We start from the raw sequence: 72089 nt of genomic DNA, 5'->3' as shown, positions 1-72089 counted from the left end.
CTTTGCGCGTATCTGGTATAGTATAGATTTTATAGTATTTCTACGAAAAGGAAGTCTTAATCCCGAAGTTTTGTTTCCAAGGAAACTGCTGGGTATAGAATAGGGTCCCTATTCCGAAGGCCTCCATCAACTAATATCTAATTAGTAGAAGATTCTTTTTCGGATTAGAATCTCACCACATGACCAAGTTGTATCTTTACGACCATGATCCTTACCACATAAGGGATTTTCGTGACTAACCTTCGCTGGTCACGGGATAGATACTCGGCAAATCAATCTATTCTCATTAAATGCATTCCACTCAAGTATTTTTCTTCCCTAGGCACTCCTCCCCCGCGGACAAGTTGTGGCCGACGCAATGGTGCTATGCCTCGTCTCGTAGCATTAAACGTTACGGGATGGGCTCACAAACGTATCAGACTGCTTCGCAGGCGCGTGTGCAAGATCGATGATAGGACAGGGCATACCGGCTGACCAGGGTAGCGTAGGCGTGGAGGTGTCCAGTGGATGGGGTGGCTTTGGCTGTTTCATCAAAACAAAAAGGGGCACGTGCGCCGCCCATTTTAAGTAGCCTAGGGGTGAGAGGTTTAGCTAAGGTATAAATCAGTAGAAAATGGCTCATTTGTAAATTCTCCTTCTCTCTAGTATATAAAGAAATGAGGACACGGTTTGTAAAAGGTTGGAGGAGGAGTGGGGAAAACTTATCTATAACCAGTTCACAAACTCTGATAACAAAATACACAGGATGTAGGGATGTTATCCTGAGAGAGGTCTGGATCTGGATAATCCCTGTGTTCTTGAGTTCATCATAAATACACACACACCGCAAGCGTTGTTCATGCGCCCATCGATCGGTACACTTCGAAATCATTGTCAAGAACTAACCCTCGATAGTTAGCACGCCAGATAAGGGGCATGTGTTTCTGCGTTTTGGTAAGTATTGAAGATTAGATTATACTACCCATGGCCGGATCTATGGTAACCGCTGAGTCCCGTTTCAAGGATCATGTTCATCGCGAAGTATTCATCATGGGATACGACCCAAATGAGCCTGATGTGCTCTAGGAATGGGACACCGAATCGGAGTCCGAGGGCTCCGAGACTCAACGAAAAGTTTGCATGATAGTTCATGCAACGGGGAGCGCTCAGAGACTCCTACCACGTCGGGGCAACCAACCCTCTGACCTGCGTGACTCCCTACACCAACACTACCTCTACAACGTGATCCAAAGCCATCAGCGAGGCAAAATCTCCAAATAGGTAAGAGGGTACCCTGAAACTAAGCAGGTGTGTGACCTTTTTGGACAGGATCATCTCAAGGATAGAAAAAAAATGGTCTTTCGCTCTTCAAGTTTCTAATAGAAAGAATGACCACTTCCGGCGGATACCAGGAACAGGGGCAACCTTTTAGGATCTCAACAGGTGACCCTTTTTCTCTTCCTGTACTGATCACTCATCGACCAGACGAAGAGTCATTTCCCTATTTGTAGCTACACCCACATATCATGGGAGAGGTATTGGTCGTCGAGTGGTGAGGGTTTTCTGGGACCAGAGACGAACAGACATAGGACCACACATATCGATTGGTCGTGCATGCTGAGTCTGGGGCTAGAACGATCTCGACCCCACACGTCAGCGAGACCTTCAGCTACACATTTCAATTAAACTTTTAGGCCACCAAACAATATTGCAAAGTATGATAACCTCTCATCTGGAATACGAGCAACATCCGCACGAGGGGTAAAACACCCACTGGCGATGAGACTCTCTACTGGCCATAAACTGGGTGAGGAGGGTTCCCTGTGCTTGGACCATACGATGACGACATACCTCTCCGAAGTAAGAAAGTTAGAGCGATGCTCCTTCGGTTTTGAAGTCTAGCACGTCCCTCGTAAGGACAACTTCCTAGTCAATGAGCTGGTCCGTCTAGCCTCTTCTTGCGCACCGTCCCGGTCATAGTCTTCGAAAAAAATATTCACATGATCACCCACCTGGTCTCGGGCCAACATGAAAGGGATGCTCCGCTTAAAAACGGAGCACCAGAGGCAACACTTTTGGAGGCAAAGCCTCCTTCGATGCCGTCGACCTTGGGTAGCCATCATGTGGTCCCCCTGCTCGATTCGAGTATAACCAGGATGGATTAGATCTTAGACTACCTTTAGAATCAAGTAGCTCCTGACAATGATGGGTCAGCATAAAGGATCATGTGGCAGGACCACAAATACTCATGGGTATAGGGACGCCTCTACTGCAAAGGAGCAATAGCCTTTTACTGAAATACATCACTTAGGAAGGGGGAGCACAGCATTCCCCGATATCCTCATAGGCATATGTGGTAGCCGCGCTACATACTGCACTATGGTCAGGAAAGCATTCCGGTAAGGATTCTATTGGCCCATGACTCTCCAGGATGCTTGCGAGCCGGTGAAATGGTGCGGGCCATATCAGAACCATGGCCGATATGTCAAACTACCAGCCCAAGCATAACAAACTGTACCACTCTCTTGTCCTTTCACTATCTGAGGGCTCGTTATCATGGGACCGTTCCCTAAAATCCCTAGGAGGTTTTGAGTTCTTGTTCGTGGTAGTAGGCAAATTCACTAAAGGGATCGAGGCCAACCCTGTCAGGAATTCTCTACCACAACAGCGATTAAGTTCATATGAGTAGTGGTAGTGACCAAACTGCATAATTACAAACAAACGGTACTCAAGTAACCATTAAGAGAACACATGTCACCTCGTACGACCATGAGGCATGACGAGAGGACAACACAAACTCGAGCGAAGAGTCCTGTGAACGTGCTCAAAATTTGGGCAGGCCGGTACCAACGGAGCCTCAGGCACTACCGCGACCACAGGGTGCAGAAGAAGTCACTGGTCGTAGGCGACCACGACCTCAAACGAGTCCACGAATAGGGCTAGTCGTGATAGGCTCTTACCCAAGGGGAAGGGGTCCTACAAAGTGGTCTTCTTTTCCTAACCTGGCACGGTCGACATGGCCAGAGGCTAACCACAAATTACACAAACTCGCGGAATACGGTTTCTATGTGTTTTTCTATTTTGCGGATCTTCTAGATGAGCGTGTTACATTGCTTGTAAGTTTTTTTCAAATTCAAAGACAGACTCTATTTTGCAGGATAACCCTGATATGAACGGTCTCACAAAATGGTAAGTTTTTCTAATTCATAGTCTTGACCACCTGGTCGGCAGTTTTCCTACCGACCAGACGGTTGGGGCTAAAGCTTTTAGGATCTGTAGTTTGTTTTTGTGCATTGTACAGGTTTTGTTCTACCCAATCTATCATATTGTTGAGGCGGGGTCAAAATTACTACTCGCGCAGTGTCGAAGGTATAGGCGTCCAAGGGATGACGATCACGTGGCCACGAGTCCTAAATCGAGTCAAGCGCTGGTCACCCCTTACGAGCTCGTCATGATAAGGGTCATCCTAAGTGCTAAGAACCTTGCTGGTGAGCATCCCGAACCTACTCATCACTCGAACACAGGAAAAATTTACACAAAGAATAGTCCTTCTATTACAAAGTGACCACTCGGACAGCTCCTGGGGGATAGATCTAAACAGTCTATTCAATACACAAAGACCCGAATATGATAGTGGATCGAATCAGACAGACAAAAGAAGGGAGCGAACAACGAGCAGATATGAGTTTACGAGTTCATGGATCTCCTCGGTGGTCTTCGTGGCCTCAGCAAAGCCTTCGGCAACTGTCGGAATGAGGTTTGTATCCAGAAGGTGCTCGTGGATGCAGGCCAAAGCAAGACAGGCGCTGGTGGCTCTAACATCCAGCAAGTGGTCACCTATTGTCACACATAACATGTTCTCAAGGCCACTCGCCTCCTCGGAGGCCGCCAAAAACAGTCGACATGACCAGTCATGGTGCCTCCAGGCGCTAGGCGAACTTGAACACCAACGAACTGCAGTAGTGAGTCAAAGGGTGTAAAAGCTCTGCTGAGCCGATCATAGAAATATTTCAGCCGCTGGTCACTTCCTCTAGCCATCTACTCCAAGTCTCTCTGCTCCGTGAGTAGCTCCTCCTGACAAGCCAGTCAATGAAATAGGTCGCAAATCACACAGAAGCTAGCCGATCGGGTCTCACTCGACATGCCTAGGACCAACGTGTGGCTAAGTGGTGCTAGGACTGACGCACCTCGAAGATCACCCTACAGGTTCTCTCGCTCGACCCAAAATCCTAGCTCACTTTTGGCCATCGCTTCCTGGATACGCCAATGAACAAAATCTTCAATAAGCGTTTGGATGCCTCCACGGTAGACAGGGCATCCGTCGGTCTCTTCCCCTTTTGTGTCGGTGCTGGGCCAGCGGCGGCCTGGTCGGAGAGTGCCTGGTCGGAGCGAGAATGGTCAGAGCATGCCTGATCAGAGCGAGTCAGGTCGGGACAATGCTAGTCGACCCTCTGCAGAGCGGCACCGCCCACAGAACCGTCGCCCGTGGCCGCTACCCGACTCTAAGCAGTCTGGTCGCCTCCTCGACCAATTGGGCCAACATCACGGCCAGATGGGTGGTCGGCTGGAGCGGTGCTGGGCAGTGGAGAAGGCATGCTGGTAGCAAGATCATTTTCCCGGGTGGTCTCCGTGATCTCATCGATTATCAGACGCTAGACATCAATCTCGAGAAGACCCTACAACGACGCAAACCATGAAACCCTGACCTAGGAGAAGACTTGAAGATGGAAGTTCCTAGAAAAGATCAAACATACCAATCTGAGCCGAACCCTCTCCGATAGGGAGAGGTCGCAAAGGAGCGCCTCGTGACGGGCCATCCTTCCTCGGGGCTGCCGCCATGAGGAATTTGACCCATGACTCAACGGTCTCGTCGGAGAGATCTAGATAAGAGGGATACTTAAGACACCACACGAATAAATAAAGATCACCTTGGAAATGGTTACGATATTACCTAAAGAGCACTCCCTGGTGACGTCATCACTCTCGGTGTACTTGTATATCAGATGTGCTCTTTTCTGCACAGGGTACAACCGGCATTTGATGAAGTCATGGGCAACATCTGATCTCGTCAACCCGGTGTTCACAATGTTTTTGACCTAGGCTACGAGGCTCAACAGCTCCTAAGTGGCCACGGGGGAATTCCCCTAGCTCCCGAAGACCTGTGTCGGTCTGTTCGGCACGCCAATGTTGTCCAAGGAATCCTCCGTCTTGAGGTAGAACCATTCTTCTCTCCAGCCCGACCACGACGTCTTAATGCCCATCTCAAGGTAGGAGCCTGTGATGCCGTTGTGAAGGAGGAATCCGTAACTCCCGATAGTCGGCTCGGTCTGCAACCTGGTCGTATAAAAGTACCTGAAGAGATCGAGGCATGGCTCGACCCCAATAACGTTCTCGCACATGTGAGCAAAGATGCTAAGCATGATGATGGAAATGGGATTGAGGTGGAGGTGGTAGATACTGTAGAAGGAGATGACAGTGGTGAAGAATTCGAAAAAGGACGGCACAAGGTCAGCCAAAAAGAAAGAGGCAAACAACATGATCTCCCCCTTGCGGGGAGCAGGCACATCCTCTCCTGGGTATTACCCTGAAGAAAGGCGGCGAGGGAGTAGACGGTTGTCATACATCTGCTTCAACTTCACTGCGGTTGAAGCATCTAGGCCCCTAATTCATGTTTTGGTAATTAATAATAATATGTCTTTTGTAGACTAACATATTTGGATGAGTTATAAAAAGGTTAGTCACAAAGATGTTGCGAAACTAGAAGATGCATGAGTGGAAAACATGAAAATGGCTAGCTCAAGGCAAAGGTATAATTGTATGGGGTTTTTTTTGCCGTTCCAAGGAGATTAGAGGAGAGAAATTAACCGGATTGATAGGATAAGTGTCGTACTATTAAGAGGGGTTGATGTGCATTTACTTGAGATATATATAGTGCCACAATTGCTCAAATTTGCATTTCATATAGAGTGAGAAATTTAGTTTGAAAGAAACCAAGGAAAAGGTTGTCTTTGGGATGTTTCTGAGCTGTGGCGGTCTGACCGTTGTATAAACTTGGTCGATACTTAGTAGAACTCAGTCCCAGTCTGACCAAAGAGTGAGCCGGTCTGACCACCAAACGAACAGAGGGGTTTGGACCCTCTGGTCTGGCTGGCGGTCTGACCGTCGGCATGGACGGTCTAACCGCCCTGGAAACAGATATTTTTGGCACTCTGTTTCCTCCTCGTAGTCTGACTGTGAGGGGTCGCGATCTGACCACCAAACGTGTGTTAGAGTCATCATCACACCTTTTGTATCCATTGTATTTGCGTCGATCCGATTGCCGTTTGAGCTACGATATGATCGCCCAATACGTAGAGTTGTCAAATCAATAGCAACGCCTATATTCTTGAGTGTGGGCTATAAATAAGAGCTTGACTGGTTCAAGTAAGGGGACTAGCATGTAACTACAACTCATTAGAGCTCTTGCCTTCCTCCTCTCCCTCTCTTGGCTTAGTGATTGCATTTTTTGAGAGTGTGAGAGCATCTAGTACATAACTTTAAAGAGTTTGAGCATTAGGGTACTAGTGATCCTTCAAGCAAGTGTCATCAACTTATTACTCTTGGAGGTTGTCATCTCCTAGACGGCTTGGAGGTTGTTGTGTTGTTGAGCCCTTCAAAGAAGATTGTGAAGGAGCTACAAAGGTGATTGTGAGAGGTTTTGAGCACATCTTGCCAGAGAGGCTAAGTACTACTCTAGTGGAATCGAGGTATTGAGTAGTTCTTGTTCTATTCTGGCTTAAGATCAAGTTACTCGGTGTGAGCCCTTTCTTATGTGAGAATTGGATACTTGATAGAGAAGCGGTTAGAAGCTTGAGCTCATCTCAACGTGGATTAGGGGTGATCGGTAAATCGCCGATACCACCGGATAAATTTCCTATGTCATCCTTTGAGTAATTTACTTTCATGCAACTTACTTTATGCAATTTATCTTCCTAGAATATAAATTGTTGCATGTCATCCTAGGATTGCAAACCTTGACATAACTCTTAATTGTTTTCATATTGCTCTAGTGATTTTTAGTTTATTTCTGCAAGTTCCGTTGATTGCTTATCAATTAGTTTTAAAAACCACCTATTCACCCCCCTCTAGTTGGTATCCTAGATCCTACAAGTGGTATCAGAGCTTAAGACTCCTTTTTATAGCAGATTTAATTATTCTGGAGTAGGATTATGGCTAGTGACGCTCATGATAATGTGGAGAAGCTTCCGTTCTTTGAGGGATCAAACTATGCCTATTGGAAGGCTAGAATGACCATCTATCTTAAGGCTATGGATGGTAAATAATGGGATATAGTAGATAAGGATTATGTAATTCTTGATCCCATTAATTTTACCATTGAAGATAGGGATAATGCTCTTACAGATGCTCAAGCTATGAATGTTCTTTATGGTGCTTTGGATCTTAATGAGTTTAATCGCATTTGCAAACTTGAGACCGCTCATGAAATTTGGGAAAGGCTCAAAGAAATTCATGAAGTTACAACCATGGTTAAGAATGCAAAGCTTTCATTTACGAAGGTAAACTTGGAGAATTTACTATGTTACCAAATGAAAGCATTGAAGAAATGTTCAATCATTTAAACAACATAATAAATAAGCTCAAGGGGCTTGGTATGGATATTTCCGATGTTGATTTCTCTCATAAATTTCTTAGAGCTTTGCCTAACAAATATGACACTATTGTAACTTTGCTTGTGAGGTCAAATTTGAAGGATACAACTCTAATGCAAATCTTGAGTGAAATTCTCACTCATGATATTTTCAAGAAGTCACAAGAAGATCTTCATGATAAAAATATCGATTTCAAGAAGAAAAATGTTGCATTCAAGGCTCGATCATCAAGAGACAATGATGATCATAAAGAGAGTGATATTGAAGAGGAAGATGATTAAGAAATTACTCTTTTGTGAGAAGATTCAATAAATTCATGAAGAAGAAGACATATCAAGATGGATATAGCAAAAAGGGACAATCTTCCAAAGAGAATACCTTCGAAGAAAGAAGATGTTTTGAATGTGGTGAAAAGGGACATATTGCCACAAATTGCAGGAACAAAGAAGGAAAATATTCCAAGAAGAAGAAGGAGAGTGATGAAAAGAATGTATTCAAGAAATACTATAAGAAGAAGAAGATGGTCAAGTATGATATGTTGAGTGGGATTCGTATATAAGCTCGAGCTCCGACTCCAATGACGAGAAGTCATCTCAAAAAGGTCTTGCCAGTGTAGCCATCAAGGAAGCACCTTCACTCTTCTCCACACCTCATTGTCTTATGGCAAAAGGTGACTCTAAGGTATTAAATGATGAAGATAAAAATTCATATGATGATCTAGTTTAGCTAATAAATGGTTTTGATGATCTAAGGTACCTTTTTGAATAGTAAAATTAGTTAACTTATCTTGTTGAACAACCTCCCGATTTTGAAGATCCTAAAAAGGCCTAATCATGTGTATAAACTCTCTAAAACTCTCTATGTCCTAAAAAAGCCCCGCATCTATGGTATGAGAGACTTAGAGATTTTCTTTTTTCAAAGGGATTTAAAATTAGAAAAGTTGATACTGCTTTGTTCACTAAATCTATTGCAAATAATTTCTTTATATTCAAATTTATGTTGATGACATCATTTTTGGATCTACTAACAAAGTTTTTTGTGAGGAATTTGGAGAAATGATATCTAGGGAATTTGAAATGTCCATGATTGGAGAATTGAGTTTCTTTATCGAACTTCAAATCAAGCAACTCAAAGATGAGACTTTTATTAGTCAATCAAAATATTTGAAGGATTTATTTAAAAAATTTAGCATGGAAGATGCAAAGCCTATCAAGACTCTCATGGTGACAAATGGTTATGTTGATCTTGATGAGGGAGGTAAACCAGTAGATTTAAAGCTTTATAGATCAATGATAGGTAGTTTGCTTTATCTTACTTCATCTAGGCCCGATATCATGTTTAGTGTGTACATGTATGCAAGGTTTCAAGCATCACCTAAAGAATGTCATTTGATGGTCGTTAAGCGCATTTTGAGATATTTGAAATACTCTCCTAGCATAGGGCTTTAGTATCCAAAGAGTGCTAAGTTTGAGCTAATTGGATATTCGGATTCCGATTATGCAAGTTGTAAAGTAGATAGAAAAAACACCTCTGGAAGTTGCCAATTTTTAGAAAGATCGCTAGTTTCATGGTCATCCAAGAAACAAAACTCCGTAGCACTTTCTACCACCAAAGCGGAACATGTTTCAGCGGGTAGTTGTTGTGCTCAATTGCTATGGATGAGACAAACTTTGTTAGATTACGAAGTTGAGTTCAAAATAGTGCATCTTTTGTGTGACAATGAAAGTGCCATGAAAATAATCACAAATCCGGTCCAACACTCCAGAACCAAGCATATTGATATTCGTCACAATTTTCTTAGAGATCATGTAAGCAAAAACGATATCCTAGTAGATAGTTTACGGACCGAAGATCAATTAGCGAATATTTTCACAAAACCTTTAGATGAGAGTCATTTTTGCACGTTGAGAAATGAGCTTAATGTCATCGACTTCTCAAATGTCGCTTGAAATAATGGGCACATGATATTTGCGCATTTATATGTTTTAGCAATCATACTTTGATTCACATGCTCATATTGTTTATGTTTATTTCCTTTCTGAATATGTAAATTTGTTACACAATTTCAATTCAAGCTTATATTTCTATGATTATGTTTATGTCACATTACATATGGTTCTATCACAGTTGATACCTCTAAAGATCATATGGTTATCATATCTCGTCTCATATCTAAATCTAGAATTTCTGGAGCTATCTTGTTTCAGCGGTCCGACCGAAAGCCCTCCCGGTCTGACCGCCATATCCATACACAGAGTTTTTTTTCCTTCTGCACTCTCGCGGTCAGACCGCCAGATCTATACAAAAACTGTTTGAGCCTCTGGACTCCAGTGGTCCAACCGCTCCGAGTCTCGGTCTGATCGCCAGTGGCTGTTAAGTCCACATTGATCTTTTTTCCTTTCTCCTCCAGTCCCCATCTCTCCCAACCGAGCACTTCTTCTTTTCCTCTCTCACAAACTCGTGCCCTCGGTGGAAACTCAAGGGAGCCCAAATCCCTTGTCCCCGGTCGATTTGTGACCATCCCCAGTCCAACCACGGACTCCTTCAGCATGTTTTCTTGGTATTTCCTCGATTCTCTCTCCTTTTACTATGGAATTTAGGTTTATTTTTCATGATTAGGGTTTGAAAGAGATGATCCATCTTATGAAACATGGATTTGAGATAAAATTGAATATAATGGCATGGTCTAAATTAGTCTATGCTCAAAGTTTGATCGCTTGGAACTTCCAATTTCTTTGAAATCCAACAAATTGGATCTGTCTGCACGCTCATGGTCAGACCGCAGCTTGTGCCGGTCTGACCGCCAGTAGCAGTAGAAGCTGATTTCTTCGCTGTTTCATCTTGTATCAATTCTTTTCCTTTATCTAATTCCTTGTGACATCTTATATGATCAGTGGAAGTGGAAGCGGTTTTAGGAAGAGGTTGACAAATATTTTGGTCGGTTGGGGTAAGGCTAAGAAAAGATTAGTGGACTCAGATTCAGATGATGATCCTCAAGACTCTGATTGGATGCCATCTCAGGACATTGGTGAGGAAACCTCATCTTTTGTCGGTAATGTTGATCATAACATGGAGATGCCAGTGATGAGGATCTTGAAATTAATCATTAAGCTTATTTTGGGTATAGAAAATCTTAGACTTCAACTGAATATACTAGAGCTAGAAACACCTATCAATATGCTCTAGATAATGATGCTTCTCAACCGTATTTTTATACCATGGTGCAATAAGATGCCTTCTATGGTCATATTCTAAATAAGAAAATCTTTGAACAAAAATGGATAGATTGAGATTATGTGAGAAGTCAGTCTAGTATGGATGGTTTAGCTAATATCTTTCAAGATCTAGGTCTTTATGAGTTAGTGAGTTTCAAATGTAATTAGAATGCCACTGTCATCAGGTAATTCTATGCAATAGTTGAGATTTCTCATGAGTCTTAAAAAATTGAGTGGATGAAAGGATCCAGAAAATATGAAGCTCTATTTAGGGATTTTGTAAGTGATGTGAGAGCCCCTTATGATCTTGTTTATGGCTCTATTGATATGAATGATGAAGATTGTTTGACTGAAAATGTGTGGAGTGCCTTCTATGAGCCACATGAGGTTGTTCCTAGAGTCACACTTAGGACAGTGACTGGATTAAAGGTGCTGCCCACTACGATCCATAAGATTGTAAGAGCCATTTTTGCTCCAAAAAGTGAAAATAATGATATTATTAATGATCATTACTGGAATATCATTAATCATATCATGAACATGAGAAAAATTGATGTGATCAAGTACATTCTAAAGGCGATTGATGATATCACAGTGAGCATAACTCTAAATCTTTATTTTTTTCCATTTATAATATCTCTTGTTCTCGTGAAGACAAACTTTTGGCAAATATCTTGTGATATAAAATATATGGGATATAAGCCTTTCAAAGTGAATCCCCGTATTCTGAATAGAGGTCAGGGAGGTCATGATATTCTGCATCTCAAGGAGGTTAGCATGAGGAACCTTAAGATAAGATTTCTTCTTAGTGGGCACCTCCAGCTGGTTTATTTGATTCTTACATGACATCCATCCAGCAAGGTTTTCAGCAGAATTTGGACTCTTTTCAAGCTAGCTTTCAGCAGAACTTCTATCAGCCTATGATGATAGAATTGCAATCTACTCGTCCGTCCATCTCCTCGGCTCGAGAGGACATTGCCGCTTTCAATGCTCAGAATCAAGAATTGAATAAAATATTTCACAACCTCTATTTTGGATAGTAGCGGCTTGATGATCAGTTCACTACCTTCTTCAATCATTTCTACAGTATCTATCCTCATCCTCCTCTTCCTCCTCAGGATGACTAAACCTTTTGGTATTTGATGTCAAAGGGGGAGAAGTTGAAACAAGTGAAGAATACAACTATCTTGCATTGCATCTTTGTTTCTTTAAGCATTTTAATGAACGACATTGCATCTTTGTTTCTTTAAGTATTGTAATGTGATAAAATATGTTTATTTGCTTATCTCCATATTCATCTGTATCTATATGTTCTAATTTTTGTTGGTTGTCTTGAGAAAAATATTTTTTGGTGATCTTATTTATTATATTGATCATATCTCTTTCCTCGAATCCATATATACAAGGTAAACTCCATCAATTTTTTTATTCAAATTTTTAACTTGTGTCATTTGTTTTATTCTAAATCTTATGGGCACATGTGTAAGGAGAGCTTACCTTGACATGAGTTTTTATATCAAATTATCTCTATTTAATTTCATATTCTTGAATTTCTTGCTACAGAAACTCGCATTCGAGTCTTCTTTATACTAATCGCTAAAAGTGAGCTCAAAACTTAAATCACAACACTTCTTAGTGTTATTGTTATCAATTACCAAAACAGGAGGGATTGAAGCATCTAGGTCCCTAATTTGTGTTTTGATAATTAATAACAATATATTTTTTATGGACTAACTTGTTTGAGTAAGTTATGAAAAGGTTAGTCACAAAGATGTTGCAGAGCTAGAAGATGCATGAGTGAAAAATATGAAAATAGCTAGCTCAAGGAAAAGTTATAATTGTAGGGTATTTTCTTTTGTCGGACAAAGGAGATTAGAGAAGAGAAATTGATCGGATTCATAGGATAAGTGTTATAATATTAAGAGGGGTTGATATACATTTACTTAAGATATCTATAGTATCATAATTGCTCAAACTTGCATTTCATATAGAGTGAGAAATTTAGTTTGAGAGAAACCAAAGAAAATGACCTAGCTTGTAAAAGGACGGAGAAGGAGGAGTGGGGAAAACTCATCCGTAACCGATTCACAAACTCTTATAACAAAATACACAGGATGTAGGACTGTTATCCTGAGGAGAATTTAAATCTAGATAATCCATGTGTTCTTGAGTTTATCACAAACACACACACGCCAAAAACGTTGTTCACACGTCCATCGACCGGTACACTTTATAATTATTGTCAAGAATTAACCCTCGACAAAAACCTTGACATACGCTACTATCCCGAAATAAGGATAATTTCTTCTTCCAGATAAGACAAGGTTAGCTGTTATACCAATAAAACTTTCCAAAACTTAGTGGTGAATCTAGGACCACCAAGTAGGATAGACTTTTACTTCTCCTTTTTCTATACTCTCCTGAATTTGAATAATATTTTATAATCTTCTAATAAAATAATATTATTAAAAAAATCCTCTGGATCCACCCCAGCCAAAACTGTGAGGTTGTTTCGGTTTCTATAAAAGACGGATGTGCATACAACATAAAAAGAACCAGAGGTGCTCGCTGCAAATAGCTTAAGAAAGGCGAATTGCGAGGAGCAGGATTAAAGACCGGAGAGAAACGCGTAGCCTTCTTTTGATTTTTCTGTGATGGAAGGGGGTGTTGGCAAGGTCAGAATTCCACCTAGTTGACCCTTTTGACGCATCCCTTTTCGGTTTGGTTCTTTGCGATTTTTTTCTCCACTGCGTCTGTGGGGTTGTTTAGTTCTCGTCCTTAGAAAATTAAACTAAAATTTAGTCATACCAAAATTAAGGTCATGCTAAGTAATGTTTGGTTTGATGTCAAGCTAAAAATTTAGCCAGCCAAAAATCAGGATGGTTATTTTGGATATCAAAATCTTGCCTAGCTTTGCTATAGAAAAAATTTGACTGTTCAAATTTTTGGAGCACGGCCAAATTTTATCTTTGATATAAACTAAAGCCAAATTTCCAGAATGTGACTAAATTTTAGCTTCACTTCTTAGGGGGCAAGAACCAAACAACCCTGTATCAGTTTCTGCTATTCCTGCATGCACCGGCTTGAGACCATCATACTCTGCATCACTAAACAAAAGCACACTTCACTACGAGTGATCAAAGCCTTAATACTACGAGTAGGCCAATTAGTTTGACACCAAATAATTTAATTCAAGCGAAAAAAAATAAGTAGGTTGGTTTCAGAGAATAAAATTATATACTTACGGTTTCGTACCATTACTATGATTGAAACTCTGCAAAATGTAATAATTGGAGATTCGATAGTTTCATTGCACTTGACGCATTTTTCCTGTTCATGTATATCTCCTTGTTATTTTTTTTTCTATTATCTTGAAAACGTGCAAAAGAGCATAGCGCCACAGACGCTATGTCATGTGCGTAATTTGGATGCATATCCTATTCGAAATATAGGGCACCGTTAACCCCATTTAGACAGAAAAAGGGTGAAAACGTAGAAATAGGATTGAGTGAAAAGTGAAAAATTATATGAATCTAAAACACGGGAATGAAAAGTTTAGGTTGTTTGGATCGTAGAAATTTTTTTGAATCTTCACATGTCCGTATGAAACAATATATGAGTAAATTGATAAAATAGAAGATTTTAATAGGAATTTTATAGGAATGGTTGTTTCAAATGCGGGAATAGAAATAGCATTGAATTTACTTGATTAGATTAACTTGGCACCATTTTCTTTATCCTCCGTAACTGTACACATGGGCCAAGTTCAACTAAAGTGGATGAAAATGAAAAAAAAGTGTGTGCTTGTTTGCAGCACTGCGATGAGGAGAAAGAATGCCACATAAAGCGTGGTTAGCGTGCAACCGTGGGTGGGAGCGCCTTGGGAAAGTTTTCCCTTTGCTCAGATCTCATTTTTCTATTCCTGCAAAAGTACAAGCTTGCTCACCTTTCGAAAAGTTTCTCTCCGGTTCCTTGGTTCCAAACGCATGACAATTCCTTTCCTCTGGAACTGAACCTTCACTTTTCCTACTATTTTCCTCCGTTCCAAATGAGCCCTTATTATGGATATTGTTTATGCGTTAAGGAAAGCATTTGGTAGAGTATACTCTATTCAAAAAATGTTGCTCTATTTGCAGGAAAGTTCTTAAAAAGCGTGAGCTTATGTAGCAGAAGGATCAATTCCCCTTTCCACTTGGGGGCCAAGTGCTCAACCATCACTAATGATTTGGTACTAGTTAGTATATTTTGGAGAAAGATTTCCTACTTGATTAGCGTATCTGTTGAACTCACATGGCCCATCCTTTTTTCTTGTTCTGGAACGTTGGACAAAATAAAAATATAATCTTTATCTTCATGGAGCATTACTGCATTAGCCCCAAAGGAAGGAATCAAGGAACCGTTGAATAGGGGCTCACAGAGCATAAAGGGAAGAACAATGTAGCTGTGAAAATTCTCAAATGAACCTACCTGGCCAACTGTTTTTTTTTTTTTTTAAGAAAAACAGCAAGGGAACCCCTACACACATATATAAGTGTTATATTACATCTATGGTGTAGAATATTATTCTACACTTAGACCCAACCTGGCCGGCCCAACTACCAGGTCTCGCGCCTTGCGTGCCCCGTGGCCCATGCGCTCGACCCACATGCCTGTGCCGGCACGTGTCCCCGCAACCACGTCGCTCGCTTCTATGCCTACGTGCCACACATCTAGTAGTTTAGTAGGAGCCTTAAAGTTACTCAGTAGTGTTTAATATTTTAGGAGTCCGGTAGTGTTCAGTAGTTTAGTAGTTCAGCAGTGCTTGGTAGTTTTTTTAGTATTCAAGTAGTGCTCAATAGTAAAAATTTACTATAGTTTAGATGTTTCAGTAGTTATTAAATTGTCAGTAGTCATCAGTAGTTCAATATTCAGTAGTTTTAAGTTATAGTAAAATTGTTCAGTAGTTTATGTCAGTAGTATCAGTAGTTTATTGAGTGGTGTCAGTTTTTGGATCAATAGTGTTGGTAGTTGTCAGTAGTATCAGTAGTTTATTCAGTAATATTAGTATTTTTTTTCAATAGTTGTTTCAGTAGTTCTCAGTATCTGGTCACGCCCCAACAGTTAATAGTTGTGTGGGCGTGGGACACGTGGCTGGTTGGCACATGGGAGCGCACGGGCGGGGTGCAGCTGGCACGCCACATGGTGCACACTAGCCGGTTGGCGCGAGGGCACGCAGAGCGGGTTGGTGTGGCCAGCGCACCACGTGCTGCATGTGGGCAAGGTGAGTTGGCGGCCTCCTGTGGCGGGGTGGGCTAAGCTGGGTGGGGTGTAGAATACCACTACCGTGTGTGTATATAAGAAAACAAAAAGGAACACAAAAAGAAAACAGAACAGGAAGGGGAAGAGAAGAGGAAACTATATAAGAGAGGAGAGCCAAAGAGTCACCAGAAATCTTAAAGGCTTCTGTACCTTATTTAATTGTAAAAGATATTCGGAACTGAAGCAATCCTTCCACCCAAGGAGGGAAAGCGTAGCATTTCTGAATATAAGGTTATTTATCTGCTTCCAAATGCTCCGTGTAGCTATAATTAAGATCTCTATAAAGGAAGGCTTCTGAGAGTCTTTTGCATCCTTTTGCAACATCATGAAGAATTGAAGATTGAGGTCCCAATGCAACTGGATGGAGGACTAGCAGTTGGTCGCAAAGGGGCAGACAAAAAAGAGATGGAAGACAGTTTCTTCTATGTTACTAGAGAAAAGGACACAATTGTAGTTGTTGCCCTCAATCTTAAATCTCTTCCTTTTTAGAATGTTCCTTGTGTTCAACATGTCTATTAAGAGTAGCCATGTAAACACTTTGAGTTTCTGCTACAAGAAGCCTTCCAAAGCCATCTGAAAGGGGTGGAGGTTGGATGTTTCTGAAAGAATAGTTGTAGAATTTCTTCGTTGAGTACACTCTATTGCCCCAGATATAGTGCCATTCATCATTTTGATCTAAGCGATTCTAGAATTGGTTTAGCTTTATGTGTAGCATAGTGAGCTCCTGGAAGGCCTGTTCTGAAAGAGGAATATAAATGTGCTGATGAATGAACATGTCTTCTCTGAAAGCCGCAACTGAGACATGCTCATTTTAGTCAAAGGAGAATAGCCGAGGCAGCTAATCTTTAAAGCAATACATCATCCCAGAGATCGAACCAAAGAAGCACAATGTCCCTTGCCAAGGCTGCATTGTGAAATGCCCCGAAAGTGATCAGCAAATTTGAGGATGTCTCTCGACCAAAATGAGCCCCTATCATTGGCAACATGGGGCACTAAGTGGTTGGCGTAATAGGTATCCTAGATTAGCTGAACCCAAGGGAGGTCAAAGTGATTGTAGAATGTGGAGATGCTTCAAGAGAAAAGCCGCATTCTGCAATTGGAGATTGACCACTCCCAATCCTCTATTTCTTTTTGGCCTACACACATTTTATCATGCAACCAGAGGTTTCTTAGAAGTGTTAAGATCCGATCCATGTCAAAGATACTGCATTCTAGCTCTGTCTATGCTTTGAATGACTCTAAAGGTAATTTGAGTGTGCACATGGAGTAAGTCGGAAGGGTTGATAATACCGATTTCACCATTTCCAATCTGCCCACCATCATAAGAAAATTAGAGACAACCGATAACCTTCTTTCCAAATTGTTCATAAGGGGAGAGTGGTCATCAATTTTCAGATGGGTTGTCCCTAGAGGCAAGCCAAGGTAGGTAAAGGGAAGTGTGCCAATGGAACATCCAAAAACACCAGCTAATTGAGACACTTTCTTTAGATCAATGTTAATAGGAACTAAGCATGATTTATCAAAATTGACCTTGAGTCCGGTGGAGGTAGTGAAGGAATTCAGGATAGCCTTCAAGAAAAAAAGCTCCTTCTGAGAACCATTTAAAAATAACATAGTATCATCTGCATACTGTATAATTGTAAAGTCTTGATCCATTGCCATCTGAATAGGCATAGGGAACGTACCATTGGAGTGAGCTTTATTGACAATACATTGCAGGAGGTCTGCTGTGAGCACAAAAATCAAGGGTGAGCGGGGGTATCCTTGCCTTATCTCTCTTTTTCATCTGAAGATTTTCACTGGTGCCTCATTGAGAAGAACGACAGAGGATCCAGTGTTCATGATATTCTCCATCCAATTGATCCACTTTGAATTAAAACCAAGTTATGCAAGCATGAGGAGGATGACATTGTGCTCTATTGTGTCAAAGGCCTTTTTGAAGTCAAGCTTCAAAATGACAATCTCCTTTTTGGAGTGATGGCATTGATGTAAATATTCATAGGCCTAGGCCAAATAGTCTTGAATAGTTGTAGACTTGATTAAACCATATTGGTTCTTGTGGATTAAGGGGATGATTACTCTCTGAAGCCTATTAGCCAGAAGCTTGGTGATCAAATTGAGACTGATGTTAAGCAAAGAGATATGCCAATAGTCCTTCATTGACACAGGGCTGCTATTTTTTGGGATAAGAATGATGAAGGAGTTATTTATGTTATGGAGGTCGATAGAACCATGATATAAGTCCTCACATAGTATATAAAAGTCCTCCTTTATAATGGGCCAACACTTGTTGAAGAAAAGGCCATTGAAACCATATAGCCCTGGTGACTTATCAGGAGGCATTTCCTTGATGACCAAATCAATTTCTAGCTTGGAGAAGGGATTTGAGAGTCTGTCAAGGTAATCATAGGACTATACAAGTTCATTCAGATTGAACCATATATTGGTGTACTTGAGGAATCCATTCTTGACTTGAAAGCATTATATAAAACAACAGTCTTTTCTTCATGGTTACTGACTAGCCTACCCTATTGGGATTCAAGAAAAGTAATTGTATTCTTCCTGAACCTTTCAATGGTTGCGGTGTGGAAGAATTTAGTACTTTCAACACCAAACTTCACCCATATGATGGTGCATCTTTTCCTCTAATATTCATTTTTGCAATGTAGCAGATTTAGGATATGCCTTTTGAGGATCAATCTGAAGTTTTTCTCTTGGATGAAAAGGGATCTAGTCTCTTCAATTTTGTCTAACACCATAACAATACAGCTTCACTCTGAGATATGAAGTCTTAGCTGAGAAAGACTTTTACTCCATCTCTTGAGAACCCTCCTCAATAGTTTAAACTTGGATGAGATCTTCTTTGCACTATCAGTTTTCCTGATAGGTGCCATCGAGACATTGGTAACAATTTCTATGAAGCCCGGCTGATCTGTCCAAAAAATTTGCAAACCCGAAAATCTTGGCTCTTGGAATATTTGTTCCAATATGCACGTAGCAGGGAACGTGATTTGAAATGGGCTTTCAAAGAGAGAGAATATTTGTTCTAATCTACACGTAGCAAGGAATATGATCTTGAGTGGGCTTTGAGAGAGGGAGGAGATTGAAATCACCTTATAAGCAGCCAGTTTTCCTCATCCGTAATTTCAAGCCCATTCAAATATGTGAGAAATTGTGCTCTCTCGGGGCACTGCAGGGACCATAAATGTTCATGAGAAACCGGTTTTCCCTATTGAAGGTTGAGATGAAAGCCACAATCAGAGCAAAAGGAGCAGTGAAGATGACATTTCCAGTAAAATGAGCCCCAATCCATGCCACAAGGAGACCGCCTGAAGCACCACTAAAGGGAACAAATATAAATTTATTGAACCTTTTAGGGGTAAACTTCTTAAGAATTGAGATATCAATCCACTCCATTTTAGTTTCTTAAATACAAAAAATGGAGCAGGCACTTTCCTCAATTTTCTCTTTCAGTGCTAACCACTTGGATTCAATATTTAAGCCTCTGATGTTCTAATTTAACACATTCCAATTTCTTTTTTGGCTATTCATGAATAACACAATTTGTATAAGATCATTGATGTTCTAACCAATTATCCAGAACAAACCAAAAACATCCCCGAAATCCAAATTGAGGGCCCTATACCCCAGAAGCAGAATGGCTGAAGACAAGGAACTCTCGAGGATCTCAGAAACCAAAGAGCAAAGGCAAAGATCCAGCAACAAAACTAAAACAAGGAGCAACAGCCAAATTTTCATAGTACAATCATAGTTCAACCCTCCACAACCAAAGTTCCACCATGAGATTAACATATAGTAACCTAATCCCACAGTACTTAACTGTTCTATCACACAGCAAATCCAGGACTTATAAATATCCATTACAAAATAACTAAAGGTCCATAGCAGCTAGCTGACCCTCCACATACTCTTCTATCCCAGAGTCCAGTAGCCTCACGCGAGTCACCTCCTCAGGGGTAGGCCACATGTCTCCAATGCCATCTTCTAGATGGCAGGAATAGAAATTGCCAAAATGAGATTACCAAACAAGTCAATATCAGTACTAAAGGGAAATTTGAGGAGTCCAAGAAATTAATTGATCGGAGAAACCTTACCCACAATTGTAGCTAGATCATCAAGGTTATTGTCCATCCTTGAGAAGCTTTTGGGAGTCTTTCCTCCGGTGAACATAGCTGCCTTAAACCCCGATAAAGTCTTGTTGTTTCTTTGGCTTTTCCTTATGTTTTTGGCAACTAGGGGAGTGGTCATCTTTCTTTTCTTACCAATCTTCCGATTGGGACTCTCCTCACTAATCTCCTTCAGTTGATGGGTCAACTTCTTCCTAACATAAGTCTTTGTTATTTCCTTGTTCGCCCTCAGTCTTGTAGCAGCATTGATCTCCATCTTAGATGGCACTAAGGTCTGCTCATGTCCCTCAGAAGGCTAGGGCTCCTTGTGCCAAGTGAGCAGGAGAGGAGGCTGGGTCTATAGGAGTCTGTCGGCCTAGGAAGAGAGCAGAACATCTTCAATACCAGAAAAGGAGAGTCGTCCTGGTGCAGAGCTGTATCCATCATGGAAGCTACATGGCGTGAATGTGAACCTTCCAGTTTGCTTTGGAAGAAGGAGAGTAAATTCGACCATACCAGGGCTATGAGGTTTCTGCAGATCAAATGTGGGTCCACTTGGAGATCAAGTTGCACTTGCAATGACCATAATGGTCAATGAAGTGAGGAGATAGGATTAGCTTCGTAGAGGGTTTGATCTGACTCCCCTGACTGGCCGCTTCTAAGATTCTTCTAAAGGACTCATTCATAAAGGGGAGCATCAAATTTTGGAGCTATTTAACTGCATCAGAGGGGGGGGGGAGAACACCATAGTCCATCTGAGGTGCCACAACAATTTTGTCTGGTGCGCCACCCTACTAGGGAAGTTGATTGACCGTGGAGGAGGATTCCACTTCGTCAGCATCAGTAGGGTTGACCAAGAGGGAGTGGTGAACTGCTTGGGGCAAGCGCACATGCAGGGCCTGAATGATTATTGGATGAGGTGCCCAGGCTAGACCCCCAAGGTCGTGACCTTCTTGTTTAATCTGGGAATCCCAGAGAGGGTTGCCCTGGGCTGGCTGGCATGGATGGGCTTCATTGTTGCCAACAAGCGAAGCATCTTCCTGGGCCACTGGATGATGGAAAGGGTGGGGGCTCCCATTGTCCAGAGGAAGATCATCTTTATCTTAAGGTTGCATGTTAGCGAACTCGTAGTTGAGGACGTAGACCGGAACTATCCAAGATCTACCAGTCCCGCCCCACTTAAATCCGTGGCGAATCACTAAGCTCTGGGGAACACTGTCCACATTATCAAAGAGACACGTAACAAGAACATATGCCTTGTTCCTGGTATTGGAATGTCAGTGAATAAGTTTCCTAAACTAAGCATCGACTTGATCAAGAAAGGTAATGTCCAAAGGGTATCCAAGAAGAAGAAACCACCCAATTCTAGTTTAGGGAGAGTTCATAAAATCCTTGGCTGCATCATGCTTGACGAACCTAACTATGACACCCTCAATAACATGGAGGTTCTCACAAACCATGCAATCACGTTGAAAGATATCACACATTTGAAAAGGATCGACTCCATGGGGGTGAAGACAACAAAACTGAACATGAATGTGCCTTTGCTCAGCAAGATATTGACGGATTTGATGCGTGAAATCCGGGAAATCATCTATATCAACATCATTATCAATAGCAATTGTGATCGCCCACTCCTCATGTTTCTTGATAGGGTTACTAGCAAGGGAGATGGAAGCTCGAGCCAGTCTAACCTCTCTGCTTTCTTCCACCATCATCTCCAGCGGGATGAGCCTTAGGGGGTCGACGGTGAAGTTCGCCATGGCCACCTTGCAAGAACAATGCCAGCACTTGGATGAGATGCGATGGGGCTTGGGGAAGCAATGCCGGGAATTGGAGGATAGAGAACTAGGGTTTTTCCTTCTTGAGAAGGGTGAGGGGGTGGAAAAGAGGCAGACAAAGCGGTCGGAGAAGGAGAACCGCTTCGATTAGTGGTCGTACAAGTATAACTGCCTTTGGGAACCTATATGAACTGTCGATTGCGCCCAAGTTTGAAGCAGACCCTCTCAAAGTGACCATATCCAAAGAAAGCCCTGCATCGCACCAGCTCCCTACAGTCCCTGACGAGATGACCCATACCCAGCCATTTAATGCAATGACTCGTAGCAAAGGAAAATCGTGGCAAACTGCTCTCAGATCCACTCACTTGCACAAGAATGCACTCGAGTGCTTGTTCATTCCCAAGGGCTAGTGAGAGGAGCCTCGAGTCCAGCGGACATGGGCGAAAAGACACGACGGCAGACCTGGCCAACTGTTGAAGTGCATTGCTGCTATTCCTGAATATATCCATTTCTTTACTCAAGTTCATGAGGCAAGATCATCATGGAAATAGGATTTCTTAGGAGATAAACATCACTAGTTCACCACATTTCTATTCATAAAAGTTACTCATTTTATGAGCAGAAATGTGGTGAACTATTGAGGCTTATCTCTTGGAGGTAGAGCTTAGGTTCCATTTCTACTTACAAAAACACTCAAGTTCAAAAAAAAACCTTAAAATGTAACTTAGACATAGTACTACTTATAGATTCTGGAACTCATTACAAATAGAACCAGATAAAACCTGTTATCACCTTACTTGATGCTACTACCGATCATGCCAATCTCAACAGAATGGTCCATAAAGATTCGACATTATTTCATAACCTGAACTAGTGATGCTACTATTTTAATTTACATTCTTATGTTCTCTAATTTAATCAGAGCGGCTTTCGTAGCTCAGTTGGTTAGAGCACCCGTTTAGTAAGCGGGAGGTCTTGAGTTCGACTCTCAACGAAAGCAAAGCGTCATGCAACCTTTTTTTTTTGGCCTCAGGATATCAAAGCTTCATGAATCAAATGCTTCGTCATAATCAGCAGATTTAAACTTATTCTCTATTTTATTAATTCCAAGTAGTTTCCAGGAAGCAAATTCTTTTGTGCTTTAGTACAAGTCTTCACGAATGGAATATTAAAATGTTTTTCTACAGACTTATATTTTCAAGTAAGGTCATCAGTATTATTATCTTGTGAACAAAATGGAATCATAACAGAAGGCTCAACAGCAACGGTGGGAGTGCAAAACAAGATCAACCAGTTGCAAAGCAGAGAAGAAGGCAACCACTGGAGTTCTGCAATGATGGAACACCGGAAAGGGGCCGTCTAATTGGATGGTTCAGGGGTCATCGGACCAAGCTTTGCTGGCATTACCACAGGCATCATCACCCAGGCACAGAAAAGGAAGCATCACTAAGAGCTAAGAGACGAGCCGATCTCGATCTCTCACTCGACGCACTGCACAGATATTGGATCCTGCACTAAACCAAAAGAGGAGCGGCAGATGGAAGGACCAGGAAAGGCTGGGCAAACATGAGCCTCTGACCCGAAAATACAACGATGCCTCGACAAAATGATTGCAAGCGCGAAGGAATTACGCGCATCCACAATCGCTGAAAATTGGCGACAGCGTTGTGTGTCGATAAAAAGTGATGTATAATTGTAGAATGTTGTGGTGATGAGCAATTGAGAATGGGACGTGCATGTTGAAAACGAGAGTGCTGTGACCAAGATGTAACTGTAAATATCTGCAGAGAACAACGATAATGTTATCATGATTCTAATAGAGGATGTGAAAGCACAAACGCAAAGGATGATGCCCGCCACAAACAGGATTGGATCAGACGCCTGGAGTCGTGATCATGCCGAGAATACATCCTGTGTCCCTCTCCTCATGGCGATTGATTGATTGATTGGTGAGTGGAAACAGATGGATACCATAACTGAAAAATTGCATAAATATGATAAACAGTGGATGTTATGTACCCTTTTTACAGGTTGAAACGTGAAACACAAGGAATAATGCTATTCATTCACATAAGGCACAGTACAACATTGGCCCCATTTTGTTCATGAAACATGGTTCATGAGGCCATTCAGCACATTACCATGGCCAAGCATATGTCTAAATCAGTTGTATTTAAACTCATTGGCAAGACTTTGATACTGTCAAGAAAGATCGGCTACACCCAATCCAGGCCACAATTAATAATTTTAAAGAACTGGGACTAGATAATGCAACCAAATGCTTTATCTTCCAACCCAACAGCGTATCAGTCCAGATTCAACCTAACCTCTGAAGGAACAAGAAGCATTCTGAAGAATCTCCGCTTAGTCATGCCTCAGGTAATGTAAATATGGAGCTAATCTTCTTTGCCTATTTCTTGGATCAGAAGTTAACTGATAGGAACCAATGAATCTGGACCTCAAGTGCAGAATGCGTACACTAGAACCTTCAGTTCAAGGAAGCACCCCAAGATTCTCAACTCAGATATGGAGGAAGACCTTATTTAAACTTAAAAGGAGAGTAACAATTATTCGAACAAGTGTTCCCCACTAAGAGCCAGATTCCAAGTAGCAAACAAGGATGGAAAGAACTAGTTCAGGAAAAGGGATCAACTTGATCATTCGGAGAACCATAAGGTCAGATTCACTTTTCGCCAATCATACAGCAGCTAAATTAAGGGAATATGCTAAAACTACAACTTCTCAGAAGTGTTACAATTGGTCGAGAAAAGGTGCTATAATTATCGTTTGTGCAGGCAAATTTGAGCACCTAAACAGCTGACCAAACTAATCATTTCACTTGCCAAAAACAAAAATATTGAAACAGTTAGAGCTTTAGAGACATGAACCAAAGCACTTAGGCTACCAGGCTGATTTTTTTAGATAATGGAATAACCAAATTATCCCGGCCTCTACATCCGAGGATACATGCAGCCGTAGCTACCAGGCTGATATGTCTAACCAAACTAAGAACTGTAATTGCATATAAAAAAGGGAACATAGATAAACAAGTTTCTTAAGAATCCCAGACATGACTCACTAAACAAATCTTGAACCCATTCATGCTCTCCACTAACTCAATCAAAGTGGACTGAGACATCCAAAAACAAAAACAGCCATCCAAGAGAAGCCCAAGATTCCTCCTCTCTCGATTTGACTACTCCAATGGTAATTTGGCGAAACTACTCGCTAACCGTAACCAACCAGATTAATCCATGATGCCTCCACGAAAGGAAAGCATGGCATAAACCAAGGATAAACTTCACTCCTGACAGTATTCCTGACCACATTGCACAACCAGTTCTACTGCAGCAACAGTAGAGACATGAGCAAGACAAGGTTCCCATGCATCACACCAAACCAAATTTGAGAAGGGTTTGCGCCACATTATCCTATTTAAGCCTCAAGACATGGCAGGACACGAATGAATTATCCATATTGTAGTTCAGTTGAACACTTGGACTTAATTCAAGCAGGGAGTGCACAAGAACCGTTCCAGAATCAACCTAATTAGCCACATTTACCAATCAAGTTCGTCATGCAAACTGGGGATAACAAAATTGGTAATAAACTTCAGAATCAATGAGGACCCAACTCGAACAAGCCAACAAGGTTTAGAATCTAACCACATTGGAGCCATCCTAGAACCCACCGAATTAGCATACAACATCCCCACCTTTCTGTCCCCTGCCGCTCTCTAAACACCAAGACTAGAAAAGAAATCGCAAGAGGATTCCAACTACGGAGGACTGCGCAAAGATGCCCTCCGCTCACCAAATTACAATAGGACATGACCAAAAAAAAAAAGAGAAGAACCTTGCAAAAATCAGCAAGAACACGGCGAGCAATCTTACAATACGCCGCCGCCTCCGACCGTATGTATACGCCGTATATACGGAAGCACGTACGCAAGCCAGCCTCCCGAGCGGAACCTCCTCCCTTCCCTTCCCTCCCCTTCCCTCCTCTCGTCGTTAGTAGTAGAAATAATGCCTGGCTCCATCCTGTCTGCCGTTCGCGGTGGCGGTGGCGCCCTCCTGCGCCTACATTGGCCGGGACGCCCTTTGGGAGAGGGCGATAGGAGGGCGCGGGGGAGGGGCGGTTCGGTCACTTGAGGGGGTGGTCGCCGGGGTCGCCATGGGAGGAGGCGACGAGGGAATGAGGGGAGGGAGGAGACGGGGAAGGGGTGTTTTGCTTTATCGAGTGGAGAGCTTCGTCTGCGACTGTGTGACAGTGTGTGTAGGTGTGTAGCTGTTGTCTAGTGAGCGTCATGGACTGCGGACTTGGTCTATGGACCGACATGACTGAGAGCAGTCTACCATTTGCTATAGTGAGTGGGGTACACCGAGATTTTGTAGATTTTATAAATTTGTATAAATTAATTCAAATTTATTGATTTTATTTTGAATTTTATTTTATAGAGTTAGGTTAATATTGTTTTTGCTATGGATTGTCACAATCTAGATTATATGGAGAAACTTTTTCTACTATATTATGGATCGTGAGATTTCATAGTACAACTGTCACATCTTGATTTTTAGATTTCTTAAATTTCTAAAAAAATTCAATAATAGATCATAGGTTGAATAAAATGAATATGATAAAACCTATTTTCTAAAATAAATTCAATTTGATATAGGGTATATTTTGTTTGAATGTATTCATGCTGAAAATAGGCATGTAGAGTTTATTTGGTCTTTGTTGGATTTGATTTTGCTTTGTTTGTTTTTGATTTGCTTTAGAATAAAAAATAGTAAAAGATAGAATAGAAAAAAGAAAAAAAGAAAAGAAAAGCCAAACCTAAATCTAGCCTAACCCTTTTCCTCCTTACCTCGGCTTGGCACCAATCAACCTTTTCCCTCCCCTTCCCCTTCTCACCTAGCCTGGGCCCCATCAGCCGAGCAGCCCAGCTGTGCTAGCCTAGCTAAGCCTTGCTAGCAGCCGCGTCCTTCTATTTTCACGTCTCTTGCAGCCGAAGATGCCCAAGCCTTTTCATCTTCGCCCGTGCCTCTGCCGTGTGGGACCCGCTAGTCGGATCCATCCCCAACCCAGAGTCCACCGTGCCACCGAGGTCAAATCGCACCGCCGTCAAATCCACGCCCAAACGGGGGATCTTCCAGAAGCTCACAGGATATAGTCTCCATGATCCCCATGCCTGATTGCCAGCCATATCTCCTCGAATCCACGTTTAAATGAGGAAGTCTGAGGTCGGATTTGCGCCACTGCCGCCATGAATCCTAGTCGAACTCATCACGGTCTCCTAGAGTATCCCCTCCTATAAATATGTGCCTTTACGCCCTCTTCGAAACTCGTCGATCTTTTTCCCCAACTCATTGAGTCGTTTTTTTACGCCGGAAAGCTCTCTCATTGAAGCTCCACCGTGAGTGGCTGCCATAGCACGTCGTCGAGCTTCTTTGGTGTTCCTCCGCCCCCATAGACACCCTAGGTGAGTTCCCCTAGTTTCCTTCTTCGTAAACCACCGCTCACCAGAGTACCTAGCTCACCGAAGCTCGATTTCGACAGAAGTCCGACCATGCGCCACCTCCTCCTAGCGCTTCCACTGTCTCTGTAGTGCCGCCGACCGCCAGCCTCTCTGCCCTATATCTCAGCTGTCTGATCAGTAGTACACGGTCTATATTAGATCAAGATCATACCTCTCCAGTGTCCAACCTCGTACTGACACGTGTCCTCTTTAAATCCAGTCAACAACCTTTGCCACGTGGACATCCCCATCACCGACCATGTCACTCGATCTAGCCTACGTGTAGCCCATGTGTCAGCCAAGTCAGCAGCCACACAGTAAAGAAGATTTTTCAATACAAAAATATTTCCAAATAATCATGATAATTGGCAACTTTGCAAATAGGCCCCTAAATTTCTCTATTTTTACAAAAGAGCCCCTATATTTTTACACCTTAGCCCTAAACTTTTATATAATTACCAATAGGTCCCTCTATTATTACAAAAAGGTCCACAAACTATTTGTTTATTTCAAAGTTAGTCATTTTTTTAAATTAAACCCTAATCTTGTTTTTAGTGTATCTTTTTCGTCGTAGCTCTTTTTTCAGCGATTCTTGCACCGTTAGATTCATTTTCCCGAGCTCTATCTTTCTAGATAGGTTTTATCTTGTTGTTCTTCTATTTTGTACTCTGTTCTTAGTGTGTTCGTTTGTGTGTTTTGCTGGTAATTGTGCGATTAGTCGATAACGCCCCGGATCAATTTGAGGAACATCAAGATCAAGAGCTAAAGTACACTGAGTAGCATTAAGGAGAAGACAAGTGTCTTGATCATCTTTAACCTATGTTTTCAAATGTTTTATTTTACAAATTGTATGTAGTGTCTGTCAATATGATGCATAGTCACTTACGTTAGCGTTTTCCCTAGTTTTCTCTTATCATCCCTTAGAACCTAGATGGTTTACGATTAGGTGTCTTTTGTAGGTAGAAGTGCTTAGCCATGCTTTTAGGATGTAGGAAGTGTGTTATACTTGACTAATAAACTTATGCAACAATGAAAGTTAATTTGCTAATGGTATAGAAACATGGAACCTTAGGCCTTGAGCAAATAGGTGGTTTTGAAGGTGATCATAGAGATGTTATCGGTTTAGTGTTTGCTCAAGTGACATAAATAAGGACCGGTTCATGAAGTGATAACCTAAGAAGATCCGTACAAATACGATACTAATATGGGTAGGCTTAGCCGATTAATTAGAGTACTCCAAGTGTCGTGTGGACCAGATTAGAGGCGTGGATGAGAAAAGTTAATTCTCGGAATCCACACGACACAAGAGGGGGCTTCTGGGTCGGAGTCAAACTGGCGTAAATCCTGACGGTGAAATCTAGAGTGATAGTGACACATACTAGGAGGATTCTTTGTAAAGGCTTCGTGGTGATCTCCTCACAACATTTCTCAAAAGTGTGTAAAGTGCTTAGCCGGCACTGCAACATGAAGACTTTAGTCATCTATTTGTAGGTGATGAAATCATGACTCGTGGAAAAGTTATACAACTTATGTATAGTGTAAAATCTGATACACCAGCCATACTTACGGTCATGAGAGACTTGGATCCTCATATAATTAGATGGTTTAGGTTATGGTTTTGGATATGATGGTGGAAAGGTTATGGCTATGGTGCTGGTGGTACTAGATAGTTATAGTTTAGAGGATGGTTAGTTTTGGGTGAAGTCTAATGGTTGGATTAATTGGGTTACCTCCACTTAATAATTGTTTAATATTTTTGAGTCAAAATATCTTTTCATTACTCGTATTTATACAAATATATCATATGTTAATCTATTCTTGTTAAAAGTCTGCATGTTATTACTTTACCACACTTGCTGAGTACTTTACGTACTTACTCTTGCTATCTCCTACAATACATATGCTGCTTAGTGGAGCACTTTCAAGATTTTCAAGATGACGACCTGGTATTTTAGGAGTGTGTCTTCCGGTCGATACCTTTGGAGTGCTTCGTTACCGATGTTTTCGTCTCGCTGCCATCGTTTAGTCTGCTATCGTTTAGCTAATATAGCTGTTTAGATGAAATCTTTAATGTAAAAGTTTAACGGTCGTAAGTTAAAATATTGTTTTTGTTATTTCACCTATGATGTCCTTACGTGTGATGAATTTTCTAGGCATATATAAGTCGTACTTGGTTTTATCTATTAAAATCGGGTGTGATAATAACTTAGCTTTTAAATTATGATAATGTTTATTTTTACTTTTATTTTTTAATTAGAATTTATAATTATAATAAAAAAACAAATAGTCTTAATGGAAAGAAATTGCGGTTCATGGGCCATGTTTATGGATGACAAGGTTCTGCAGGTGTAGGGCCGAAGAGAGGTAGAGCGTGTGGGCCTCCAAGTTATACGGGAGTGGACCTGTGGGGCTGCACAAAGGACATTCCTCCCTTTTTCCATGCGGTTTTTTCCTCCATCGCTTCCCTTTGACCCTCAACCCACCGTATTATTTGGCGCACGCGTGACAAGTAACTTGTAATTTTTTATTTTAAAAAAGTTTTTTTATAACTTTTTTTGAAAGTTTTTTTAAAAATTATCGAGACAAGTTATAAGATAAGTTTTTCGGATAAGTTTTTAAAAAAATTAAGAAGAAAAGTTTTGAGAAAAAATTTACTTAGAAAAGTTATTAAAAAAATTAAAAAAAATTCAAAAATAAAAGTGAGCCCACCTGAAAGCAGTATGAATAGAGCAACACGTGCATAGAAAAAGATTTCTGCAACCCAATTCAATTACCCAACCCATCCAAACACGTAGCGACTGTCTCACCGCCTCTTACCTTCAACAACGGTAGATGATGAGGGAACAGAAAATAACAGTGCTGCTGCTGCATGGAGTGACGAAGAGATACCTCTTCAACATTTTGAAAACCTGTCATATCATTTGTACAATAAAATTTAATTGAAATTTGAGTTCAAGCCTCAGATTATTGTGGGTCCAATCCCGCTCCCGGCATTAATCACAATAACCAACACTTCCAGCTCGAGCTTGTTAGGTTGTGTGCTTAAGTTCATTCTCGAACACACACGTACTCAGGTTTGGTTCATTAGGTGCTCAAGCTGAGCCCAAATCAAACCTATTACGAGTGGAACTATAGTAAATTATGAGTATGACGTTTTTTGATTGCCCGATTAATTATGCCTCTCAGGGACTTCTCTAACACATGTACGTGCATGAGTATGACATATGAAAGGGAAGTCGATAGCCGGAGGTATTCGATCACCATGGATGAACAGATGTTCCTAAAAAATTGTACCATCAAGTTGCAAGAGCACAGAAAAGACGGTGAGAGAAAAAGAAGGGATATAACAAGACGGTTTGGTCGCCTAGCTAAGAGTTGAGCCGGGCCAAGAGTTAAGCCAGGCCAGATCAAGCTAGGTACACGGCAGGCTCTGAGGATGCAAGTGTAGTTTGTTTGGTTGTTCGTTTTGTGGTCCTCATGCATATGTGAGGTGTTGCCTGGTTGGTTTCATTCCAAGACGATGGATGCTTGTGCTTAACGTGAAAGAGAAATTCATCCAAGCGTTTCGCTTTTAACTGTCTTGAAATACTCTAGCGGTACTCGCAGAATCCTATTACTTCATAATAAGGACACAACCGGTCAAGTTGGTTCCGGTGGTCCGGTTCTGGATGGAATCTTGTATCTCACGAGCCCAGCTGCATTTTCTACCAACGTCAGTGAAAAGGACAATGCATCCTACGGCAGGCTTGTCCCGACCCTGTGTCTTGAGGTGTATCTGCCAGTAGCATTTTGTATGCTATCTCAAACATTATGGAGAGTATCCACAGAAAGTAAAATCAGCACTAGAGGCCAAGTCCAGCCTCTTTGGAAAGAAAATTCCATCGTGTATTTTTTATATGCCTGCGTCAAATTGACATATATTCCCATGCAAAAAAAAATTGACATATATTAAATCAAATGATCTCTTCTTCCTGGGCCAAACTGGACTAGAATGAATGAATGAATGAATGAATGTGGCCGGCCGGGACCAAACATTAATTCATCGCTCACTCGACTGATTTCCCGATGACATGGCAGTTGACTGCCTGCCAAGACTCTGATGACCAATTAATCAGGCAGCCAACCGATAACTCGGACTCCCAAAACACAGATCTTAATCATCACTGTCACCCGACTTCCGACGACCCCTGAGGCCCTGACCCGACCCGAAGCAGCATGCATGAGTCTATCGATCGATGGGGTGAAACGGTCCCGGTGGTCACACCAAGTAGCAGCAGCAGACGCCACGGTATCTGCGCCCCTCTCTCCCTCCCCAGGCACGGCACGATTCAATTCGCTGCAGAGGCTTGGATAAGCGTGCATGCGGTCTCCCCCCCCCCCCCCGCCCCCCCTGCGTGGTGCGTACTACCAATCCCCGTGTCACGCAATCAAAACCCAATGCGAGCGGAGCTGCAACCGGCAGCGGCAGCGGCAGCGGCGGCAGCAGCTTGGCAGTGGCAGAGCAGCCGGCCTGGTCGACGCTGCACGATCGCTTGCCCGGCCGCAACCGCGCCAAGGGCGGCCGGACGAAGGACGAGGCCCGGCGGCGGCATCGGCAGTAAAAAAGGCGCGGTGTCCGCATGGGGCCGGGCTCCCCGATGGAGCACCGGCTGCCGGCCCGGCGATGGCAGTGGCAGCGAACGGACGGTGCCCCCACGGCGCGGCGCGCCTGCCGCCTGCCCGCGTCGATGTGACCCGTCCATGACATGGTCGCATGTAATGCCTGGAGCTGGAGTTTTGTCCCGGCGCACGGGGCGAGGCCGCGTTATGCGTTTGTGCCGCGCATCCCGCGGCTGGGGCTCACGACCAGAACCTGGCTACGCCTGCCGGGGGGGGCACGATGGCTCGTGTCAAGTGGTGCCGCGCCATCACGCCCCCCCGGGCTTGGCAGGACCATTGATTGAGTGCTAGCTAGAGCCTGGAGATGTGTCAATTCGGGCAGTGGTGCTGCCGTGCCGGTGTGCTGTATCGCTTCGATTCCGTGTGCTGCAGTGCAGTGCGTGCATGCATGCGCTGCGCCTAGCTCGGTTGTGAGTGGAGATGCTGCTTGCTCCGTAAGTGTCCAGTCAAGTCTTCGCCTGTTCCGGATTCTGTAATGAAATACACATCGGATTAGGGATGAAATCGGAACGATAATATTCCGAACCCATCAATATTGTTTTCTAGTTTTTTCCTGATTTTTCTATTTTTTTAAAACTTATATAAATTCGAACGGATTCCGAACTGACGAATAGGAAAACAAAATGAAAAACAATACATCCTAATTTCCGACCGTATTTTGAAAATACTATATTTCATCAGAAATTTGCAAGTAAACTCCAAATAATTTTCAGTTTTTTAGACTCAGATCATTCTAATTTTTGTATGCTCAACTCTATACCAGACAAGAGGCCTTAAAATAGTAAGATGACCAACTGCACCCTAGTTATTTTATAATTTTTATTAATAGATGGATTTTGTGTAATTTTTATGTTACTTATGAAATAATTTTGAATTATTGTATCAATATATTGGATGGATTATAAATTATCTAGTGTGAATATATTGTATCTTATATAGTCAAGTTAAGATTTATTCGAGTAAGTTAAGAATAGTATCGTTGTATGAACGAATTATGAATGTATGTCGTTGTATGGTCAAAGTTAAGATTTAAACGTATCTCGATGATTGTATAGACACTTGATATGTAATTTCGATCAAAACTATCGGTTTCCGATCATAATCGACATGTTTCCGTTTCGATGACTTCATTTTTGAAGTTTCCGATATCGGTATCTTCGATATCGTAATCATTTTCGATTTTGATTCCGAGAACAAATATAAAAGTAAAAGTGATTTAAGACATTTTTTTAATCATTTTGACAGTTTTTATCCCTACACCAAAAACGTCCAAATGGGCCGTGCCTACTGGACCGGCCCGAGGCATGGCACTGTAGGCACGACCCAGGCACGGCACGGCCCGAGTCGAGACGGGTCGTGCCTGGGCCGAGCGTGCGGCACAATGGGCCGGCACGGCACGGCCCGGTCGAGTCGGGCCGGCACGGGCACTGCCTAGCTAAGGACGGCACGATCCGGCCCGGCACGCAAATGCCTGATTATTTTCTATTTTTTTTAATATATTTTTAATTTTGTAGCTATTTTTTATATTTTTATCTATTTTCTATCTATTTTTTCTATATATTTTTATATTTTTATATATTTTTATCTATTTCGGCCCGCCGGGTCGCGGACCGGCCCAACACAGCACGATCACCGACGGGCCGTACCGTGAGCTGAGGGAGAGGCACGCGAGCCGGCACGGCACATCCGCTACAGTAGATAAGCCGTTCGGACCGTGCCGTAGCCGAACTGTACCGAGCTGGACCCATGTCGAGCCAACTTGAATGGCCCATTTAGCCATATTTGCCTACACCGGATGAAGTAAATGTCCCCTGCTTCCTGCTGTAAACATTTTTCGTTTGGGAGCTAAAGAGAGATTTTATCATCGTTCAAAAAAGAGAGATTTTATTGACTATGTAGGGGTAGGATTACAATCTTGCTGTACCACCAGCTCGATACAACTCGGAATACCAGCTAGCCAGGCCGCGGAGCTAGTTTCGCGTCCGTCATGCTAGGCGAATTCATTGCAGCGAAGTATTTGCTCGATCGGCGGGGCGTGCCGTTCAAGGCTTGAGCCCGGATCCTACTCCTTTCTCAAGCGCAAGTCAAAGCTCCTGATGTACGAAATTTAAAAACTTGGTTAAATAACAATAGAGGACAGCAAAATACAAACTTTTAGATGATGATTTGCCACGTATTGCAAGGTAGCTGCTGCCAGCCCCCATACAGTTTTTTTAGATCAAAGGGGATTAGTTAAATAGTTTTTTTTTCTTAAAAAGGGTGATGCTAACTGTTTTTTTTAAAAAAAAATTTAGGTGACGAATCTGTGCCGTCCAGTGGGAATTGAATGGTTCAAAGGCCATGTTCAACCTCTCAATCGCTTCCCCGATGTTGGCTCGCTCACTCGCCTCTACCTATCTCTAGCGGCACTCCCACCTCCTATCCGTTGGCATCACCTGTTACCCGTCGCCGCACTAACCTAACTCTATTAGGTTGTTTCCACTCGTCCCCACCCTGGCACCACCCATTAGCTGTCCTTCACTCTCGCAGCTATCGCTTTGCCCTCATGCGCGCCTCCGCTTCTAGGCCAGCCTCCTTCCCTAAGAGCTCTTCTAAGCCCGAAAGCTGAGAACTGCCGCCAAATCAAACCCTGCTGGGAAGCCACCGCCGCTAAACGGTTGCATAATCATATATGCATCTTAAAGTTAGAAAGTGTGAAATAACTAGCAAAATTATTATAGACAGGAAGGAAGAGAAACAAAAGAGGCCCACAAGGGCACCGAACCAGGCCGCAGGTAGCCGGGGCTTTATCCTGGAGCCTAGCCTTATGAATCAGTGGATGCCCCCTATGAATCTGGCCCGGAACCAGGCAGGCAGATTTTTTTTCGAACCCCGTTGGGGCTGATCCAAGGAAGCTAAACTCAGCCCATCATTCGAGCCTTGCAGCCCAATCCACTAGCATCCCTAGCTCGCTTCTGCCTCACAAGCCACGCCCCCTGCGATGCGAGCCCGTGTTCTCGCCCAGAAGGTCAGGAGCCACGACCAACGCGGCGGCGCCGTCCGCCCATTCGGTATCCCCCCGACCCCCGGGTATGGGACCGTCCGCAAGTCATCCTACGGTCGGTATCGCTTGCAGTCCACACTGCGGATGATAAGCGCGAGACCGGTGCCCTTTCTCCGTTGTTCACATTCTTTCCTAGCATCTTCGATAGTGGAGACGGAGAGGAGAGGGGAAAGCTGAACAATGGTCGCCTCTTCGGCTCCTAGGGTACCCGCGCGCTCGCACAGCGCAAAAACACTACCTTTCTGTTCCATATCTTTATCTAACCTGCGTTCATACTGACGTTTAAGCGGTGCAGCTAATCCTGGGCTCGTCGTCGGCGTCGCGCCGCCAGATTCTGTCCGAGATGGGATACCACTTCACACTTCTTGTTGGTGATTTTTACCCTCGTTTGAGTTGTTATAACCTCAGCAGTTCTTTTTTTTTTCCGACTGTGGTTTAGTTCCTTTCTTTTCTTTTTTCTGGTTTTCCTTTTCTGGGGCTTTAGAGTGCGGACATCGATGAGAAGGCGATAAGGAAGGAGACGCCGGAGGAACTGGTGGTCGCCTTGGCTCATGCAAAAGTAATTTCTTTCTCTGTTGTTCTAGCATTGGATTCTGCTGTCCTTTTGGTTTTTTCTTGGTTGCTGTTCAAGATTAAGGAGGGGAAAATATTCATTTTTAGACATGGGAGGTTTCCTTCATTCTTTTGGGGTGGGGAAAAGGGGAGGAGCTAGCTCCGCAAATAGGTTTTGGTATAGTGTTATATAAAGAAATTAGGTGGCTAGCACAAGGTAGCTTTTTTGGGTCAAGCACATCTGCACAAGAGTCTTTCGTAACTATTAGGATCTGTAATTTGGTTGGGGCTGGTGTTGATTCACTTTCGTCTTTAGTTACTTGGAGTGTAAATAATGGTTGATTTAAGTCGGTCGCAGTTTGATTAGGCATTGGTTTACTTAGTGCGCTACTATGCTTTATCGATGCTGCAGGCGGATGCTATACTGGAGAAGATGCGGAGCAATGGGATGATGACAGAGATTGTTGATTCTCAAGAGACTACTCTGATGATCACTGCTGACCAAGTATGTAGCTTGCATCTCCTCTGACAAACGCTGCTTAATAATCTCTAAATGAATCGTACTGATGATTGTAGCTACATAATTTATGTTGATGTATCAATCACTTCACACGTTGTAGTTATCTACAATTAGATTGACTGAATGTGTCTGGAAACTGTCATCCTGGCTGCATCTGAGCTACATGAGTATGTTACCATTGTGTTTAAAGAGTTGGTGCCTTTGCAATTACAGTTCAAATTATTCTGAAAATATGGTTCACCTTGTGTCCTAGACTCCTGGGTAGATGTTTCTTTGACCACTGTTGTTTATGACTTCTGCGAAGTTAAAAGGACAATAGCATCAACCATCGAATATGTTTATTATTTCTCGACATTCATATGAATGTTGGATGATAGAAGAAAAGGGATGTTTATCGGATGGTTCTTAGGCTGAATAGTCTGCAAAATATGGGTGACCCAAGTCACCAAGAGGCATATAGGATCACCGCAGAACCATGTTCATGTCCCAAAAAGTTGTTTTGGCCTTTGTTTAATTATATTTTGGCCTTTAAGGAAGCACATTGTAGATAAATGCGTTTGTGCTTTCCCTACAAATTGATATGGCTAACATTTTTTGATTCATGAAACAAAGTTTTCTTGTTATTTCTGGTTCCTTTTGCGGTTTTGCACAAACTGCACTGGACAAGCTAGTGTTCTTTAGGCCCACTGTGACATTAGCAATCATTAAAATAGATTGTCAAAAACTTTCAAGTTGGGTTTTATTTCTAGTTTTGTCACATGCATAAACATGTAATCAGTGTATACATACATTAATGCTTGTTTGATTTACCGAACTCTTGTTCTCACGCTTATTCTTTCTGTAGGTTGTGGTTCATGATGGAGTTATTAGAGAAAAACCTAGCACTCCGGAGGAGGCACGGAAGTTCATCAAAGGTTTGTGTTATTTTGTATAAGACCTCAAATTCTTTAGATGGTCTGTTAGACTTGTCCTGCTTTTCTAACAAATTTTGCTTTCAGGTTATTCTGAAAGTCATGCTGCAACGATTGGATCTGTGCTTGTTACAAATGTGAAGACTGGAGTTAGAAGGGAAGGATGGGATAAAGCCGAAGTACTAACTAAGTTTCTCTGCTGTTTGATGTAGAAAATGAGTACCATATCTTCCTTATACTTAGAGATAGGGTATATTTTTACCCTTCAGTCCTGGCATAGGTTCAAAATACTTACTTGTTTAATATGATGTGGTGTAATGTCAGCTTCCTGTCCATGTCAGCCTCAGCTTTCAGTTGAAGTAGGTTAGATATTACTAAACCAATACAGGATTCTTTTACACTTCATCAAAGTTAATGGGCTAACCTGAATTCAGCCTTAAACTTTGATAGGCTCCTTTGCTCCTTATAAAGTTGAAGGGCGAAGTGGAGACTGAACTCGAAGTAACTCAATCTATCGCATTTAGTTTGGTTGATAAATGTTAATCTTCTAGATCCTCATGAGATAATGGGTTTGGACATTTATATCTCTCCTGATTACCCTGAATCATAACCAATCTTTGGTTCAGTTAAATCCTTATGACCTTGTATGTTCCAGTACAATAGGATCCTGTTTTCCCCATTGCTTTGAGTTCAGTTCTGTGGTGCAAAGTTCTTTTTTTTTTGTCCTATTAACGATTTCCACTGTAAATATTGATCAGGTTTATTTCCACAAGATACCCGATGAAGTTATTGAGAGTTTGGTAAGTCTGCACACCGCAACAGTTGACCATCTGTGCTCTGCAACAGCTGATCAGCTTTGGTCATTCTGACATAGACCGCTTCCTTTAATTTAGTCGCAATGTGATGGAATCTCATTGGCATGGGGATTATGCTGAAAACTGTTGAATTTTTTCATATTTTTGTGCAGTATTCCCTCTGGCACCAGAGTTGCACTCAAGCAAACTTTTCACTTTTGCACGTTTCAGATTGATGAGGGCAATGTCTTCTATGTCGCTGGTGGCCTCCTTGTAGAGCATCCCCTGACTTCACCTCTTGTGGAAGCCATTGTGAGTTGCACTCTTTTACATGTTCTGATTCTAGTTTTAGCACTGGATTTCATGTTTGGTGCATACTGTACCGCATTGCATCTGATACTTGAACTCTATCTAGGTTGGTACAATTGATAGTGTAATGGGGCTGCCAAAAGCGCTCGCAGCGAAGCTCATCAAGGAGTCCCTTTCAGAGCCGTAGCTACAAATTTCCAGATTAAACTGACCGACGATAGGGAAATCATATTGGTTGCAGTGATGGCTAAATCTGTTTGGCAGCAACGTGGTTGGAGAATCATATGTGATCCTACTGTCGGACAAAAAGGATTTTCATGTGAGCAACTCATCATGAATAGACTCTATTCTTAGCTGCCATGACCGTAGGTCTGATCAAAAGAACCGTACAATCTGTGCTTCTGTTATGTGTTGCGCCACCGCGCATTTCTGATGGCTACCATATTGTTCTGGTCGATGAAATGGTGTGCATGGCTAAGCTCTGTGCGCTTCGTTTGTCTAGCTTTGTTTTGTTACTTCCAATGCTACCATGCGCGCAGTTGGCTGGCTGGCTGGCCGGTTATTTTGCTTTGGAAGGGATCACTGATGTCTCAAACCACACATACGAAGTGCTGGGTTTGAGTTGAATCCTCGACTGGTTTAACTGATGAGCGATTTGGAAAGCTCCATCACACTGCCTCGTTGGCACTACACGGCTGCGTCTCGGACGGCACCGGCCGATGAAGCCACCGGTGGTGGCGTCTTGGCGCACGGGCGTGCTGACACTGGCAACGGGTGATCGGTGATCCACTGTAAGAGAAGTCCGTGGGGACCCCGCCCGTCAGCGAAGGCTCCCAGACCAGAGCCCTCTGACTCACCTTTCCCCCGTATCGTTGCGGAGGCTGAAGCAAACCCCACCTCCTCCCCAATCTTCTCACCCCTCGTCAGGCAGGCCATCACCGCCGCGGCGACCACCGGGAAGCGGAGCAGCGCGGCGCGATGACACGTCCAGGCTAAAGGTGCGTCGATTTGGCTTTGTGTGTGGAGAGAGAGGTGCGTTGCGGCCTCGGTTAGTTCAGGGCTTCAGGCCAGGGCGCCTCGGCCTTGTCGGAGCGTCACATGCGGCTTTGAGCGCAGCAGTGACACCTCCATTTGTTACAGTTTTCATTTGTGCTGGTTGAGCACCTTAGTTAAATTGTTTCTTTAAACACCTTAGTTATATTGGTTAATGTGCTAGATTCATCAGCGTAGGAATTTTGAGAATTCCCGGGAAAATTGATTATAGGTCCTAAAGTTGATTAACCTTTGATAATATATTCGAAATTGATTATCCATGATCATATGTCCTATATGGACTAATTTGTAACAAAAATTCATATTGGATAAGAGAGGTGAAAGACAAACTTTATTATGAACTAGTTTATGTGGGATATATGATCAAAGAATAATCAACTTCGGATATATTATCAACGATTGATCAACTTTATGACATATAATCAAATTTTCCAGTTTTTTTTGTATTTAGGTTCTAGTAGATGAACCTGTAGTCCTAGTTACAGTACTGACACGGGTGGCTCTAACGATGAATTTGTGGGTGCGCTGCAACACGTTAAATCTGAGTAGTGACAGTGCAGTTATGTGTGCAGTGGTTAATATAGTTTGTTGTCATATGTATCTGTAATCAGTACCAAAATATTAAGAATTGTATCCCAGCAAACCCGTTGCTTGCTTCCCTGCAGTAGCTGTTCTTCCCCTTGCCAACCACCATCCCTCATGGAACAGGACGAGTATAATTAGGCATTTGGATGTTCATGTTCGCGTATCATTGAGTGTGTTTATATTTGGGCTCAATGAACACTGGTTCTGTAATCTCCCCTGTGCGTTAATGTTTTAGAAATGCTTGCTCCGTGGAGAAGGTCTGTTTCTGTGGTGAGAACTGGCAGCTGATGTGCCAGGAAAATGCACAATGTCTAGGGTGAATGCACGCAAAATATTTTAGTAGTTGAAAATATTATGCTTGTTTGGTCTGTAAATGCAATTAGAACATCTTGCAGCGGAAACTGTGATTTGTGCTGTTTCACACTCTCAGTTAGTATTTTTCATTTGTTCATAAATCATAAATGCAATTGCGTTTCTTTTTTATTTTAGTTTGCAAGGTTCAAGCCTTATATCCAAGCTAATAAATAGTAGATAGCGGGGTTGTAGCAGATCGGCATCAGGGTAGCGGATAGCAGATAGCAGGCGCTAAGTTCCAATAGCGGTATTTGGAAAACACTTAAATTTTTGTGTAACAGTGTATATATTATGACTTTCTCCCTTCATAAAAATCATGCAAAATAGACTAGTAAACTTAGAGTTTAAAAGCATAACTTGTATATACAAGTATACAATAAGGTAATAAGACAACAAAAGTTTAAATTTTAAAATTTTAAAAACTAATGCGCTAGGAATGAACAACTACCATGACTAAATAGCGTCCGCTAAAGCAGTCTTACAAGCGCTATAGCGGCCTGAGAAGCGTTATAGCAGCTGCTAAGTTTCAATCCGCTATTTTTGACCACTAACTCATATCGATAGCGTTTATAACCTGCTACGGCTATTGCGGGTGCTACCAACGCTATTTAGTATCTTGCTTATATCTAATTTATTTATTTTTCTGAGGTTTTTCGATGGAATTTGCAACATTGTGGGGTCATGTCTTTAGTATTACCTGTTTGTTTACCCCATGAGGGACAGTCTGATATCTGAAGATGAGGGCATCAGACGAAAGTAAATTAATGGTGGCGATTGAGAGTTTTCAACATGGAAAAGTATATATGCATTTTCTGACTAATGTCGTGTGCCTCTTCTACACCAAGTTCTCTATAGCTGCCAGTTTTGTCTATATCAGCCTGTTTAGATGTTCCATCAGTTGCTTCTTGGTTCCTATTTTCAATATTTTATAAAAACTTTTTCAAAGCTTTCTTGACCCCCCTTGTGTTTTGTTCTTTTTTGTGTGTCAGCTATTCTTTCTGCTGAACTTTGTTTGAGAATCATACATAACAAAATGCTTCATTTAACACTCCTTAAGCCTTATATTTTTAAGCCCAAGCTAGCGTTGCTATAGCATATCCTTTGCACCCATGAAAATTCTTCTTGACAACACATCTTTTTTTTTTTTAACGCAAAACTGTGGGGGAGTTCCCCACAGTGCAAATTTTTCATTAATAAAAAGGGGGGATGAATAATTACAAGGGTGTTAGAAGTCAGAGAAAAATTTAGAACACGAAACCTATGCAATTGTACCCAGCCATTGGAAAACACTTGGTCTTTGTTCCTCCTTTATCCTATAAAGATGCAGGAGGAATTGCTCTTTGAACCTTACAGCACATCTTTTTGATGATCTGGGAAGTTAAGAATTGCATCGGAGGCATTTTAATTTATTCTATTATTCTTCTGGGCAATCTGGGCATTCCAATAACTTACAAGGTAATGAACTTTGGGCAGTTACTTGCTTTTATATCAAATCGGTAGAAAATTTACCTACCGCACCCCAAACATACTGCATGGATCTACAATCATCCTCGTTAAGTTGTCTATGATGCTTTTCAGTGCTTTATTCAGATTTCCATACTCTAAAGTTGGTGTAAGGACATTGACATAGTTCTAGCCCTCCACAAGGCCACATTGATGATTGATGCCTTGTTTGCTGTCTCCATGTCTAAATATTTGTGTGCAGATGTGGACGTGAGGTGTAAACGAGCTGCATATTTGATACAGTAGGGAACGTTGAGTTAGATTAGAATATAAAGTCTTTGGACAATTTGGAAGTTTATTCAGTACAGAACAGTGCTAGTTTTGAGGCAGATTACTGCACTGCCCACTGGAGCACAGTGCGCATGCACTGAAGAATCAACAAAATTTGTTTGTTTAGTTGTTTATGAAAGCTCACTAATATCTATCTGGTTCTTCTCCAATTCCATCTGCTAATCGTCTTCCATGGCCTCAACAATTCACCAATCGATTTTTCCCCCACCAACCAACTGTTTCTCTCATTTTCTTTTACAGTCCTCAGATGCTGCTTCCAAGGATAGCACCAGAACTTTTTTTTAATAATAGTATTTTATTGGAAAATTGCAAAAATAATAAGCGGTTTCGCAAAATTACAAGAATAGCATACTGTCGTCACGCCAGTTGGCGACTAGGGACATGTCGTCATACTATATAGCGACAGTTACTCGCCAACTGGCCTAGTGACATGTTGTGTGTGGGTCAGGACAATAAATACGGCAGCAGTTGTGATAGGTTTCTTGTCGCCATACCATATGGCGACAGCCATACCGCCATATGATGCTTTTAAGAACTCGGGTGCGCGGTCGACGTAGGCACACGCCTCACCGCACCGCCCTCGCCCAACGTTGCAACGTCGTGCCCAGGCTCCACCGTCGATCAGGGAAGGAAGAAGGAGCTGATGGAGGAGGAGAGAAGGAGGTGGAGGAAGGAAGAAGAAAGAAGGAGAGGGTAATTTTTTTGTTATTCATATTTTTAGACATTTTAAAAACTAGTTAGAAATAGTTTAAGAAATTTAGAGTATATTAGAAATTTTAGAAATTAGTTTAGAACCGTTTATAAAATTGAGAGTAGTTTAGAAATTTTAGAAATTAATATAGTTGTAGTTAAATATGAAGCATGATTTATGAAATATTTTAGACATTTGTGCATTAGCTTTGAATGAGCGTGATAAATTTTAGCAAATATAGTACCAATAAATATTTGAATTGAAGCATGATGTAGGTAAAGTGTTGTGTGATTTAGGAATAATTTTCTAAGAAATATTAGCAATGAATCTGGGAATGTCAGCGTGATGTTAGTAGAAGTGTAGCATGATTTTAGAATAATTAAATGTTAGTAATAATTAAATGTTAATTTAGGAATAATTAACAATGTTAGTAGCAATAAAGTTTAGAATGTCAAGAAATTAACAGACAATAATATGATTTTGCATCAGAATGTCAGGATGAGTGGTTTTTAGTGTGTATTATAGTGAAAAGTATGTTCAACAATGCGACAGTGGAGTAGATTTAAGTAATTTTCGAGGTTTGACTGTTACTCTCTATAACCCGGGTGAAATGCAGCATAGTTAAGTGATAGGGATGTTGCATGATGTGTTGAAAATTAGCACGTCGGAGCAACGTCTGTCGTTCAAGGTTATGTTGCCTAAATTATTTGAGACTGGATGGAAGTGGATTTTACGGGAATGTGAAAATACACCTCAATGGAGACAATTTGTGAGGTTAGGATCTCAATAGGATTTTGTCCATGTCATGCTTGCAGAAACGATAACTTAATATTATGAAGCAAGCCCGTCACATGCTGTTGGTGAAAATGTCCTCAATGAGGAGGTACATGAGAGTGTGGTTCCTGTGGTTCCCCTGTGGACTAATGCAACAGTTGAGGTACAGACGGCAAGAGAAGAACGTAACAACAGGGAAGATAACCAGACCACGATACATGCTGATCAGGTAGAGCAGGACGAGGGACTTGTGGACTAGATGGAGGTAGATGACGATGAGTTCTACAACTTTGTGGACTCAGGTGCAGGAATTCCGGAGGAATGATCAAATTTTGCATTGGAAAAGTTGATGGTGGACGATGGACATGAGTCGTCATGGGTATATAATTCGATTGTGGTGATCAAATGCTAGATGTTTCATGATAAAGTCCATCTGAAGCATGCAGTGAAGAGATGATGTCTCTCAGAGAAGAGGGATGATCAAGGCCAGATGTTTCATGATAAATATGGGAACCCGTTTAAATTAACTTCGAGTTAATTATTAGGACGATCATTTTAATAAGATGAGAGCTAGCCCGCGTCCGTATCTCAACGCGTCACGTGCTAACCCACATCTCACCACAACAATCGTAGCCACGAATGATTAAAAACAAATCTAACTCTGGCAGTCCCGATATGTGTGCTCTAGTAACTCCCATAAGAGCTATAACCCACATATACCTTTACAACATGAATATCATAACATCAAGTTAAACAAGATTATAACTGATTACAAGCTGAACGAAATAACAAGGACAAGTGTTTTCTAGCGTAAACATATATACATAAATCACAGCGGAAGAAAAACATCAAGAAATAAAATGAAGGCCGGTGGCGCCTGCCCACAAGGCAACTAGCCGGGGTTAGTAGTAATATAGCAACTACTCGCCACCCACCGCTCTTGGTGGGATTCGAGCAGCAGGCACCTATCTTCATCTGGAAAGAAAACAAGCAGCATGAGTACGGCAATACTCGCAAAATTTAATCCATAGTGGGTACATATAATAACTTGATTCTAAGGAGAATGCATTTGTAGATGTGTAGCAAGGAATCAGCCATGTTAAATGAATTTGTAATACAAAAGCGATTTCAACTCAAGTGTGAGCAACTACAACCTAGCAATTGTATCCTCCTATACTGAGATCATCAACATAACATGTCTGTAACTTGAAACATCTCAACTCATCAACTACCATCTTTATCCACTTCCCATCATACCCTCACAACCACATTCGGAACTCTGCGATTGATACAAATGGATAGAAGCGTTCTTATGACCGAGAGCACGACTATTCGAATTGATTTTACACCCTACATGGGTACATCTTTATCCACACGACATGAGACTCTTGTGATTAGTATAGATGTTACAAGGATTCTCAAGGAGATAGTGACGCTAAATCTTCAAGGTGTGTACTACGGCTGCAAGATCTAGGTCATGCATAGGGTAGTTCTTCTCATATGGCTTCAATTGGCGGGAAGCGTAGGCAACGACTCATCCTTTTTGCATGAGAACACAACTGAGACTGATGCGAGAGACATCATGATAGACATCAAAGCTTTTGTGAATATCCGGTTGTGCGAGAACGCGTGTTGTGGTGACTTCAGAGCCTGAAAAGCTGCTTCACATTCATCAGACCATATGAACTTGATATCCTTCTTCAAAAGCTCAGTCATAGGTTTGGCAATTTTGGAAAAGTTATCAATGAACCGATGGTAGTAGCCTGTAAATTCAAGAAAACTCCGGATATCGGTGACACTTTGAGGTTGCACCCATTTAAGCACATCTTGAACCTTACTTGGGTCGATTGTGACACCATTTTTTGGAAATGACATGGCTGAGGAGAGCAACTTCTTTGAGCCAGAATTCGCATTTGCTGAACTTGGCATAGGGATGATGTTCCTGAAGCCTTTCAAGAACAACACAAAGATGTTCGACATGTTCTTCTTCGATCTTGGAATAAATGAGAATGTCGTTGATGACAACCACGATAAACTTGTCGAGTTTTTCCATGAAGACAGTGTCATCAAATATATGAAAAATACCGGTGCATTAGTCAGGTCGAAAGACATGACGGTATACTCGTAGAGCCCATAATGAGTAGAGAAAGTCATCTTTAGAATGTCCTCTTTCTTAATATTTATTCGATGATAGCCCAACCTCAAATCAATCTTGGAGAAGACTCGGGTACCAGACAATTGATTGAACATGGTATCAATTCGAGGAAATGAATACTTGTTCTTGATAGTGACTGTATTCAACGGACAGTAATCAACACACATCCATAGAGTTTGGTCCTTCTTATTCACAAAGAGTGACGGATATCCCTAAGGTGAGGAGCTCGGACGAATGAAACCCTTTGCAAGTAACTCCTGGATTTGCTTCTTTAACTCTGTTAACTCATTTGGCGGCATCTGATAAGACCTTTGTGAAATTGGGGCCATTCCGGGTAAAAGCTCGATGGCAAACTCCACTTCTCGGTTGGGTGGCATTCCGGGCAACTCTTCTGGGAATACGTCTGGGTACTCACATACCACAGGAATGTTAGCAAGATCCATGGGGATTCCACCCTCCATTGCATAGAGACGTGGACCACTCTCGTCAAGGAATAGAATCACCCTATCATTAGAGGAATTTGCAAGGGAGATAAACCTTAGTGTACACTTGATAGCCGCATCATTCTTGGTTAACCAATTCATTCCTAAAATGACATCCAAGCCATCATGATCAAGCTGGCTTGAAAAGTGACTCCATTCATGAGAATTCGTGCATTCCTAACAATATCCTTCGAGAATTGGTGTGCATGGGTTGTAGTAGAACGTAAGTTTTTCGACGATTCTTTGACCAATTCAACTTGTATGTCGAAATCTAAGCCACCTAAATATGTAAAGGTATTAAAGCATTGGTTTTAAACCTAATTTACTCGCTCCAAAAGCACGAACACTAGCTATTGTTCACCCAAACACTTCTTCTAGTTCTCTTGCCTCAATAACGAATATGCATCGCCACTTTTTATTGCAGCCCACAAAACTCGAAATTGATCATTCCAAAACATGTATTTCCACCATAGGAACCCTAGAGACTTACCCAAGGGTCTTTGCCACAATTGAGGACCGTCGGTGAAGGGAGAAAATCGGAGGGGAAAAGCTTGAGAAGAGGAAGAAGGCATGCTGAAATTTCAGAAAAACAAGGTGTGATGAAATTGATTTGCGACTCTCTCAAATCTTTGTGTATGTGAGAATGAATTGGATGAAGGAGAAGCTACAGACCTAGGGATCGCAACAGTGTAACATGCATACCGTGCTTCTTCTTGAGGGCAAATTTGAGGAAGAGAAGAGAGAGGCTGAGAGGGAGAGAGTGAGCTCCTGCTGTTTTGCTCAGTTGGAGAGAGGGAGAGAGTGAGCGTGAGTGAGAGAGGGAGGAGAGTGAGCTGCTGGTGCAGCCAAGAGAGAAGGAGGTGAGGTGGTGGGGCTAGCCAGCTCAAAAGGACCCACGTGCTAGAGAAACAAGATTTTTAGCTGAAAAAACATTTCCTTCTCTCCTCACTTCGTTTGCTCTTTTATTAACCCAAACGCGGTGCTCTAGTGCTCGAAAAATTCTAAAAACTTAGGTGCAAGGACTACAATGTGAGATGAACCCATAATAAATGAATTCACCCGCAACGTCCATACGAGACTTAACTAAAAGAAAACTCTAGCGTCAGGTATTATCTTAACACTTCGCAAATGTTAAGACACTAAAGGAAATAACGAGCACTCAAGAAATGCTTCAAAATAAACAAGATGCTTATGATGCTCATGATGCATGATCATGCTTAATGATATGATTTACGAAATTGGGGTGTGACAATAAAGGCTAGATGTCTCATGATAAAGTCCATATGTAGCATGTTTATGTCGCTTCTTTATTATCACTCATGTTTTTATTACCTGTTATAGTATGTTTCATGTACTGTGTTTTTGTTTTGTGATTCTATTTGGACTGTTGACTCGTACAACGATCCTTCCGTAACAATCAAAATAAACATGTCGACCAAACGCACAATGACATATACGATACTTCTAGTGGTGTTCGACGCTTCACGTAACATGCCTTAGGGAGTGAAAAACAGTACAAGTCAAATACATAATCAAATCCTCTCCCAACCACTGGAACACATTGATACTACTCAGTTGTTCCTTTGACCCGCCATGCGAGGTGGGATATAACATCTTTCGACGTTACTGGCTCTCTGTTGCCGTAGTTGTTCCTGTAGTTCCTTGATGATGATGTGAAGGTGACGGATGTATTCTTGAATGTGTGGTTCTATCAGCGTGTTAATTCAGGGCTAGAACCCACAATCATCTATCTGAAAAAAGTGATAGATGAGATAAGTAAATGATATTGAGAAAATAGGAAAGAAAATGAGTATTATTTGTTCATACAATGAAATATGGACAACAGAAGAATCGATGTCCTGTGTCACCAAAATTCTCATAAACTTGGACTACAACATCATCTTCATGTCATCATGACGGCCAAAATGAGCAATGAAGAGCATTGTGGTTTTCGTAAAAATCTCTACCATAGACATCTAAATGGGGGTGTGGAGGTGGTGGATCGACATTGGCATCGAGTGGATGAAGATACGCCATTGTCTCGATGTAATTCGAGATCAGGAAATGTGTGAGTAGAGAATCGATTGAGTGTTGTTTATATACGAGAAGTCATAGCGGTAGTGGATAGATGCGGCAGTACTAAAAAGCCTATTAAGGGTAGCACTGAAAAGTCTTTTGCTAGCCTGCATTGAACTGCAGCTTTAATCATGAAATGACAACACCTTTATTGTGAATCAGGCTTTGGACACGAAGTTATCACACGACTCAGATTTAACCATGAAATGACAACACTAAGTACTAAATACCGGCTGCCTCTTTCTTTTGAGAGCTACCTCAACACATGCATCTATGTTGCCTTTGTATCATTGAAGACCCAGAGCAGAACAAGAGGGAGCTAGGGTTGGAGATAGAAGCGCACGAGACACACATGCCACGGTGCGACTGCAGTATAATAGCAAGCCTGAAACTGTTCCTCCTTGCCACGATTGTTTGGTTCTGTTGTGGGGTAAGTGTGTATGCCATCCTATCGTGCTACAAATTTTATCTAATTCACCTGCTTCCCTCTAACAGTATGACAAGCGCGAATGTTCAACGACCGATGAGGCTATAGGATTCCCTGCCTTACGTCAACTATGGCTACCAATACCTTTTTTCTAAGCCCAATACTTTTATAAGATTCTCTGCCTTACATGTAGAGAAAATAATAACTTCTTCCCGAACTATTGCAGAATGAAATAACTACACCAAGTAACAACTTTAATGCCACAACTTTTCAGCTTTCACAGGGAATCCTATGCTCCAGCCCCTAGCCAAGCCTGTGCACTCGTTCCATGCACCAGCCCCTAGCCACTATAAATAATCTCATCCTCATCCATGGATAAACCACTTCTTCCTCAGCTCTCTCAACTCCAATGTCTTCCTTATCAACTCCAATGTCTTTCTTAGCTCCACCAAACCCACCTAAGAAACATCGGGGGATTTTCATCTCTTAGGGGGATGAACCGCCGATGTGTTTATGTGGTGACCTTTATAGGCTTCACGAGTCTCAAGACATCTCCTACACCTATGTCCTACGGTTTTTCATACGTGTCAACTACCAGTACGACAAACCTCGATATAGACGGTACGAGTACCCACCAGTAAAGTGACATTAATCACTCTTGTGACACTTCCCATATGATTTCATGCACTGTCTTACTAATCTCCCCTCTTGTTTCATTTCTCTAGTCTCTTCCACCTATCTGTGACTTCATTGGATGGCTAGATATGGAGCAAACTTAGGACTAGAAGCTGTGGGTCGACATGAGCATGAGGTGGAGGAGGAAATCTTATGAACGCTGGGAGTACGAGCAACAACATGAGAAACTACGGCTCAAGCATCATGAGAAGGAGCGCATGAGGAAGGCAGCAAAGGAGCGCGCCGCGGCTAAGGCACGCGAAGCAGAGAGGGAAACGAAAAAAGAGAGGGCCCGTTGCGCTAAGGCATAGGGCCTGATGCCCTGCAAAAGGGCAAGTATCCTAGGTGCACTTAGTAGAGAGCATCTATTGTAACCCAGTCTATTTTCATTCCCTAAGGCATTTTAGTAACCCAGTCTATTTTTATTCCCTAAGACATTTTAGATTTAGCAGCAACATACTATTAGATTAGTCTTTAGGCGTACCGTATATGCAAATGTTTGTTGTCGTCATCTATTTATGGTTAGGATTCATTCGCGCAGCAACAATAAACCCATGTCCCATATACTATTTATCAGTGTATGTAACCTCCGTATCGGGTTACTAATTAGTTTTTTTTTACAATTTCCTATAAAATAATATTATTACAAATAAAAAACAAATTAAAATGGAAAAGTACATAACGCCAATCCATATTGCGATAGGAACCTGCAATCCTGTCGCCATATGTGTTGGTGACAAGTCCTCTCACCACAAAGGCCTAGCAACAGGATCAACATATTACCAGGCCAGTTGGCGATTATTATCCGTCGCCGTATGGTATGGCGACATGTCCCTAGTCACCAACTGGCGTAGCGACAGTATGCTACTCTTGCAATTTTCTGAAATCGCCTATTATTTTTGCAATTTTCCAATAAAATATTATTTAAAAAAAATTCTCATGGCCGAGTTGGCAGCTGCGATGGTTAGGGTGAAGAGATAGTACTTGCATATGTATTTACCTTTTTTTCCCTATTGCAACCGATGTGTTGGATGTGTTCATCAATTCAGTTTTCCTTTTTAAATATGAACGCTAGAAGATCTATTCATGTTTATCATAATATGATTAATTTACTGATTAGCAAATTGTTACTGTGGCGGACGGAAAAGTGACCAGATGTTCTCCCTCCGGGAGATGTACTGTGATCAATTATATTTTGCCAGCCTTTTTTTGCCGCAGCAGATTTACAGTTTTTTCATTGTTCTTGGTGGCAATTATCATGGTCACCAACTACTATGGTGCTAGGATGGGGTCATAGTTCTGAAAGATCATATTAACGATGCTGCTACTGCTTGCAATTTGCATGCTGCTGTTCAAAGCTGCTATTTAGTGGAAATTGAGAATGTGCAAGTAGTATGGTGGTAAGATCTTTAGTTGTAGGGCTACCGGTTGGAACTCGAACTCTGGTTTTCACAAAAAGGCCTATCACTGAGATAACCGCTTTCAGCGAGTTTCCTGGGCGGCGCTTTCAGGGTCTTTTCTCGACGCAATATCTTTCGAGACGTCCCTCTCCTTGTGTCGAGTTTTTTTTAAGTGGAAATCCTTTAAATGTTTAGTCAGTTGGTAACACTACTGTTTTCTCCGTGGTTCATCTCTGCTGCATGTCCTTTACGTGCCTAGTTAGATACAGGTTTTTTTCTGTGTCCTTTGCAATACTTTGCAAAAAGAGTCCCATGTGATTGCCTTTTAGTCTAGTCATGAAAAAGGATAGTGATAATTGATGCTCATTGTTCTTGCCGAGTTGTTTGTGGGGCCTTCCATGCAAATATTTGTTGAAACCTTGTTATTGACCATTTCTAACTTCATATAGTTTCAATCTTTGGATGCATGTGCTTCAGCCTATTATTGACGTCTACAACATTGCCTTGGATGACATCAGAAGGAGATATCCTTGGAAGTAGAAAGAGGGGGTGTTTCTAGAAGGTGCATTTCTCAATTCTCATAAGGCTGTGCTTTTAACTTGCGCTCCAGCATAAACTTGTTTAATTCTGGACTTGGTAATGCTCAGTTGCACTTGATATATACAGCAAGGTCACGCATAATAGAAATCATTGTTTCAAATGTATTCTCCAGGATTCGGTTTGGTGTGGTGTGCTAATTCCTGATGATTGTGCCTCCTGTTGATGTCTGGATGAATTACTCAAGTGGCTGACAGACAAGATGAGGATATGGCAAAATTCTGGTCGTAGTCGCCGATAGACAGGTGTCTCTTCTTTTTCTGTGGACTTTAGTTTTTGGCATTTTCCTTTTAAATGCACATCCATCATTATCCGGAATAAATTCCTGCATTAGGAAACCAGCATAAGGTTCTGAACACCTGATTGCGTTCAATGCCATGCCACAGTAACTTCAATGTTCTGGAAATACCCTTGTGCCATTTTATTTATTATTCTTATCTTTTAGGCATACCGTGTTGGATACACAATAATTACTGCTACTATACAAGCTAATAGCAATCAAAATAAATTGCCAAATATCTCGCAAAAAAAGCACTGGCTGAATAGATTGCTTCTAAAGAAAAATGTGGTTCTTTTAAGTTTTAACCATGGCATGCCATCTCTTCGCCGTTGATACGTGGTATTGACAAAGGACTTATGAAATTTTAAAGAAAGGAAAAGAGAAACTAGACGGCAAGCAAAAGTGATGGTTGCTGAGAGAACTGTTGTTGTCGCATTTTATTATTTCATATCATTGATAGAAATATATAGCCTTGACTGATAGAAGGGAAAGGAGGTGAGCCCATGTGTGCCCATCAACACAAAATGCCAGCTATATGATCAAATGTAGGTGCAACGGTGGTCACGCATAGCTAGATTTTAGGAGCACCAAGTCCAGCTGGTAGTGGGGGCAATAGTGAGAGGAGCGTGCACACACACCAGGCAAAATTGCCACTTAAGTCCCAGCAGATGCATTCACCATTGGAATACATTCTGTTCACGCCTTGTTTTTCTAAGGAGTTCTTGATTCTGCAAGATATTTGCAAATTGATTTAGTACTCGTGTGTACCAACATTAACCTGTTTCTGATATTTGACGTTTTCACATTATCGTCCACCTCCACCCATACTCTTTTCCAGTAATGTAGTTGTATTATTCTTTCTTTTTTTTTTGCAGGAATGACAGGAGTTCTGCCTTAATTATTATTAAGAAGAAGATGATTTACAAAAATTACAGGAAGAAACCCAAAAACTGTCCACGGTTCAAAACCCCCGATCCGACCAAAGGACCCGAGAAAGCACCAAAGCAAGAACAGCCACCCTCAACTCCCTAAAGCTTGCCTCCTGAGGTTAACGTCCTCAATTGTAAGGTTTGGAGTTTTGCTCGGCCGGCTGCCTCCATATGTTCTGAAGAATTCGGCGGTTTCTTTCTTTCTAGACATTTCACAGGATGTAAATGAGCAGACCGTTTAGATCCTGACGATGGGTTTTAGGCGTTGCCTTGAAGATGTTGTGCCACCAGACATTCAACGCAGGGGAGTTCGTCGATGTAACGTGCGGAGGCGGAGGACAGCGGAAGGCGGAGAGAACTTGTGACTGGACCTGCTTGGTGTATGTGCACTCGAGGCTGAGGTGTAAGACCGTCTCAGGATTAGTTTGGCAAGTTGTATTATTCATGAGCTGTATTGTTGGCGATCACATGTTACCTAATTAGTCACTGCTGTATCAGGAATAGCGAAATGGACAAATGATGACGTTTATGGTGATAACTGATTGCAAGGGTAATGCAGTGCAAGTGGATTTCGCAGAGGTCAAACAAGGGAGGAATTCTTCTCTTGAAGTGGGGTTAAAAGTAGCTTATCTTAACGTGCATCCGATCCTCTCTCGTGCCTGCGATAACGAGATTCAAATGATGATGCCTCGTCAATAATGTTCCTGTTTCGTCGCTTTATCCATGGCAAAGCAATGCGTCCTATCAACTCAAGAACCAAGCCTAGCTTGCAAGAGAAATTTCCAGCGTGCTTTGTGGGGCTGGTAAATAAGTTGGTTTGGTTCTGGTCTGTTTTGGGCTAGACATACTGATGTCATAATCGTAATGTCACATGAAGGCTGCAGCTGTTTGATCTGAATCGAGTCCCTTGTTCAGACTGGCGCTGCCAAATAAGCCGTTCATTTTTTTTAATAAGAAATTGAAAACTAGACAGCTGGGGGCCGTAATTAGGGACCCGGCGGTCCTAGCTCCGCTGGAGTTAGCTCATGGGCCTTAGACCCATGAAGCTTGCGGAGCCCTAGGCTCTGTAGTCATCTCAGGGTCTACGACCTCCGGAGCCGGTCACCCCCGAAGCATGTGGTGACGTCGAGTTATCAAGCCTTCATAAAGATCAGTCATAGTGAGTCTGCTGATTATCTTTTGCCTGTTACGAATTGACCAACATTAAGTACCAGTCATCTTGATAGCCAGTCTAACACAAGAGACAGGGTCGGCGTCGCATTTGGCGATCGACTAAATTCATTGCCACCTGATGTCACTGCGTCGACCATGGAAGATAATATCTTCTGGGCAGGGTTAACAACACTTTATCTAGACCCAAGCTATGTAACATGGCCGATCCTAGGTCCTTGATACATAGTAATAACTTGTATGGCACGCATCAGATAGCACTATAAATACCGGACTATGCCCATCAAGCCTGACCCTCCTAGATCCTTTTGCGATCAATACATTTGGCGTTATCATATCTCTTCGTTTTCTTCTCCAAGCTCGAGTCTCCTCTTTAGAAGAGGCTCTCGCCGCATCTTGTTTGCAAAAGACGTTTCATCTTTCGTCAATAGCGTGTCGTCCGTGGGGAAAGAACACAAAAGTGCTAGAGAGGTAGGATGCCACATAAAAAGAAGACCACCAGGGCCGTAGCGCAGGTGGCTGACTCCTCATCCACGCCTGTGCGAAGGTCCACGCGACCACTAAGAACAAGAGCATGCTACGCCGGCCATGACCCTAGTCGCGATTGACGATAGGGGCCACCCGCCTCGGAGGCCTAGCAGCAGCAGCGCAACGTGGGCCCCACTACATCCCTAGGGGCTACAGCCGACACCACTACTGTGAACGCCACCTTGGCTGAACAACAATCGAACATGGTGGCCCTCAAAACTCAGCTGGCGGAGCTACAGGCGGCTCTGCTGGCCATGCAGCAACTTGCCAGCGTGACCACTGCCGCCCCCTTAACGGCCATCGCCGTCCTGGCCCAAGCTTCAGGGGTCGGCAAGGGGTTCATCAACATGGCCTAGCACCACCAAATACCCCATGCGGTCATTGCACATGCTCCACGGCCCCGGGCTCGCCAACACGAGGCACTAATGCAAGACATCGACTCTCCCCTGCAAGTAGACCTGCAGGCCGTACCCTTTCCTAAGGAATTTTGAACCCCAAAGTTACCTAAATTTAGAGGCAATTCAAACCTGAACAAGTTTATTCGCTCATATGCCCTCGCCATAGAGGCTAGCGGAGGCGGACAGGTCGCCATGGTCAAGTGTTTCCCTCTCGCCCTGGAGGGAGTAGGCCTCCGATGGTTCTAGACATTGGAGCCTGGGACTATGTATGCCTAGGCCCAGCTCTGAGACGTCTTCTTCAACAATTTTCAGGGCACCTTTGTCAAACCAGTGACCTTTGGTAGCCTGTTCAATATCAAGCAGCAACTAGGCGAGACCTTTTGGGATTACTTCTAGAGGTTTTCTTGAACCAAAGCACGAATTAAAGGCATCTCAGAGTCATTGGTCATCGATGCTGCAACCCAAGGTCTGGTCGATGGACCCCTCTTCGATCAACTGCACTGATGCCTTGTGCGCTCAGTGGAGGCCCTCATGTGCAAATTCAAGGAATATGCACGGGCGGAGGAAGAGCGGCTTCGTCGGGGGCTTGGGCAGGCCACCGTGACCCCTAGTGTTGAGCCCAAGAGGTTGACCTCGCAGGCAGGATCCTCACATGTCCCTCCTCTTGCATCGACAAAAAGGGGCTCTGGAGAGGCTAATGACTCCGGGGTCCGCAAGGCACAACTACGACAGCGACACAACTTCTACAATATTAATCAAGGTCAATGGGCACTGAGCTCGCCCCGTTCCAAGGGTCACGGCTGAGGGTGCCCCGGAGCCTTCCCCGAGCAGCATGACGTCCCAGGCTGGCACCCTAAGGGGAGATGCTGGTGCACTCCGTATGAAGCTAGACGTGGCCATAGCATCGAAGATTGTTGGACCCTCATAACTTTTTGAGAAGAAGACCTCAGGAGGCAGCCAACACGCACGCGATGTAGGGGCCCGACGACGAGCAGCCTGAAGGCCATAAACCAGCGATGGGCCGCCAGGTTGACCACCTGGCCTTGCAAAACCCTCCTCAGTTGACTCCGCCTCCTCCGCCTCCATCACTCGTAGAGCATCGTGGCAAAGGGGGAGATAGGGCCAGACAGGTGGTTCTCTCCATAACAGGGGAGGCAGCTCCGGCTGCTCATCGAAACACCAGCGACGAGACTATGCACATGGGGTCAACCACGTCGGGGCAACTAGCATCCATCGTCGGGCCCTTGGGTGGGCTAACACCCCAGTAACATTCACCTTCGACAATTCCGAGGGAGTGAAGTTCCCCTACTCCCACGACTTAGTCATCTCAGCCAGCATCGCCGAGGTTGAAGTCTGGAGGGTGCTCATCAATGGAGGTAGTTTGATAGACCTTCTCTTTATACATGTTTTCGACCAGCTTCACATTCCTCAAAGCCGGTTCTTGCTAGCCCATAGGCCCCTGCAGGGGTTCAACGAGGCCTTGCTTGATGCCCTAGGCCAGATAGAGCTTCCGGTCATCTTTGGTGAAGGTTCTGCAGCACGAATCGAAGTGATCACCTTCAACGTTGTGGATGTCCTCTATGCCTACATTGTTATCCTACGCTGGGGAACTCTAAACAATTTTGGAGCCATCCCTCATCACATCTACCTCCGCCTAAAAATACCTGGGCCTTAGGGAGTGATCGCCATGTATGGTGACCAAGACTTGGCAAGAACCATCGAGTACGGGCAACCCACTCCTCTCAATGGCCGTCACACCAATAACGTGGCCAAAGACAGCTTCGAAGGCCCCACTTCGGCGTACCTCAAACACCATAGCCTTCCAAAGCCACGATTGGAGGGGGACATAAAACATGTTCCATCATGTTTGGGCCAGCCCGACCGAACTTTCCAAATTAGGGCAGACCTCACTTCAGAGCAAGAAGCCCAGCTCCTGACCATCCTACGGGGCAACCTTGATGCCTTCGTATGATCCCCATAGGACCTCTCTAGAGTCGACTGATGCATCATCGAGCACACCCTCCAGGTTGATCCAAGAGCCAAGTCAGTGTGCTAGGGGCTCTATAAGCTCTCCTCATAGCAAGCAGAGGCCGCAAAGGAGGAGGTCCAGAAGCTGGTGGAGGCTGGCGTGATCTGAGAACATTTCGAGGGGCCCTTCAACCCTATCCTGGTTAAAAAAGACACAATGGCAAATGGTGCATGTGCATCAACTTCACATTACTCAACAAAGCCTGCCCTTGAGATTCGTACCCCCTCCCTCGCATTGACCAGCAGGTAGACTCTACCACTGGCTACGTATTGCTGTGCTTCCTAGATGCCTACTTCGGATACCACTAGGTGTGGATGGCTCTAGAGGATGAGAGCAAGACTAGCTTCATCACCCCTTTCGGGGTATACTGCTACATTCGGATGCCTTTTGGCCTCCAAAATGCTGTAGCCGCCTTCTCCCATCCGGTACACAAAATCCTAGAGCAACAGTTGGGCTGCAACATCAAGGCCTACGTTAATGACATTTTCATGAAAAGCAAACTTGAAGCGACCACATTGCTAACCTTCAAGAAACATTTGACAACCTCCGGGATGCAGGTATACGGCTTAATCCTGAGAAGTGTGTGTTTGGCACCAAGGACGGTAGACTGCTGGGATACCTTGTCTCCCGGTTAGCATGAGGCTAACCCAAGCAAGATCCGTGCCATCACGCAAATGTCACCCCCACCAGTGCGAAGGGGGTCTAGCGCCTGGTTGGCCGCCTTGTGACCCTCAACCGTTTCCTCATCAAATCAACTCAGTGCAACCTTCCATTTTTCAAGACACTGAGGGGCTCCGAACCTGTTAGATGGACTCCGAAGTGTGAGGCCACCTTCGAGGCCCTCAAGGCCCACCTTTACGACCTCAAGACGCTCGCAATACCCCTTCCTGGTGAATGGCTCCTCCTGTACTTATCCGCCTCTACCTCCACCATAAGTGATGCATTAATACAGGAGAAGAAGAGTGAAGGCTATTCTACACAAAGGGCTGTACACTAAGTATCGGAGGCCTTGGATGGGGCCAAGACACGCTACACCAAGCTAGATAAAATGGCATGTGCCCTCTTGATGGCCTCGCGCAAGCTCCGACACTACTTCTTCGCACACGACATTATAGTACTGACCTCATACCCACTCGGCGATATGTGTTGCAATTGGGAGGCGACCGTACGTATCGGCAAATGGGTTGTGGAGCTATCCCCCTTCACGGTAAAGTTTGTAGCTCATACGACCATCAAGTTGCAAGTCTTGGCTAACTTCATCGTTGAATGGATCCCGACACCCGTCGGAACCGCACAACCCTCACTCAAGATGTATGGACAATAGACACCAATGGAGCGTATGGTTCTGTTGACGTAGGAGTCGGTGCAGTCCTCATCTCCCCTATGGGCTAGTAAGCCGAGTTTACTGCCCGCTTGGAATTCAAGACAACCAACAATATCTTTGAGTACAAAGTCATCCTCTTGGGCCTCCGGAAGGCCAGACATTAGGAGCCGCCAGACTTATCATCAAAACCGACTCTCAGGTCGTCGTTGGGCACATAGACAAGAGTTTACAAGTACGTCATCTATACCTGGTAAGATACCTTGAAGCCATCTTCAAGGTCGAAGGGTCTTTCTGTGGAGTGGAGACAGACGGACAACGAATAAGCCGACACCCTGGCAAAAGCTGCTGCTAGGAGTGGAGACTATAGTAGGATCCTTCTTCGAGGTGCTCCACCGGCCCACGGCCAATACGGCAGACGAAATGGCCACCACTGCCCTCCCCATTGGACACTCGGATTGGTGGGCCCCCCTCTTTTCCTTCCTAAGCGGGACGGAGAAGACGGATGATCCCGTCACGCTCCGTTGCATTGAACATCGCACCAGGGGCTACCTCCTGGTTGGCAGGACCCTTTATAAAACAAGGGTCTGTGCTCCCCTCCTTCGCTGCATCACCAAGCAGGAGGGGCCCGACCTCCTTCGAGAATTTCATGAAGGACTATGTGGCAATCATCTGGAGCCTCGCGCCTTGGCCGACAATCACTATGCCAGGGGCTCTACTGGCCCACGATTATGTCCGATGCGGAGGTACTCGTTTGCACTTGCCAAGAATGTCAATGGATGGGGTGCTGGAGCCACAGGCCTCTGGCTCCCCTATAGCCAATCACTCCCGTTTGGCCCTTGGCACACTAGGGAATAGACCTCATTGGTCCGTTCCATTGCGCCAAGGGCAACCTTTGGTACGCGGTAGTGGAGTTTGAGTACTTCTCCAAATGGATCGAAGCCAAACCCCTCACGAAAATCACATCCAGGAATGTCCAGAAATTCTTCTGGAAAAATATAATTTTCCACTTCGATGTCCTATGACAACTCACAGTCGACAACGTCATGCAGTTTGACTCCAGACCAATCAGAGAATTCTGCGCCAAACTTGGCATCGAGCTGTGCTTTGCCGCCGTTCATCACCCATAGTCCAACAGGGCTGTAGAGTGCACTAGCGACAACATTTTCTCGGGCTGAATCGACGCCTCATAGGTCTAGGCAAAGGTCTATGGATTGAAGAGCTTCCAAAAGTCTTGTGGTCCCTTCATACCACAGTCACACGACCCACAGGGTTCACCCCATTCTGCCTCCTAAACGGTGACAAAGCTATGATGCTGACTGAAATCAAAGGACACTCACTCTGTGTTCAAATGCCAGAAGCTTCCAGAGAAAGAAAGCTCTCCTTAGACCTTGCTGAAGGCATGTGGCTCTATGCCGTCCAGAATCTCATCCACTACATCACTGAAGCCAAGACCTGGTACAATCCCAAGGTTATGCCACGAAGCTTCGGACCCAGAGACCTAGTACTTCGGCGCGCCTTGGCTCCGGGAAACTACGCAACAAATGTGAAGGCCCCTACCTAGTCCTCGAGTCCAACAGACCTAGCTCCTACCGCTTGGCAAACACTGAACAGACCCCCCCCCCCTCGAGCACAATTGGAACGCGGAGACACTTCGCAAGTACCATGTGTAGGAGTCCTCCGCAATATCCCCCTCCTTCCTGGCAATAAGCCACAGGGGCCAAATCCACATAAGATACACCCCATCGTTCACCTCTCCAATTCATCATTTCAGTTTATTTTTGACCTTTGTAGGGCATCCAAAGAGCCTCAGGTTGAAGCAGGTTGAGAATAGCCACCTAAAGCTAGGAAATATTGTCTAATGTAAACACCTATTCTCTCATAACAGTACATACAAAACCTAGCTAGAATTGTAAACCCTCTGGCAACTTTAAGACTCGGCCTACGTGCTAGAGAGTTGTGGACCCTCCGCCACCTTGAATGCATAGCCTCCATGATGGAGAGGAAGAACCCTCTGGCATCTTTAAGGTTCAGCCTATGCACTAGAGAGGTATGGACCCTCCGCCACCTTGAAGGCATAGCCTCCATGGTGGAGAGGAATAACCCTCTGGTATCTTTAATGCTTAGCCTACGTACCAGAGAGGTGTGGACCCTCCGCAACCTTGAAGGCATAGCCTCCATGGCGGTGTTGAAGAACCCTTTGGCATCTTTAAGGCTCAACCTATGTGCTGGAGAGGTGTGGACCCTCTTCCACCTTGAAGGTATATCCTCTAGGGCGGTGTTGAAGAAACCTCCGACATCTTTAAGGCTTAGCCTACGTATCAGAGAGGTGTGGACCCTCCATCATCTTGAAGGCATAGCCTCCGTGATGGAGAGGAAGAACCCTTCGGCATCTTTAAGGCTTAGCCTACGTGTAGGAGAGGTGTGGATCCTTCACCACCTTGAAGGCATAGCCTCTGTGGTGGAGAGGAAGAACCCTCCAACATCTTTAAGGCTTAGCTTACATGCTGGAGAGGTGTGGACCCTTCGTCACCTTGAAGGTATAGACTTCATGGTGGTGTGGAAGAACCCTTCGGCACCTTTAAGGCTCAACCTACATGTTAGAGAGGTGTGGACCCTCTGCCACCTTGAAGGCATAGCCTCCGTGGTGGAGAGGAAGAACCCTCTGGCATCTTTAAGGCTCAACCTACGTGATGGAGAGGTGTGGACCCTCTGCCACCTTGAAGGCATAGCCTTCGTGGCAGTGTGGAAGAACCCTCCGGCATCTTTAAGGCTCAGCCTACGTGCCAGAGAGGTCTAGACCCTCCGCCACCTTGAAGGCATAGCCTTCGTGGCGGAGAGGAAGAACCCTCTGACATCTTTAAGTCTCGGCCTACATGCCAGAGAGGTGTGGACCCTCTGCCACCTTGAAGGCGTAGCCTCTATGGCGGTGTTGAAGAACCCTTTGGTATCTTTAAGGCTCAGCCTACGTGCTAGAGAGGTGTGGACCCTCTGCCACCTTAAAGGCATAGCCTCCTTGATGGTGTTAAAGAACCCTCCAACATGTTTAAGGCTTAGCCTACATACCAGAGAGGTGTGGACCCTCCGCCATCTTGAAGGCATAGCCTCCGTGGTGGAGAGGAAGAACCCTCCGGCATCTTTAAGGCTCAGCCTACGTGCCGGAGAGGTATGGATCCTCCACCACCTTGAAGGCATAGCCTCTGTGGTGGAGAGGAAGAACCCTCCAGCATCTTTAAGGCTCAGCTTACGTGCCAGAGAGGTGTGGACGCTCCGCCACCTTGAAGGTATAGCCTTCGTGGTGGTGTGGAAGAACCCTTCGACGTCTTTAAGGCTCTGGCTACATGTCAGAGAGGTGTGGACCCTCTGGCACCTTGAAGGCATAGCCTCCATGACGGAGAGTAAGAACCCTCCGACATCTTTAAGGCCCAGCCTATGTGTCGGAGAAGTGTAGACCCTCCTTCACTTTGAAGGCATAGCCTTCGTGGTGGTGTGGAAGAACCCTCTAGCATCTTTAAGACTTGGCCTACGTGCTGGAGAGGTATGGACCCTTCGTCACCTTGAAGGCATAGCCTCCGTGGTGGAGAGGAAGAACCCTCCGGCATATTGAAGGCTTAGCCTACATGCCGGAGAGGTGTGGACCCTCCACACCTTGAAGGCATAGCCTTTATGGCAGTGTGGAAGAACTCTCTGGCATCTTTACGGCTCAGCCTGTATGCTGGAGAGGTGTGGACCCTCTACCACCTTGAAGGCGTAGCCTTCATGGCGAAGAGAAAGAACCCTCTAGCATCTTTAAGGCTCAGCCTACCTGTCGGAGAGGTGAGGACCCTCTGCCACCTTAAAGGCATAGCTTCCGTGACAGAGAGGAAGAACCCTCCGACATCTTTAAAAGCCTAGTCTACATGCCGGAGAGGTGTGGACCCCTCCGCCATCGTAAATGCCTACCCTCCATACCAGAAAGGTCACACCAAACCACTAACCAGAGAAGAATTTTGGCTTTGCTCACACCCAACACAGCTAAGCACCTCTAAAGAATCGCACCCCTGGCCGCTAGCAGCCACAGAATGCGAGGGGTCCACAACAGAGGAGACAAATGAAGCGTCGGTGCAACCAAACTTAAAAATAAAAAAAGTGAAGTGAGCATAGTACGACTCTATTCATATGCGACACATACAAAAATTGCCCTAAGCTAGCTGCCATATATTGAGTTTAGGCCTAACAAATGTGCTAGCCCGTTATGCCTCCCCATAGTACTATGGGAGGTGGAGGATCGACTACTATACGAAGTACCACAAGACATAGAGGGTCAACTCCTGTAGCGGCACACAGAGTGACGATAGGGGTACCCATGGCGCGAAGACCTCCTGTTCAAAATAGAGCTCCCCCGAACTTGGGTAGATGAAGGTTCCATTAGGAAGGGGTACATAACAAAGGCAGAATAGTCCATCTCCTCTTGTGAAGCCTCCATTGCCTCCACATCCTCTGCCTTGATATCCTCCAGGATTTCTGAGGGCACCCTTTCATCAGGACCCTGTGGGAGAGTGAGGAGCCAAGAAATGTGTGGCCTCGCGGCCTCCCAAGTTCTCCACCAATCATCCTTCTCAATGAAGATGGCCTCCAAGGGAGAAGCAAAAGTAGCCGTATCCTCTAGCTCATCCTTAATCAAGACATCAGCGGTCACCTCTAGGTCCACGTGCCCCTGGGAGTCACAGGACAGAAAAAATGGTCCCGCCGCTGCTGCAGGTTAGGCAAGGTGGCCCCGAATGATCGGGGCAAACTAGACCTCTCCCCAAAGGTAGCACCTCGAGCGTGGGTTAGGGCCCATCTAGCCTCGGGTTGCCACACTTGTAGGCATAAATCCTACACAAATTAGCCACATGGCACAAGCATCTCAGAACAACACCAAATAGGAAGGAGGTAGACATCACTCCATTTAGCTAACTAAAATCAAAATACATAAAGCGGGAGAAGGTGGTCAACATCCTAAGACCTCGACCCCCCGCATGAAGAGAAGAAAAATGAGATAGCCTACTCAGACCTACACCTCCAATGGCAAAGGTTGCAAACGATTGTCCGCGTGCATAGGCTGTTCCAGTGGAGCGACGATCGGACGAGAAGAATGTTCAGATGGCAACGGTGCATCCGAGAGATCCCGGTGGGGAGCTTGAACTCCCACGGAGGAGCCTGAGCGGAGAGCCTCTCCGGTACTTAGCTTCACCTGAGCTGTCATGAACCGTAGCGTCACAGCTCGGCCATGCCTCACCCATACACCACGGTGAAAGCTGTTCGAGGGCACACGAATCCCCACCGGAGGTGCCTCGGGCTGGAAGTCCTCAATCACAGAGTTTGGAACAAGCTGCACCAGCACTTCAAGTTGATGTACCCCCGCTCGATGTAGCAGCGACAGTTGGAGCGCCTAGGAATGTGTGCACTAGATCTCTTATAGACCTCAACGGTGGTGAACATCACCTCTGTAGTAGACTAAAGCCAGCGGAGCGTCCGTTCCAGCACATCTGGGCCAGAGGTATAGGCGGAGCCTCGGCTCCTAGTCCACTCAGGGCACTATGAGTTGTTCGACCTGCTTTTGATGCGCGCTCTGTGAGCCCTTGGCGCTCCATGCATAGTACCTTCTCCAGCACTTGGGCCTCCCCTAGCTCTCGCTGAACCTCAGCCACCTCAATCCTGAGGTCCTTGGCATCACCTTCTGCAGCCACACAACCCTCGATGGCTCGGAGGATGGACTCCTCCACGACATGGCGAGCTTCAGTGGCTTCCCTAGCCATTGCCTCCACACGCTCCCGCAACACCATCTCTTCCTACTAGAGGCCCTCCTCATGCTCCCGCCATGCCACCTCTTCCTGTAGATGACCCTCCGCAGACGCCACTCACTTTTTGGCCTCCTCCAAGGTGCGACAATTCATCTTAGGTCGCATTGCACACCGCCGCAAGAGCCTGGGCCACGCTCATTCTAGCGCCCTCACCGTAATCAAAGGACAACATAGGAGAGGCAGGGTGAAGCGCCCAAAAACAAAAGCCCAAAACTTTCGATCAAAGTACCTATTTACCAGGCTGCAGTCTCCAGACACACCTATACTTTCTCTAGAGGACCCCGAGCCATCGACAGCTTGATCTCTCCACTCCTAAGGAGAGATGAGGCCAAAGCAAAATCCTTCAGCACCTCCGAGCGAAATGTGAAGTCTTCAAAGGTATGATCCTTGAAGCCAAGGCTGGCCTCATCAGGTGTCGAGGTTGTCAGTGTGGAGTGTCCAGCTTCCCCAGCACCGGTCACCACAACTAGGTCTAGAACCGGTGTGATGTCCTGTGATGGCGGCGCCACCACATCTGTAATGGTTGTCAAGGCTATCTCCGAGGGAGTTGTTGTTTCCCGCAGAGGTTCCGTGACCTCGAGAGCTGGGGTTACGGAGGGTGCGTCCATCTCAATGCCTCTTAACAACACCAGAATGGAACGGGTGTCAGGATTCCTCATGCATCACCATGGGAGGACAAAAACCTATAGGGTAAGATTTGCCTTACCAATACCCCCCATCTCCTCGGCCGAAGGGCCCGTAACATCCTTATCATCGGAGAGGTGGGCGAACCCCCACGTTGCGTGAAAGTCTAGGGAGGCTCCACTGCCTCCCCCACCGGTTTGATCGTGGCTAGAGGGGCTCGGAGGAGCCGGGACCTTTTCACGATCATCCCCTCCAGGCTGGGCATTGACCTTGGTCATGCCCGCTATGATTCTGACGCTCTCGGCCCACCTTTGTCACTTTGTTCTCTTCAACGATGCCTAAGATGACTCAGCCACTGAGCTGGCTTACGAGCCTTTGAAGGTGGGTGAGGCCCTAGCCTGGACTGACTTCACAGGGATTACGAAGGCCATGGCGCCTAAAACCCCTCACCCTTTCTTCTTGGTGACCTTGAGCTTAGCCAGATCCCACCAAGCCGAAGCCGCCACCCCTTGGTGGAAGCATAGGCAGTTGTATCTCTCCCAGCTCATGGCCAGCTCCATAGACCAGTCTCACTCTGCAAAACTTGGCGAGCCCAGGAACTCCTCCATGAGTTCGGTCGTTCACTCCAGTGGGAGGTAGCTCTCTGAAAAAGGGCATTTCACATCTCCGGATTCCAAACTAGATGACGAAGAGGACTAAACAAAATTGATGATGGGCTCGGAGTACACGTTCGGCTCATCCTCCCCACCTTGTTCAAAGGCATGATTCCAGTCCTCCTAAAGGGGTCGAACACGCAACATTGTATACTCCTTCGTAAGGTCCCACATACTCATCCTCTGAGCCACCTTATGAAGAAGCACTAACCTCGAAGCAAATTGCTTGTTGGAGATATCCACCACCATGGTTCAAACGTACTCAATGGCCTGGTTCATAGAACAAAGGGGGGGGGGGGATCCAAAGCCAACGTCGTAGTAAAACCACCGCTCTAGTCATCCAGTGTAGCACTGGTTGTTGATGGCCTTCACCTGAAATGCACGCCATACTCTAGCCGTAGCTGGAAATTCACGCTGCCGAAGCTGAGGGCCCTCTTCTCCTTGTTCTCTGCCCACATCTTCGGTTGGCAACTCACTTCATGAATAAGGGCGAAAAGGTCCGCTCTCTCCCTTCACATCCCTCCGCCCGCATGACCCACTCAAAGAAGGCTAGACGGGCAATGGTGTTGGCCGATAGCTGCAGGAGCTCCACGTAGAAGTAGCAAAGCACCTCTTCAAGGAGTGGCACAACTGGAAGGCCAAGGCATGCGTCAAAGAAGGCCTCAAACACCACGGTCTCATGGCCTAGAGGCTTCGGCGCCACTTTGTCGCGCGGGGCCTGGGCGGCGGATCTGGAGGGGATCTTTCCCTCCATGACCATCCTATCGAGCTTGACCTCAGTGATGGTAGATCCCCCTAGCACGATGGTTTGTTGAGGATGCTTTCGGCTGGTGCGACGAAGGTCTACACTCGGTGGCGGTCCGGGTAGCGATGGAGAGCAGCGCCACCTGAGTGCCCGCTGCCCCGCACACATCAACGGCCCCACCCGTTGATGACATGTCGACTACGCCTTGAGCACCGGAACTAGCCATGAAGGTCCCTGTGAGGTGGCGAGAAGTGCTGGACGGTGGTGGAAGATGGGAATGACAACAGGCAGCGCACGCATGCTAAAAGCAATAGTAGCTGTGAGCAAAGATATAGAACAAATATCGTCGCTTGGCCCGGACCCTCTATCTATAAAAACTAAGGGAGGAGTTGTTTCCTCTAGGGGCGCTCATGCGCGCATGCCTTGCCTCTTCACCTCTAATCATGGGGAGGCGAACCGCTCCCCACAACCCTCCGATGATGAGGCGCCATGTGTCCCACTACCGCCTGGCAGGACGCAACTATCCCACTAATCATAGGCCGCATTAAAAGCCCTCTCTCACAGGTCTAGTTAGGCATCTAGTTCCACCGTCGGAATGGACCCAAAGAACAACTCGAACAAAGATGAAGGGCGATAGGCCCTTCAGCTGCGGAGCTAGGACCGTCGAAGGCCATGCTCCGAAGACCGCAGGGCCGGCCTCTCTCCGCAAGGGGCTGCTGTTGGAGGTCGCTATTTGGGACCCTCAAAGGCCCTATCTCCACTGGCATTAGCTCATGGGCCTCAGACCCATGAAGCCTCCGGAGCCCCTAGGCTCTAGAGTTACCTCGGGGCCTGGGGCCTCCGGATGTCAAGTCGTCAAGCCTTCATAAAGATCAGTCAGAGAGAGTCCACTGATCGTCTTTTTGCCTGCTACAAAGTGGCCAACATTAAGTGTCAGTCACCTTGGCAGCCAGTTTGACACATTAGACAGGGTCGGCGCCACATTCGGCGACCGACCAAGTTCATCGCAACCTAATGTCCCTGCGCCGACCATGGTAGATAATATCTTCTGGGCAGGGTTAACAATACTTTATCTAGGTACTAGCTATGTAGCGCGGACGATCCTAGGTCTTACTACATAGTAATAACTTGTATGACACGTCTCATATAGCACTATAAATATCGGGCCATGCCCATCAGGCCAGACACCCCCCCCCCCCGAATCTTTTTGCAATCAATACATTTGTTGTTATCCTACCTCTTCGCCTTCTTCTCTAGGCCTGAGTCTGCTCTTTAGAAGAAACTCTCACCGCACTTTATTTGCAAAAGACGTTTCGTCTTCCACCAACCTAGACTTTGTGCATGTATCGTGGGTAAAACTTCCTTGTCATTACTTGTCAATTTCGCTATCTCCTAAACAGTAAAATGATTGCATATGCTGGACCATGAGGGTGAAAATCATTTCCTTGTAGAAATGGACCAATATAGGATCGGAGGGTGGGTCATGTGGCTGTTTAAACATGGTCCTGAGATTTAATTTTGGTCTTAAGTTGCGTCATTGACATGGCCCAGGCATGCACTCGCCGAAGATGAATTGCAACCTAACAAAGACGTGGGATTGGGCACACGAAGAAGGCTACGTCGAGTAACTTATAAAATCGCATTCTCCGCTGTCCCTGATCATGTTGTCTGATGCTATAGTACGCAGTTATGATATTTGAACATGTACCCGTGTACCACACATACTGTTTACACTTTACAGTAGTGTGAGCTTCTCTTTTCTCAGAAAGTACATCACCATTTCCCGTCAGACGACTGTGCTGCGTTCGTCTGACCGGTCTCAGCAGCTACGTGTCACCTATATACTGCACGATGAAAAAAGCAGTTCTTGTGTCGGTATGGAACCAACAAGCTCTCTCTCCCTCTCTGCTATAACATGTAGCAACACATGCCGCATATATACATCAATATACATGCTACCTTCGCATCTCTCTCTGTGCATCACATCTCTCCTAGCTGGAGGCCGGAAGGGCACTGTAGCGTGCATGTGATCGATCGCTGCGCTGTGCCCGTGCGTGCAGCCTGACTGACAGTCGACACCTCCGCCCGTCAGCCTGCCTCCGCCCCGCCACCAACTGATACCGGCCGGGCGGAGCCAATCACCAGCCGAAACGACGCCGACGTACACGAGCGCCCCCACGACCACGAGCGCATGCTATTCTGTGCACCACCAACCAACCAACCGCTCGGTTCCGTCGACGCGGACGTGATGCGCGCGAGAGGGTCGGAGGCAGCTGGCTGCGTGCAGGGCCGGGTCTGCCTTCCCCGCGAGAGACAGGGCGATAATGCCACGGTACTACCGGGTAACAAGCGACATGCGTGATCCCCCGATACCTGCCTGCCCATATAGGCACAACCTACAGCCTAGCTAGAGTACCATACACAGATCATGCGTCCATCCATCCATCCGTAGATGTACTCACTGTGCCCGCGGCACTGTGTCCATGCCATCCCGTGCACGCCCGGGGGCCACACGGCAGCGAGCGACGACCGAAGATCTCGTGCATGCATGTACGTACGTACCACTACTGCTATGTGCATTATACATTGTGCTGGTACGTGCACACTGTGCAAGCCGCAGCCTTTACATATGAGCAAGCTAGTACACGTCGGTCGCGTCCACCGTACCCGATCTCTATCGATCGATGGCTCGAGCAACCAATCAATCAGCCAGCCAGTACTGTGGCCGGTGCATGGATCCATCCATCCATCTCCATCGTCGTACTGGACCAGGACGTACGTACGCCACATGGGCGCGTACGCAATTAGGTACTCTCCGTGGCTAGGTGCATGCAAAAGGATCGTACAGGTCAAGGCGGACGTGTCCGATGCGTATGCGTGGGCGCTGCATGCCTGGTCGGAAACAAAACGTACGGGTGCATGCCTGTCTCCCAATGCCCTGCAAGGCCCGGCACGCGGCGGGTTGGTGCCATGATACCGCCGTGCGCAACCACCAGATTAACGGGACAACGTGGTGTGGCGCCGTGCCAACTCATGATCGGTTATGTATTGGGACGCACCAGATAGATCGATCAATACGTTTGCAAATTAACATACTGGTTTCTCGCTGGGCTCCTAGAGCAAGGGATTGTATGCATGTTGCAATGGTGCTCGCAGCTTCGCGGTGTGTGTGTATGGGCTGAGAGAACTATAGTGTGCATGCATGATGCATAGTTCTCCATCGGGATGATCTCTCATAATTAATCTGAGGTATATCTCACGATGGATGTGTTGATCGGCGTTTTTTTATGAGATCAGATAGACACGAGAACGCGAGGATTTATTCAAGTTCAGTCATCCCGTGAAATAATAGCCCTATAACCTATGTATTTTCTTATGAATTGGATTAACTTATTAGAGAAATCATGTCCCCTCTACAAACCGGGTCCTTTCTTGTTTCTTTTTGTCGATTGATACGTCTTCCGGTGCATAGCAGGAAAGACGGATGAACTCCTGAATGTATTGGTTTATTGTCATTCATCCTTGCTTTAGGCTACAGAATTCGTCAGTCTTCATTTCCATTGTTCTTTCCGGTACGTGGCACTTCTAGAACTCTTCACAGAATTCCTCCCAAGTGATAGCATCAGCATCCACTAATGCTTCACAGTAGTTCTCCCACCATTCTACTACTGATCCGGTGAGTTGATGGGCTGCTAGATTCACACTGTCTTGACCCTCATAGTTGATGACCTTGTGTTTTCTGGTGATAGCCCTAAGCCAATCATCGGTTTCTAAAGGGTCTTCGGTGCTGTCAAAGGTTGGAGGTTTGATCCTCATGAACTCTAACAACTTGTTCTGAGGTCCAACACCATAACCTCGGTTGTTGTTTCCTGCTTGTGCTATGGCCTCTAGTAGGCGGGTTTGATTGACCATTACTGCCACTAGATCATTCTCTGGTGATGGGGTAGTGGGATTCCTTGACTGCTATGGCGGCTTTGGTGGACTTCCTGGCTGGGTTGAGAGTTGGCGACCTTGATTGTGCCTCTACCTTGGACCGCGGTAGCTCTCCCTCGAGATCCTATTGCATCGCTTATTTCGTATCCACCCTTGGGGGCTTCAATGGCGGGGGACCTCTAGCGTTGTTGCTGAAGGCGAGATGACTACCTGGAGGACTCCATCTGTTCTCTAAGGATAAGAGAGAAAGCAAGACTTGAGATAAGGCTGTAAGATTAGGGCAAGCAAGATAGAAGCAAGGGAAATCTTGTCATTCACACAATCAAAGATATAAACAAGAAGCAATACTGTCGGTGTATTCAGAACCAGGGGTCCCTAAGTCCCGAGACCAGGCCGGCCATCCGCCACATGTCACCACCCTGCAAGGTAAGAAGAAGCTAAGTCCCGGGAGAAGGTGCTCGGGGCCGCCGCCTCTGGTTCCCGAGCACCCTAGTTCCCTGATGATCCGCAGAGCCCAAATACCAAGAAGGAAGTGCTCGGGAGAGAGTGCTCGGGGCTGCACGTGGCAGCCCCCGAGGACTCGGTGCCCCGAAGGTCCCCCCGAAGTGCTCGGGAGAGAGTGCTCGGGGCTGCACGTGGCAGCCCCCGAGGACTCGGTGCCCCGAAGGTCCCACCGAAGTGCTCGGGAGAGAGTGCTCGGGGCTGCACGTGGCAGCCCCCGAGGACTCGGTGCCCCGAAGGTCCCACCGAAGTGCTCGGGAGAGAGTGCTCGGGGCTGCACGTGGCAGCCCCCGAGGACTCGGTGCCCCGAAGGTCCCACCGAAGTGCTCGGGAGAGAGTGCTCGGGGCTGCACGTGGCAGCCCCCGAGGACTCGGTTCCCCGAAGGTCCCACTCAAGTGCTCGGGGGAGAGTGCTCGGGGCTGCACGTGGCAGCCCCCGAGGACTCGGTTCCCCGAAGGTTCGCGCAAGATCATTCGGCGACCCGAAGGGTCCCGTCGTCAGGGTGTCATCCAGTCAAAAGCCCAATGCCGCATTTAATGGGCACGCGCGGCCTGACATCCTGACATCCTGACATTCTCAGCTGCCCATGCCCCAGTGTCAGACCCTGCCATGCACTGGCAGGGGGGGGGGTCCATTAAATGCACGGGTCCCGTCCCGTTTCATCCGGGTGCCTCGGGATAACGTTGCCAGAATCGAAGCGCTCCGCCTGCCATCCTGCCCTGGCAGAAGAACAAGACAGGGTGGGCGCACCGGGCACCTCTGAGGCTGCCCGGTGGGCCCCCTTTATGGCGCCCGAGGGCTTCCACAGTGGCGAGTGGTCGGATGCGCGCCGCATTTCTCCACCGCCCCTGTCACTTCGTCAAGACGAAATGATTACGCCTTTCTCCGTGGCACCTTGGCATTCGCATCCCCTCTTTCCCATTCAGGATATGTTGAGGTCGGCGCGCCTATAAAAGGAAAGGATGGAGAACACTAAAGGACGATCCCCGACGAACCAGACCGAAGAGGGACCGGAAGTGTGTGAAGAAGAGGACGCAGACGCTCGAACCAGCTCAAGCCAAGCTAGAACACGAGAGCCTCAAGCTCTTTGTAAACGGCTCTCCCCTTGGAACCAGATACATCCTTGAAGAATTCCCTTCAAGGATAAATATAGCGCTCACACAGGAGTAGGGTGTTACGCCTCCGTGCGGCCCGAACCTGTCTAAACCCCGGTGCACCCATTTTTCTCGCATTAGGGCGATCATCCCCCACCAGCCATCGCATTTGTTTTCCGTTCCCGCTTATTTCCCAAACAAGCTTTTCCAGGATCATCCCCCCGGCCGAATCTCTAAAAAGGGGTCTCTCGGGATCCCTGCGACAGGAGTTCACCCTCCGACAGCTGGCGCGCCAGGTAGGGGGGAATATCCCTGGATTGTTTGTTTCACTTTTTTCCCACAGGAAAAGATGGCCGGTGGGCACCGTCTCCAGCGTTCCGGCTCCACTTCCAGTGACGGAGCGCTGCCCGACGTCAGAAGGAACCCCGTCGCTGCTGCAGACCAGCAGCAGCCGCCATCCACGTGCGCGTTTTTTCCCGCTCAAGGGGATCAAGGCGCTGGGCCCATCAGGGCCGCCGCCGCCGCTGCCGACGCCCTTTCCGACCCCCACCAGGTGGTCGGGACCCCGGCCGCTAGGTCCGCCTCTGGACCACGTCGGGTGCCGCCTCGGCGCAGGCTCGCTTTCAGCGAGGCCAGCCCA

The 72089-nt window shown here is 44.9% G+C and overlaps 1 protein-coding gene, 1 long non-coding RNA gene and 1 other non-coding gene across 3 annotated transcripts; all 3 read left to right on the top strand.

The window, feature by feature from the left end:
* Window positions 1-22975: 22975 nt before the first annotated feature.
* TRNAT-AGU (transfer RNA threonine (anticodon AGU)) lies at window positions 22976-23049 on the top strand. Its single transcript has one exon. It is a non-coding gene; the product is annotated as a tRNA-Thr (tRNA).
* A 12230-nt stretch (window positions 23050-35279) lies between these two features.
* LOC133916587 (uncharacterized) lies at window positions 35280-38856 on the top strand. The gene is made up of 9 exons (XM_062360324.1): window positions 35280-35473; window positions 35565-35636; window positions 35754-35828; window positions 36234-36326; window positions 37186-37255; window positions 37340-37431; window positions 38011-38052; window positions 38278-38358; window positions 38462-38856. The coding sequence occupies exons 1-9, from the start codon at window positions 35450-35452 to the stop codon at window positions 38540-38542; spliced, it is 630 nt and encodes a 209-aa protein (XP_062216308.1). The 5' UTR covers window positions 35280-35449; the 3' UTR covers window positions 38543-38856.
* A 24-nt stretch (window positions 38857-38880) lies between these two features.
* Window positions 38881-53198, top strand: LOC133916588 (uncharacterized). Its single transcript, XR_009909518.1, has 4 exons — window positions 38881-39353; window positions 51299-51383; window positions 51534-51663; window positions 52574-53198. It is a non-coding gene; the product is annotated as an uncharacterized LOC133916588 (long non-coding RNA).
* The last annotated feature ends 18891 nt before the right edge of the window (window positions 53199-72089 follow it).

This window comes from Phragmites australis, chromosome 4, assembly GCF_958298935.1.
Source record: "Phragmites australis chromosome 4, lpPhrAust1.1, whole genome shotgun sequence".
In the NCBI taxonomy this organism is placed as follows: domain Eukaryota; kingdom Viridiplantae; phylum Streptophyta; class Magnoliopsida; order Poales; family Poaceae; genus Phragmites; species Phragmites australis.
The sequence above is the reverse complement of the archived record's forward strand: the minus strand, read 5'-3'. Positions and strand labels throughout refer to the sequence as shown.

Bases quoted from the DNA above. Each gene is read 5' to 3' on its own strand.
- LOC133916587 (XM_062360324.1), top strand. From the start codon at position 35,450: ATGGTCGCCTCTTCGGCTCCTAGG. The intron at 35,637-35,753 runs GTTGGTGATTTT...CTGGGGCTTTAG, and splicing joins GATACCACTTCACACTTCTT to AGTGCGGACATCGATGAGAA. The intron at 38,053-38,277 runs GTAAGTCTGCAC...TGCACGTTTCAG, and splicing joins ATGAAGTTATTGAGAGTTTG to ATTGATGAGGGCAATGTCTT.